This window comes from Schistocerca nitens, chromosome 7, assembly GCF_023898315.1.
Source record: "Schistocerca nitens isolate TAMUIC-IGC-003100 chromosome 7, iqSchNite1.1, whole genome shotgun sequence".
Classification (NCBI taxonomy): domain Eukaryota; kingdom Metazoa; phylum Arthropoda; class Insecta; order Orthoptera; family Acrididae; genus Schistocerca; species Schistocerca nitens.
Window position 1 is genome coordinate 139,916,082 of NC_064620.1, and position 72,089 is coordinate 139,988,170.

Below are 72,089 nucleotides of genomic sequence, written 5' to 3' on the forward strand. Positions count from 1 at the left end.
AGTGAAGTGTAATACAATAGACAATGAATACAAAATTAAAACATTTTAATTTGCAGCTGTGTATATTTGTTTTAAATATATTTATAAATTTTATGAAAATATGAATATATTAAATGGACATTTTTGGAAATAAGATAGAAAAACAGAGCATTGACAATCTAAACCCAAAATTCTAAATAAAATCTGAAGAATAAGAACATTTTTGAACACAAATGGAAAGTGAAAATAACGAATTAGGGAACATTGATCCAAAAATAGACAATTTAACTAAACAATTTCAAACATATTTGAGTACGATTTTTAAGGCAGCTAAATGTTAAATTGCTTTTAAAGGTAGATTAGTAGATATAAGAGATACAACTCATGGTTATGATGAAGTTATTAAACAATACTTAGAAAATGAATATAGAAGTATTCTAACACAATTTAATAACTACATCACTGCAACACATCTTAATGAAAAATTAATGAGTTTCATAGGGGTAACTATAACTCTATAGCAAATTACTTTACAGAAAAGGAAATAAAAAAGGTTTTTCACAGATTATTTCTGAAAGTCAGATTTAACACCAAACTTAAACCAGTTAAGTAATCTTCAAGCTAAAATGTGCGACAAACATAAACTGTATTTTTATTTAGTTTCTGGTTATGAACTATTAAAATACACTCCTGGAAATGGAAAAAAGAACACATTGACACCGGTGTGTCAGACCCACCATACTTGCTCCGGACACTGCGAGAGGGCTGTACAAGCAATGATCACACGCACGGCACAGCGGACACACCAGGAACCGCGGTGTTGGCCGTCGAATTGCGCTAGCTGCGCAGCATTTGTGCACCGCCGCCGTCAGTGTCAGCCAGTTTGCCGTGGCATACGGAGCTCCATCGCAGTCTTTAACACTGGTAGCATGCCGTGACAGCGTGGACGTGAACCGTATGTGCAGTTGACGGACTTTGAGTGAGGGCGTATAGTGGGCATGTGGGAGGCCGGGTGGACGTACCGCCGAATTGCTCAACACGTGGGGCGTGAGGTCTCCACAGTACATCGATGTTGTCGCCAGTGGTCGGCGGAAGGTGCACGTGCCCGTCGACCTGGGACCGGACCGCAGCGACGCACGGATGCACGCCAAGACCGTAGGATCCTACGCAGTGCCATAGGGGACTGCACCGCCACTTCCCAGCAAATTAGGGACACTGTTGCTCCTGGGGTATCGGCGAGGACCATTCGCAACCGTCTCCATGAAGCTGGGCTACGGTCCCGCACACCGTTAGGCCGCCTTCCGCTCACGCCCCAACATCGTGCAGCCCGCCTCCAGTGGTGTCGCGACAGGCGTGAATGGAGGGACGAATGGAGACGTGTCGTCTTCAGCGATGAGAGTCGCTTCTGCCTTGGTGCCAATGATGGTCGTATGCGTGTTTGGCGCCGTGCAGGTGAGCGCCACAATCAGGACTGCATACGACCGAGGCACACAGGGCCAACACCCGGCATCATGGTGTGGGGAGCGATCTCCTACACTGGCCGTACACCACTGGTGATCGTCGAGGGGACACTGAATAGTGCACGGTACATCCAAACCGTCATCGAACCCATCGTTCTACCATTCCTAGACCGGCAAGGGAACTTGCTGTTCCAACAGGACAATGCACGTCCGCATGTATCCCGTGCCACCCAACGTGCTCTAGAAGGTGTAAGTCAACTACCCTGGCCAGCAAGATCTCCAGATCTGTCCCCCATTGAGCATGTTTGGGACTGGATGAAGCGTCGTCTCACGCGGTCTGCACGTCCAGCACGAACGCTGGTCCAACTGAGGCGCCAGGTGGAAATGGCATGGCAAGCCGTTCCACAGGACTACATCCAGCATCTCTACGATCGTCTCCATGGGAGAATAGCAGCCTGCATTGCTGCGAAAGGTGGATATACACTGTACTAGTGCCGACATTGTGCATGCTCTGTTGCCTGTGTCTATGTGCCTGTGGTTCTGTCAGTGTGATCATGTGATGTATCTGACCCCAGGAATGTGTCAATAAAGTTTCCCCTTCCTGGGACAATGAATTCACGGTGTTCTTATTTCAATTTCCAGGAGTGTATTTTAAAGTATCAAAAATTATCTGAATCATTAATACAGAATATAATATAACATTATGGAGTATTATCTACTACTGAAGAAGATGGCTCTATATTCTTGGTTAACCAAGATTATCAGTTCGTAAAAACTAAATGTAATCTTTTTTAATAAAGAATGTATTAATGAATTGTTAGCAGATTCAGTTCATTCTACTTCTACAATGTGTTTTTAAAAGATTTATAACTTATGAAGAGAGAATATGTCATTAATCATTTGAAGGGCTTATTAGAATAGTGGTACAGGTCCATTTTTGTTCATATTGAGATACAGAGTCCTAAAGTTAATGAGTACTTAAAAATCTGAAGTTGAGATACCAGTAATATTCAAGCATATGGCTTCTTGCTAGAGATGAACCTTTCTTTCTGTTTGTTTGGCTCATTAATTTCAGAAGCATTATAGACAGAAATGTGGATTTAATGGATTTGTACCACTATTGAATTAAGCCCTTCAATTGTTCTTCTGTATTAGAGTTGTGCCAAACGGTTGTTTTGTAGTAACCATTATGACAATTACAGTTCTTTTTTTATAGCCGTTATTTTTAACAGTTATAAATAACTGTCAGTTTTTTTTCACGACAGAATCCTCCAGATGTGGCTACAGTTAAATAACAAAGTAGGTGGAATCCATCAGTTTACATATCGATATAATTATAACTGCGAGTAGCCCAAAGTGGCAGCAATGTCATATGAATCGTGCCATAACCTTAGCTAGTCAACATTTCAGTTGATGTTTGGGTGGTTATTGATGTTTCATATTATTTGTATGTAGGTTATCGGTTGCTATTAGAAATATTATCCTCACAGCTGAATCAGTAAGTACATGGAACTTCGCCATAGCATTGATTAAGTGATATGTTAAAACTGTGCTTTTTTTAAGTATGAATTGAGACGTAAACTGAATGCTGTACATAACATTCAATGCTTAATTTCTTGTGCTATTGACATTAATAGAATAAGTGTACACCCTTGTAATACAACACAAAAATCTATGTAACAGGATAGATGAGTTTACTTTTGCATGTGAGTACACCTATGCAAGTTTTATGTGAGATATGGAAAATTGGTTGATTTCTTCAACTACCTTGAGGGTTTTAATTTTTGGTGGGAGAATGACTAAACTGCATTTCTCCAAGCCTTAAGTTTGTTGTGTATCTCTTACAATTGCCATTATTGTATGCAGCTTTCCAACGGGTGATTGGTATGTTGCCTCATAAGGGTAACAGATTTAAGCACATCCGACGTCTTTATGATACCTTTTTTACTATGTTGATCTAATTATTCCTTGGGTATCCGGACTGTGAGAGTCTGAATTAATAGTATTGATGCTGGGAGTACGAATTTGCATTAATTTTTCAGAAATTTCCCAATAATGAAGTTTCCTGTTCTGAGGAATACTTTACCTGTTGATTGCATTTTTTGCTTTTATATAATAAACACTTCATCTGTCAGTGGCACCTGCTTGCTTTGACTTTTTCCTTTTTACAATTTAACACCATGACACTTAACTGTCTGAATATGTAACAAACTAATTCATGAATGAGACACGTGATCACTCAAAATGAAGGGCTAAGTCTTGCACATAACAGAACCTCAACTTAGCAATGAGTGAACCTAAAAAAGTTTTTCAGTGTTGCTTAACATAATAGAAAACGCACTATATTGAGCTCTTTGAAAACAAAGAAGCACATATTATTCAAAAACGTTCATGTAGTATGCACAAGTACTAGTAGACCCTAACATAAGTAAATCTATAGTTTTATTTAGTTACCACTGACATAGTATCTGACGAGATTATTGTTGTAAGCATACCTGTACTCACTGCATATATGCCACCATCAAATGGTTAATTTGTCATACATGTATCTGAAGTGTAAATATTCCATTGCACAATTTTCCAGCATAAAACTGATGTGTCCAATACTATGTAGAAAATGTTTCAAAGTCAATGGCCAACAAAATTTAATAGGAAAAGCCCATTTGAGGTTTTGTGCAAATATTGAGAAAACATATTTTTTTCTTAGTAAAGCCACAAAGCTATGTTTCACCAATCTGCTGAAGTTTTTTTGTACTCAGGTTGATAGATCTCCAATGAATTGTTACGAAAGTGTAGTACAATCTTTGGGAAACATATGGCATGAGGCACTGTTGGAACGTATTGAAATAACTGCTAGTCTAAGATAAGCGGTTATCGCAGCAACCACTACTTCTCAATAACCGGTTATTTCTATCACTTACGTTTTTTGGCCACCTATCTTGCGTACAGTTACCAAAAATTTAAAATAATTATGTCAACAAATGGTACTTAAAGTTTTTCCATTCTTGTTATGAATTTACTGAACTAGGATTATAATTAAATCTTAACATTTCTTTACAATTTGGATGTCTGTCTTCGATTCTATGCAATTGCTTTAGTAAATTTCATCATTGTGCTCTAATGATATGATGATTGTATTTGAATTTTTCATCAAATAATTTTAAAAGGACAAAAGTTGGTCTTAAATTCTGCTTGAATATTTGAGGAACAACATGAGTTAATAAAGTATCTATTGCTCTGTATATTTCTTCTACTATTTGTAAAGCATTATCAGTTATGCCATTTAAAGTTTCTATATGTTCATCCTTAATTTTGTTCACAATTTAGAAAAGAGTTATTTGATCTGTAATTTTATATTCTCCATGTTTACGATTTGATGATTAAACTTCTTCATAAAACCAATCTTGGAAATTTTCTGTAAAAGTCACTTTGGATCTTATAACTAAAGAACATAGACCTGGCACAATCATTAATTATGTTGGTAAATCCTAATGAGTTTCTTAAGCGCCCTTTATATGCTTGCAAAGTGACAGTATGGTGTAGTGTTTCGTCACATGGGATTATCGCACCGTATTTTTTCGCAAAGGACCAGGGAAACACAATGTCAATGCTGATGATTACATGGAGATGTTACAAACTTTCGTTACACTTGCATTCTACAAATTTCCAAACGTTCAAGAAGCGTGGTTTCAACAGGACACAGCGACATCAAACACTGCACAGCAATGAATGGCATATGTGCGAGAATTGTTTGGCAACTGTGGGATCTCACGATTCGGTAATATTCCCTGGCCTCTTAGATCGCCATATTTATCCGTTTATGATTTTTTCTTGTGGGGCTACTTCAAAAGCAAAGTCTACAAGACTAGACCAAGAACCCTGGATGAGTTAAAACAGAGAATTCAGGATGCAATTCACAGTATCCCAGCTGAAATGTTGCAGTGGTCAATGAGGAATCTCAACAGCAGATTTCACGAATGTATTCGTACAGGAGGACATCATCTAAATGACGTAATTTTTAAAAATGATGAATGCCGTCAATGTTTTGTAAATGGCAAAATTATAAGGTTTCAATTACTGTGAATGCAATTTCTTTCCTTCAGCACTTCTAGTTTTATTGGATTGTGGAAATGTTCCCATTTTTCTGTGTCATCCTGTATAAAGAAGTGTACAGAAAATAGAGCACTCAAAGAGCTATGATGATGACTGGACTGTTAGCTTCGATGGAATAGAAGCCGCAATATCACTTATGTATTTATGAGGCGTATATGGAGCGAAAAACTTTCTGTTGAAATGTTATGGCGACTACATGGGGACCAGCAAATTTTTCGGAACACAATGAGCAGAAATAAGTTCATTGAAATTTAGCGGTTACACCAAGCAATTTATCACGAACCACCCGGATACCAGTCTCCGTCCCAGTACTGGCGATACTTACGAGCTATGGTTCCTAAGGAAGCCCTGCCAGACGACTCCCTTTGGACTAATTGGTTGGATGAATTTCCTTTAACCTTGCAGTTAACGCTCTTGCCACAGAGACACCTTCCACTAGATGCTAAACTGCACCTAGCAGACGAAGCTTATACCCTATTCAAACCCCATCAACCAGTTGCTGGTTCCACACAGAGTTTCATCATACAATCATTACACCTTCCTACATCCCCCCAACGACCACGCAGGAAGTGATGCACCCTTCGCCAACCGAGGTTGGCGACTCTGCATGCGCAGCCACACAACCGGCTACGCGCGCCAGCATGAAACCACACACCAAACCGACCGCGCCCAGTACCGGGTCATCCGCCCGGCGGACAGATGACTCCGCGGCTTCTACCAACAGCAACAGGGCTCTGTCATAAATCTGCTGGTACCATGCCACATTCGGTGATAAAGCCGCGAAGTGCCACGTGCCCTGCAACGCTTTAAACTCTGCGGACGGAGCGGTTTAGGCGCGCCACTCTGTCCTAATGTACCTCTGCGCCTACAATCATGCTCTAATTTTGCGAGCCTTCCGATGCCATCTGCGCCCCCGTACGTATATGATCATACGTTACACTCTTCATTCTTAATCGATACGGGCGCAGAAATGAGTATATTACCTGCCTCTACGACCCCTGCCACTGACTCTGCACCACCTGTTGAGCTTTTTGCGGCTAACCGCACACGCATTCCTGCCACTCCTGTCACCAGCACAGCTCCCGTCCAGCTCGATTTCAATACTGGTACTACATTCCCATGGTCCTTCTGCGTAGCTTCAGTTGATGAACCCGTCATTGGTATAGACTTCCTCTGTCACTACAAGCTATCAGTGGACATCGACGATTCTTCTTTACTCTCAAAATCAAACATTCGCATTCCATTCTCGACACGCACCACCTCATCCTCTATCATGCCGTTGTGCGGCACTCTCCGTCGATTTGACTACAACCACGTCTTCTCTCATCCGCCTCCAACGTGAATCCTCAGCCCTCATCGTTGACAACAGCGCTCTTCGGCGCCGTCTTCGTGAATTACAGGCTGAAATCGACTCCTGCAATCGCACAATCGCGCCTCTTACTCCGCCCCACAACGTTGTTTTGCCGCCGGACCGCTCCTTTTCTGGTCACCGTGTTCAACACGACTCCGGGGCTACCAATGCCATGGACGCAGTGCCCGTGGCTGACACCTCGCCGACCCAGCATGACGTCGCGGTGCCAAGGGTTACCGAGTGGCGCCCGGTTGCCACCCAGACCCCACCACACCAGGCATGCCTTACGCATGCCCTCGTCACCTGTAGCTGTCAGCACGACGCCTCCACCACTGACCTACGAGGCGCCGGTTGCAGTAATGACACCCGTTCCGAGCTCTGCCGCCACACGTGCCGTCGCCGCCACCACATCCTCACCGACGCCCTCGGGGCGCCACATACAGGTCAGTCCAGTGTCTCCCTGTGTTGCCCCAATAGGACAGTCAGGTCGACGACTCCGCACGTCAGTGTGTGCAGTAACAACGGGTACTGTACATCATATTCTCACGACACCGGGACCGCCGATCAGACACAAACCCCGCACGCTTAATCCGGAAAAACTCCTGAATGCACTTTCCATCATATCCGAACTCTTAGATGCCAACATCATCAGACGCTCTAGTAGCAGCTGGTCGACTCCTATTCATTTAGTAGACAAACCCGATTTCACGTACAGACTTTGCGGCGACTACCGCGCTTTGAATTCCAGAACAATCATGGATAACTATCCAGTGCCACATATTCAGGAATTCACACAGTGGTTACATGGTTCTCAGGTTTTCTCAGTGATAGACTGTAAAAAAGCGTACCACCAGATACCGATGGCACCAGACGATATCGAAAAGACGGTAATTATCACACCCATCGGGCTCTTTGAATACTTATACATGCCTTTCGGGTTAAAAAACGCTGCACAAACCTGGCAGAGATTTATTGACGAAGTGTTACGACCTTTCCATTTTGCGTATGCATATTTAGATGATATTTAAATCTTCTCACCCTCTAGCGAGGATCATCAAGCCCATCTACGTGCTGTCACAGACGCTTTGTCAAGCGCAGTAGTTGAAATCAACCAGGACAAATCGCAACTTGCGCTTTCACAAGTAACTTCCCTCGGACACGTGGTTTCCGCTGCAGGTATCGCTCCACCACCCCCTCACGTGGAGGTAATTGCCAACATCCCACGACCGAATGACTTTCAAGGGTTACGACGGTTCCTCGGCATGGTTAATTTTTATAGAAGACACATTCCTCATGTCGCGGCATTACAGCTTCCGCTTACCGATGTGCTTCGCGGGAAGAGTACTTCAGGCTCGCGCAAAGTTCAATGGACAAATGAAATGACGACGGCTTTCGACAAACTCAAAATGGCCGTTCAGACAGCAGTGACTTTTTCACACCCTATGCCGGACGCACAGCTTTCGCTTACGACAGATGCAAGTGACTCAGCAGTCGGCTCCGTGCTCCACCAACATTTAGGTAGTTCTGTCGAACCGCTACACTTCTTTTCGCAACTGTCACCTGCTGAGACTAAATGGTCAGCTTTTGATAGAGAACTTTTCGCGGTTGACGCCGCCATTCGCCACTTTCAGGATGACCTCGACGGACGTGCCTTTGTCATTTACACCGAACATAAACCCCTTGCGGAGGCGATCCGTAATCCGAGCGCCAACGCACCCCCTCGCAGACTTCGCCATTTGGAATACATTTCACAGTTTTCAACCGACGCACGACATTTTCGCGGTTCCGATCATGTGGTCGCTTATTTTTGGTCGAGGACCGCAGTGGCCTCAGCTGACATATCCCTCACCGAACTTTCACGCTGCCAGCGGACTGAACATGAAACTCATGCTGAGTTTGATAGCTCAACCTCAACTCTTCGATTTGAAGACCGTCCGGTCTCGGACTCAGACCTTACACTAAGGTGTGACATTTCAACCGGACGACCTCGACCATGAGTCCCGCCGTCCATGCGACAACCCATTCTCCATGCACTCCATGATTTAACACACCCGGGCGTCCAGGCCACGATCCGCCTTGCGACTGAACGTTTTGTGTGGCCTGGTGTACGTCAGGACAGCAAACGGTGGGCACAAGCGTGTGTGGCGTGCCAATGTAGCAAGGTTTCCTGTCACACACACCCTCTTCTCGCCCCCTTTGATGTACGTACCTGACGTTTTCGCCACGTCCACATTGACATCGTGGGACCCCTACCCCCTGCGGGCCCATTTAACTACTTATTCACAATGATAGACAGAGCGACCTGCTGGGTCGAGGCCACGCCCATCACCGACGCTTCCGCCACAACGATAGTCCGCATCTTTATCGAGTCGTGAATCTCACGTTTTGGCTGCCACTCCTCTATAACAACGGACCAGGGGCGCCAGATTGAAGCGAACCACTTCGCACGGTTCTGTCAACAGTGCGGTGTAGACAAATTCCGTACGACAGCTTACCACCCTCAGAGCAACAGCCTGGTGGAGAGGTTCCACCGCACCTTAAAAGCAGCAATCATGGCACATGGTGGCCAGTGGACAGAAGCCCTCCCGTGGGTTTTACTGGGCTTGCGAACCGCAGTCAAGGAGGATCTAAATGCTTCACTCGCAGAGGTGTTGTACGGAAAACCACTCGTCCTCCCCGCCGAATACGTCGACGACTCACCTCCGTTGCCAACTGTTGACTTACCCCCTTTATTGGAGCGAGTACGATCTACAGGTGCATGTAAGGGTACTATTGCGGGGATGCATGCGAAAGAAAACCATACCTCTGGAAACCGGGATGAAGAGCTTTTTACGTACGATCTTTAATCAAGTCGATACTTTTGATCGATACCGTCAGTACGTATGATCTCTGGTGTGCAAATTTATACTCCAGTGTTTTTTTTGCGCGCGTATGTTTTGTTTACGGGTGGTTAAACATGGGGACAGATAGCAGGCGAATTCAGGGTCCAGAAAATTCGACGTCATATTTATTGCACGTCGAAAAACCAGATCTGACTTACGCAGAGTATATAAAAAGTATATGTCCAAGCAATGGTGTCAGAGCCTGTGGGAGGCATATGGACGAACAACGTAAAGTTTGTATGTAACTTGGTTGACGCTGTGAATTTTGAATGTAGAATTAGCACCGGTGTAATTTGTCATCTGATTTTTGTAATTTTTTTTTTTTTTTAGACATGAAAACGGGTGTGGTGAGTCAGGCTAAAGGTTCAGCCTATTTGGAACAGGAAAGAACGAAAGTTGTCTGTTCAGTCTTCGATCCCCGAGAAATTCCAAGGAAGTCTGAATACAGCATAAACGGCGAATTGTATTGTGAATTCAAATATGCTCCATTTTCGTGCAAAAAAAGAAGAGGCCATCAACAGGATTCGGAAGAGAAACAATACAGCTTGATGTTACGTAGAGCCTTAGAACCAGCAGTTTGTCGTGTAAGAATTATAAGTTTGTTGTTTTCCGAAGACCTTTTCTTTGCTATATTATTGAAGTATGTCCACAATAATGTATAACTTAAGAGTCTCATTTTTATTGTGCTGAGATGCCACTACTTTTTGTGGCCCATGTTTCAAACTTACACGCGTTATTCAAAATAATTAAACTTCCCGACCGATTTAAATAATATGTGGACTGGCGGTCGAACTTGAAGCAACAGTTTTTACGAACACCCCTCCCCATACAGCTTAGCATACACAGTGATCCACCAAAGGGTTTATTTTTCCGATACTTATCTTCTGCTTTCCAGCCTCCTGTAGGTCCTTGAATAGTACCGTCCTGGGAGGGAGGATACAGCAGAAAACGGGTTAGTCATAACAATAAAATGATTATGTTTGTAGGATAAATTGTTCTGCCCCCCACCTGCAATGAAATTCAGTGCTCTAGTATAGCCTATTGAATTTCCTTATGGTAAAACAGTTTGAGGGCTGGAACTTGAACCTCAACCCATTGTTCGGAAACTAAGGGGGAGGTCTAGAATACTGAAGTATTGAACCAGTCTGTGTGCTGTGTGTGAAGAGCTCAGCTGGTTAGTGCCTAGCCCCTAATACTGTAGAAAGAGCCCTGTTTCGAGTCTATATCAGACATTTGCCTTTAATCTTTTAGGAAGTGTTAAAATATTTACTTTTAATCTTTGTTCTGTCTGGTATCTTTATGGAGGCTGACCTCAGTAATATGCAAATAACAAATGAAACCAAGCCTTAATATTTTGTGTTGCTGATCATTGATTAATGGATGTCATTATAAGAAAATTTCCGGAAGAAAGGTAGGCAGTAACTGTAACTAAAAGTTTGTATTTCATTTCTGGATATGTTAACTTGTTGCATTCTGGCTAATGGAAGTTAATGTGATGAAATTAGCATTAAATGTTAGATAATTATTAGACCACAGTGTGCTGATCCTTCTGCTGTTATCTTGAAAATTGTGCTGTTTACTGATTGTCCTTATTGGTTTTTGTTCATTAATCTGCCAGGGGGAAACTCATGTTGAGGTGGATCAAGGTGCAAATCTCTTTGGGCTATCTTGATGTAGGGCTTTCATTATTTCACTAAAACTCTTCAGGTGAATGCTACTATATTATCTTTTAAGAACGAAAACCAGTTCTTTTCCCTTCATTTGTCTGTCTCCATCTCAAATGATTCCATTCTTGGCTAGATGTTAATCACTTGCCTCTCTTAGGTCTTTCATGGTATAATTGAGGTTGGCCTCTAATGATAACATTCTTAAGAGATCGAAGTGTAATGAAGTAGTTTCAACTTATTCATCATTGCAATGATTAATTATGCTCATAGGCAAGGTATACAGGAATGAAATAATGTTGTTACAGTTTGGTAACTCAGGCCAAGACTGAGAGGGGTACATTTATTGTGAAGACCAATAATGAGCTAAAGGAACTTTCACAGAGTATTAGAATCTGTGTAAATGTAACGACAAATCTCTATTATCAGACTCATAAAGTGTGTGGGTTACATATTGGACAAGGGTTCCATTGTGATGAGACTCCATTAAGATAAAGCCATCGTCAACCTGAAAGTTGGCTTGAACACCACAGTGCTTTACTAGGCATGGTCCTGTTAGAGTTGGTGTGCCATTGCCTTCCTTTTACCTTTAAACTCTTCTGCCCAGCAATTTATAGGGAGACCTACAGTTTAATGTGGATTTTGAACCATGGAGCTGCTCGGCATTTTTCACTTTAAAAAACATTGCAGAGACACACACAAATTCTAGGACTAGCTGGAAATTGAATCCAAGACCTTTTTGTCCATAGTCTGGCACTGAGCCACATTCACTGTTTGACAAAGAATGAAATTCTTTATGTAGTGATAGGTCATCGTAGAAGATGGTCTGAATGGCAGGCACATATGCACAAGGGGACACTAACTACATGCCCCCCCCTCCCTCCCTCTCTCTCTCTCTCTCTCTCTCTCTCTCTCTCTCTCTCTCTCTCTCTCTCATGGCTCAGTTGCTTCTCCTGTCTGAAATGTGTCCTCTAATGAGATCTATTTATAGATAGTTACTAGAGAATATTTTTCTGTCAGCATTTCTACCAACCAGTAACTTTACCTTCTGATTATTATTTTGTGGAGATGTGTAGCTGTTAACAAAGGACTTTTATTCTGTATTGTATCTTCCTGTTAACACACAATCAAATTTTAATTCACACAACTGTTAAAAAACACCTCTTAAATCCTCTGAAAGCAGTCATTGTCAATTTTGCAACAGTACTTGTCTGAGAAGTGAACTTACCAACTCTAGAAATAGTTGTGATTTTGACTCCTCCTAAGGCCAAAGAAGTGTTTCATACACGGATAGTTAGCATATTGCTTTCTGTGTAAAGAAAACTAGTTGAGTGAAAGTAGCATTAATTGGAAGAGAATTATTAGAACACAATGTGCTGACACTTCTGTAGTGTGATGTCATTTATATTTGTTGGAAAGGAAGAACCGTAGTTCATGTTTACTTGCCAACACACTTGGATTTTACAATCCAAGAAGCCTCAATATGAGGAGATATCATATGACTATGAACCTACAAGACTGACTACATTAAGCACATGCTACATAGTCAGTACATTGTAGATGTTTTTGATATGGAAAAAAAAAGTAGTAGTTGCAGGAGACATAATGTTCTTGAATGACTCTCTGGAAGTTACTTAGTAATGTCTGCAGTCTCTTACATCATTCAGCATGTAACATTGCTCCCATTATACAGTCATTGCTTTCTGTGTCGTAGATCTCATCTTTTACTCTGGTGCGAAAGTAGGAGGTGGTACGAGTCAGGAAACTGAATTTGTCTTACACAAAGTTTTGTATTAATAATAAAGGTTTATTGGTACTCTAAGCTTCCTCCAGAATAATTAATGTTTCAGAGAACTGTACATTGCAGTCTTAAATGACCTATCTGCTCAGTAATTTTATTAATTCTTGAACCATTTTGCATCAGAAGCTTCCTTATCATCCACGGGCAAATCATCTCAAAGTCTTATTCTTGCAATCATTTTGTGTAATCATTCATTACATCAGCTTGCCAATGTCTACCTAACGACAGCTACTGCACTGTGATGCACAAGCCAGAACACAGCCATTTGTGTGGCTAGCTATGTGGTTTTACATATTCTAACAACTCATTGACACTTTTTCTCACTAGGCTCATATGGATTTATGTCATGGCATTTCATTCAGATGGCACGTTGTAGTAACTTCAAATGTAACTGGGATACTTTGAAAATGGAACAATTTCGTATGAGCTATGAGAACAGTAATCTTAACAAGCACTTTGTGACTTCCCAATTATCAGATTAGACAGTGGAAAATCCAGAATGCACTGTAACAATATTATGAAAAGAATAGTTGCTACTCACCATACAGTGGAGATACTGAGTTGCAGATAGGCACTACAAAAGTCTGTCACAAAACGAGCTGGCTTCAACTGCCAGAGACTGCGGTCATGTGTTTGTGTGTGTTGTGTTTGCATGAGTGTGAGTGCATGTCTGTTCGTTTATGGACAAAGCCCTTGGTGGCCGATAGCTCATTTTGTGACAGTCTTTTTGTTGTGCCTATCTGTGACTTGGCATCTCCGCTATATGGTGAGTAGCAACTATTCTTTTCATAATATTGTTACAATTATCAGATTAGCTTTATATGGTTAGATGAGTTTAAACAACATATTTTACGAGAGTATTTTAAGATGTGGTCCCTACACCAGTATTCCACACTCACCGGCAACAAAATCGCTGCATGTAAAGTACTGGAGAATAATTACCTTGAACAGATATTAAGATAAACTTTGAAGTTAAAAGCAGTTTTATTGTTGTAATATTAAGCTAACAATAGGAGTTAAATAGCAACTGTTTTAATATGAAAGAGGCAGCAGCATTTTTGAAAGTTCCAGGGTTAGGTTTAACCGGCATAAGCATGAATATCATTCAGTTCGTATAGCGATAGTTTGTTGTTTACAGCATACGGGGTAATTTTCTACAATTTGCTTGTCTTTTGTTAATGTGCTCTTTAACTTGTTTCACAGTGCTGAAGGTAATGGCCAAGTTAGGTGGTCAATGGTGAGACACAGGAGTCGTATTTGGGATGACAGTGGTTCAGATCCCTGGGACCATCTGGATTCAGGTTGTCTGTGATTTCTGTAAATTGCTTAAGGTGAATACCAGGCTGGTTCATTTGCAGTAGGTTGACCCAATTTCATTGACATCCTTCCACAATCAGAGATTGTGCTCTATTTCTAATGACTTTGTCATTAAGGTGATGTGAACCTTAGTCTTCATTCTTGAAAGTTGTTGTTCTTGAGGGGATTTTCTGAACATAATAAATGAATCAGTCTGTCCAGTGATTGGTTGTCCCCACTCATTAAATTTTTGGTACTCCAAACAGGATTTTCCATTATTTTTGTAAGTTACAGGGCCTTTGTGAAAGAGACGAGGGTGGTTTTGGGATGACCAAGTGATGCCTTGTCATGCACATTTGCTTACAGCCCTTGAAATTCAATGGCACATTTTACTAACTTTAAATGATGACGGGGGAACTGGGATACTTAAAAAATCAGACAATGTTTAGTCTAGTGTGTATCCTTCAAATCACGTATTCCAAACTGTTCTGAGCTGCATCATCATCTTCTCCTGTGACCTTTGCAACTGAGACATGGGCTTCTAAGAAGCCAAGTCCCCAACAGAACTAATGTTGTGTTCTTTACTCTTCCTGAATAAACAGCTGCCTTGTTGAAATATTCTGCCGTTTCGATGGCAGCATTTTTGTTGGTTAGTTAAGTAGTTACATGTTCCATAGATCATTTGAACAATTTTATTGGAATGTGGAATGAGTCAGTTTATAGGATATGTATGCGTGATTAGTGTTAACATTAATGAACACACTTATCATTTTATTGACAATATTATGAAAAGGATAATTGCTACTCACCATGTAGCGGAGATGCTGAGTCACAGATAGGCATAACAAAAAGACTGCCAAACAAAGTTTCTGGCCAAACATACCTTCATCAGAATCACACACACACACACACACACACACACACACACACACACACACACACAATGCGTACATACACATGACTACAGTCTCTGGCTCTCCACTATATGATTAATAGCAATTAACCTTTTCATAATATTGTATTATTCCATCCAGAATTTTCCATTGTTATCATTTTATTCCTACTCATGCAACAACACTTTATTAAAGGTCTTTTTTTGTATGGGCTACCACTTTTTAAATATAAATTTGTCAGTGGAATAGGAGGAGTTGTCCAGGAGAAATGAGTTTAAAGTAGATTTAAAATGTGCTTCATTATCTGTCAGAAATTTTATGTTATTGTGCAAATGATCAACAAATTTTATTGCTGCATGTTGAACTCCTCTGCCACTGGCAGCTTTACCAATGGGTAATAAGGGTCATTTTTCCTCTGTTGTTGTAGGTATGTGCATCACTGTTCTTCCCAAGTTGTAGTGGATTATTATTTATGACAAAATTCGTTAGTGAAAATATGTATTGCGATGGTGCGGTTCAAATGTGTAGCTCCTTAAAGAGATGCCTACATGATGTCTGTGGGTGAACACATATTATTCTTACAGCATGCTTTTACGCAATCAGTACTTTCTTTCTGAGTGGTGAGTTGCCCCTGAAAATTATTCTGTACAACTTTATTGAGTGGAAATATGCTAAATTTGTCAGGAGGATGATACGTTTAATTCCAAAATTAGCAATTATATGAAGAAGAAAAGTAGCTGAACTTAATTTTTTGAGAAGCTCAGTAATGTGCTTCTTCCAGTTTAAGTTTTTGTCAAATATGTACACCCATAAATTTGGAGCATTCTACCCTACTTACTTACTTACTGACTGCTGTTCGTATGCTACTTCAGTTACTGGTAGGACTCTATTTGCTGCACAGAACTGAATGTAGTAGTACTTTTTTTTTTTTCAAAATTTAGGGAGAATACATTTTCAGAGAACCACTTAAGAATTCGTTGGAAACTGTCACATACTAACTCTTGTATTGCCTTCTCTCTAGTGGGATTTATTATAACATTATTATCATCATCTGTAAGAAATGTCAAGTTTGCTTCTTGAATGTTAAGTGGAAGGTTGTTCACATATAAAAGGAATAGGAGTGGACCCAAATTTGAACACCTTTGGACTGCCTATGGGATTTTTACCTGTCACTAGAGTTTTTTTATCTTTCCTACATTGTCTGAATTATCCAGAATAATTTTTTGCATTCTGTTTGTCAAGTGTGTCAGGCCATCAATTCCATAACAATTGAGTTTTTGTAAGACAGTGTCATGATCTACACAATCAAGGCCTTGGAGAGATCACAAAAAATACCAACAGGTGATCATTATTATTTAAGCCTTTTGTAATATTTGATGAGTGAATGTATAAATAGCATTCTCAATCAAGCAACATATGTGGAACCCAAACCGTGACATTATGCCCAGGAATCTTTTAAGTAAAACTATTAGCTGATGTGAAGAGTAATTTTAGATGTTCAGGAAATGAACAGTTTGTACTGTGAACAATGTGAAATGTAGGTTACCATTATGTAATCCACAGTTGTATACTTTGTTTGAGGTTTTAACTAAAGAGAGAACAGTGCAAGTAACCTAAGGTTTAATACATTGATATTTTCCAAGAAGAAAGCTAATGATAGGCTAATGAAAACTACATCTGTACTCACCAAGGCACTTATCAATTGTGGCAGGGGCGCCTTCAGGCGCCACTATCATTTTCTCTCTTCACTGTTACGTTCACGATTGGTGTGTGAGGTGCAGCCTGTGCATTAGCTCTAACACACTGATTCTCTCTTCATTGCCATACTGCAAGATACATGTGGAAGGAAGCAATATTTTTTGGAATATATTCTCTCTGAATTTTGATAGTAACCCTTTCTGGTAAGCACAATGTCTACCATGTAGCATCTGCTACTGAAGTTACTGGGCATCCCCACGACACTCGAGTGCTTACTTAATAAGTCTGTGATGAATGAAATGTGCTGTTCTTTGAGTCTATTGTATCTTCTGCAGACTGATGAACAGTAATCAAGAACTGATTGAACATGAGTTTTGTAAGCTTCCTTCCCTAGAATTCTTCCAATGAATCAATCTGCCATCTGTTTCTCTTGTAACTTGTTTCATGTGGTTGTTGTTCTTCAGCTGCCTCCAGATACATACTACTCAATATTTTTCTGTCCTTAACATTTACATTGATCAGTGGTCAATAATGTAGTTGGACAATAATTAGTCTTACCCCCTATTTAAACTGTTGGTTCCTGCACCAAATGTCAGTCCTATGCTGATCTTCCTTCAATTCACAGCAATTTTCTGGCATTCTGACTTGGCTGTATATAAAAGGATCATCTATGAACAGCCTTATGGAACTTAAGAAAGTTATCAGTAGATCATTCATATATCATGTAAACAGTGATGGTCCTACATCACATCATGTTTGGTTAAAAAAAATGCTACTTTTTTATCTCATGATTTTGCATCATTGAGTGTGATGTGTTGAGTTCTGTCTGCTGAGACAATCCTGAGTCCACTCACAAGTTTGTTTCACTGTTCTGTAAGCTCATATTTTGTTCTCTAGGCAACAGTGCAGAACTGTATCAAATTCTGTCTGGAAGTCAAGGAACAATAGATAAATCTGGTTGCCATTATATACTGCCTTTCTGGATCTGGTTGGATTAAAAGGAGGAACTGTGTTACAGTCTTGTACGAAGCAACAACTTACATTATTTTGTTTGTTTACTGGTGGTATTACACTATTATATTTCTTTTATCAAAGTTGAGATGTCAGATATTTATGTCAAAGAAATTTGATAGTGTAATAGGGAACTTGTCAAATCCTGCCTTTCAGCAGAGAAATACGATGCCATAGATTTGATAGTGAAAGTCATTCGTCTTCTGTTCACTACAGTGTGAAATGTAACTGCTTGGAGCACTGGCATCGTGTAGTGTGTAAACATGGCTTCAGAGTTTAGTTGGTGTGTTCCTTGGACTCTTTTTAATAACCTTGCCTTAATTGGGAGGGGGGAGTGAGCAAGGGGCACAATGCATGCTATTAACTGTGTACTGATGGGCAGGTGGGATATGCTGCAGGCAACTTCAGCTCCACATCCCCGGCCATCCATCTGTACATCAGAAACATCCAGGCAGCTTTTCAGCAAGCCAGAATGAAGGAGCTGGTCACACTATCAATTTTTTTTTTCTTAGCTTTCTATTCTACATTGTCTCTCTTTGAACTATGGATTCCACAAGTTAAAAAGTGCTACATCTGTTATTAATTTTATAATTGTTGGAAGACTAAATCTGTTAATTAAATTATTCGGAAATAAAAGTAGTTTTTACTGCCCATACAGCGTACTAAACATTTATTTACCTTCAGATATTCCTCCTCGAGTACTTTATAAATTGCTTCACAAATTTCTGAAATCATTTTGGTTAATGTGCATTGTGGTATTAGAGTGCTTTATTGTAAACTACAGTAGCTGTCTCCTGTATCAAGAAATCACTGTGTTATGGTGACTCTGTCTTCTGCATATATGGCATTTCTCAAGTGAATATCCTGTTTTGTAGTATGAGAAGCCACTTTACTGAGCAAATACTGAAATGCACTCTCATCCATTTGTAAGTAGTTTATATATGACTTGAGGTCCTCCACTTGCAGCTCTCTTAACAAATTTTGCTGAATGCTTTTATCATCTTGACATAAAACACAAGGCTGCACCCAGTGTGTTTCCTTTTTTGCTACCACTTCTATTCCAAATGCACAGACAGTGCAATTACAGTGCAAGCAACTGCAGCGCATAATAATTTTTTTGACTGCACCACCTTGAGCTTTGATGAAAAATATGATGACAGTGTAATATCCTTTCCTAGTGCCATGTCTAAAGTCTTTGTCAAAGTAGTTTGAGAAATGTTTGATCATATTTCTTTGTCAAAGAAATATGATAATGTAACACCAGCCTAAGACCAAAATGTACAATACTTTTGAATGTGCTACTTCGCACTTCTTAGTGTCTGTTGGTCAATGTTTGATGTGGATTGTTCAGACAATTTTTAATTGGTTCCTTATCATAATTACTCAGTAAAATTTTTTCCAGACATTTACTAAATTCTTTTTAATACTTTAATCATTCATACAGTAACAGCTATATATTCACTGATTCATTGCTCTGCAGGATGGTCCATGTGCGTGGAGCCACCATTCTAAAACCAAAAAAGATGACTAAACATATTGTCAGTCAAGTAGAATGAGAATGGAGATGGGGGCAAAGTCTGTGAAGTTATGTTGCCAACATTGTGGTCAGTTTGGGAGCTGCCATCAGCTAGACAGAGAATCACGTGAGAAAAATCATTGTGACTTTCATTTGAGCAAAGCTTTATTCACTCTTGAGTTTTGTTGCATTTTCCACAGAACATAGCAAGTGTAGGAGATAACACACAGAGGTTATAGGATATGTTCAAAATGTTATCCATCACATTGTAAGTTGGTTGTTATCCACTAGACTTATTCTTCATAGACTTAAACCAACATTTGTACTAGAATGCAAGCACAAGCATCAATAGTCCACTCCCTGAGATGTGCAGGGTTTACTGATGTATGGCTGACCCTGGTTTCATGCAAGATGTGGTGAGTGCTGCACTCTTGTCTCTTGCTGAATGATAGCATAGTAGTAGTTTGTCTTCTTTCATCTGTAGCCATTGTTGATCATCCAGGTTTCAGTTTGTATAACACATGGCCAGTTTCACAGAATTTTGTGAATTGTTTCACCACCACACTGTGGGTAATGGTTGGCCTGTCTAGGTGGCATTTGTTGAAATCTTCTGTGACAACACTGGTGTTCTTCTCTTCTGATATCAGCATAATCTCACTTTGACTTATGTAATGCCATCAGGTTTCCTGTCACATGCAAGGAAGTAACATCACTCATTTCTCGAGAATGAATAAAGTTGTGCTTAAATGAAAAGCACCACTGATTTCTGATGTAATTCTATATCTGTTTGATATGTCACATGACCCACTTTCCATTTTCAAATCGTGTGATGCATTGAATATAGTGGGCTTCCAAAGTGTTTGCCGTGTTGGTAACATAGCCTCAAAGATTTTGCCTCCTCTCCCATTTTTTTCTACTTGATTTTATGTTTATTGTTTTTGCCTTGGAAAATTGGCTCCACATCGTTGTACCTCCTTGACAGTAACTGAATTGAAACATTCAGATCTGGAATAGATTGAAAAATCAGCCAACCAGTTGCAAATAAAGGTTTATTATCCCTTGACCATGGTTTCGACATTTGTAAAAGTATATTCTTCAGAAGTATTGGCCTTGTGACATCACATGATGCAATAGGCGTCACAAGATAAAATATTTGCGTTAAGTTACATATACCTTATGTCTGAGACTAAGGCCAACTACTATCCTGTGAATGTGTCTTGGTCTTTCTTAAGTTTTGCTTCCATTATTGAGTGCAACATCAAAGCTTCCTCTCCAGTGCCTGTATCTTTCCTAAAGCCAAACTGATCGTCATATAACTGATAGGATCCTTTCTTCCTGGAGTGCTAGTTCTGTGAGGTTTCCAGAAAAGCTTCTGTTAGGTTTGGGAGGTAGGACGGGTCGTGAGTTGTGCTTGGGTAGTTCAGTCGGCAGAGCACTTGCCTGTGAAAGGCAAAGGTCCTGAGTTCGAGTCTCGGTCCTGCATACAGTTTTAATCTGTCAATAAGTTTCATATCAGCACACACTCCACTGCAGATTGAAAATGTCATTCTTGTCTACTGAAATCAAGCAATGGAAAATCCAGGATGGAATGGAACAATATTGAGAAGGAAAGTTGCTACTCATCATATAACGGAGATGTTGAGTCGCAGATAGGCACAACGAAAAGATTTTCACACTCAGCATATCTGCTATATGGTGAGTAGAAACTAATATTGCCTACTGAAAGTTTGACAACACCTTCAACTTCCAGTAATCTTCTTCCAGTTGTTGGAGCTTCCTGCAGTACCCTTCCCAGTCATCAGCAGTTCCTGACAGAAGGAATTCATTCGCAATCTTAAACAGATTGTCTTTTGACATGTCCACTGAAATGTTGCGCTTCCTAAACAATCTTTTACTTTTGCCTATGGCTGTTCCACAACACTCAGATCACAATTATAGGGTGACAGGCAGACAAGCATGTGGGCTTTCTCATTTGCCATTTCATCAATCATGTATGTATTTTTAGTAAACCTATGTTTTTGAATTAAAGTAAACAGAGCCTGCTTCCTCATGCTGACATTGCAGGCAACACTCCTCTTTTGCAGCCATTTCATTGACTTCACTTTTGGTATCATTCCATGTTGGTGTTGTGGTCACTTATCTTCCATTTCGGTAGGAGCATTGTCCGTCACAGTAGCTGTCTTTGGAGGAAGATTTGGGAGAAATATATTTGCAAACCACCTTTAAAAGTTTCCAGAATTTATTTTACCATGGTAATCCCCATTTGTGGATTTAGCCCAGAATTTTAGTTTGACTTCATTGATGAACCCGTTCCTCGATCCAACACTTCCAGTAATAAGTATTTTACCACCCCTTAATGCTGACATCATCCTTCTGCCAACATTTACATGCCGTCATATTACCATCTGTCAAAGTTTCATCCACGCAGAATATTTCAGTCACTGCTACCCTATGATATTTTATTTCTTCAATGAAATCAGACTGCCAATCAATAATGCTTCCACGCTTTAGCAGTGGAGACCTCTTATTCTGCATTTTTTACATTTGAATGCCACAGACAACAAAATATTCTGCTGAGATTTAATACTCCACAAGTCCAGCCTATCTTTTCTTCGAGTATTGGTCGAGGTTTCCACAGACTGGGCACGGTCTTCTGCATCAGGTAGAAGTTTGATTGTTTGCTTCCAGACACCTCTCAGAATTATGCAACTGGATTTTCCCAGTACATCTTGGCCCAAGTGAAAGAGAAAATAAATGTTAGAAAGTAGGTCTGTATTGTGTGCCGAACATGTTGTTACAAGTAACAAAGTGAGTCCTCCAAGGGAAGTATCAACTTGTTGAAACCACTTGTCTAGGTATTACACTGTGCAGCTACAATTAATTGAATAAAAATAATGATGATATAAGAAAAGTCAGTGCTGCAAAATACTAACAAAAATCCTTTACAGATGATTGGAAAAAGTGGTAGAAGCTAACCTGGGGGAAGATTAGTTAGGATTCCGGAGAAATGTAGGAGCACACGAGGCAATTCTGACCCTACAACTTCTCATAGAAGATAGATTAAGGAAAGGCAAACCTACATTTATAGCATCTGTCGACTTAAAGGAAGCTTTTGGCAATGTTGACTGGAATTCTCTCAAAAAAGACTTTACAATTTGTACAGAAACCAGATGGCAGTTATAAGAGTCTAGGTGCATGAAAGGGAAGCAATGGTTAAGATGGGAGTGAGACAGGGTTGTAGCTTATCTCCGATGTTATTCAGTCTGTGCATTGAGCAAGCAGCAAAGGAAATGAAAGAAAAATTTGGAGTAGAAATTAAAGGTCAGGGAGAAAAAATAAAAGCTTTGAGATTTGTCGATGACATTGTAATTCTGCCAGAGACAGCAAAGGACTTGGTAGGACAGTTGAATGGAATGGACAGTAGTTTGAAAGGAGGATATAAGATGAATAAGGATAATGGAATGTAGTTGGAATAAATCAGGTGATGCCGAGGGAATTAGATTAGGATATGAGCCACGTAAAGTAGTAAATGAGTTTTGCTGTTTGGGAAACAAAGTAACTGACGATGGTTGAAGTAGGGAGGATATAAAATGTAGACTGGCAATGTGTGTAGGTACATGGTGAACCCCCCCCCCCCGCCCAGATATGGTGAAGTCAAAATTTATGAAAAACAAAAAATGAAACAGCGATCGACCGTAAGCATCAGCAAAGGAAGACATTAATTATGAATGCACGGTAAGCTGCGGGCAAATAAAAAAAAATGGGTCATCATTCATTTTTCTTTGTACATGATTTTGTTTCTCACTCTCTTATATGTAGAACTTCTGTTAAGATGTGCTGCTTGGAGTATGATGGACTAAGAGTGTTTTGTATCATATATGTTTCGAAATAAGAGAAGACTTGATATCAGTATTAAGTATTTTTATTGAAGTGAAGTTGAACCATGTAAAGAGGATTTTCTTCATTTATTTGACATGCACTGGTGTCCTTGAAGTCGGCTGCCTGCATCTACAATTGAAATGTAAGAGAGGAAGTCTGATTAGCCCAAATTCGTACATGCAGAACATTTCTAATAATGCAAATGTAATATACTTTAAATTAAGTTTCTTTCCATTCATATATCTCTCTTTTTTTTATTATTATGACCCAAATGACAAAAGTGTTTCCGAAGAAGAGAAATTTATTAACATCGAGTATAGTTTTGAGTGTCAAGAAGCCCATCTGAAAGTATTTGTATGGAGTGTAGCCATGTATGGAAGTGAAACCTAGACAATAAACAGTTTAGACAAAAAGAGAATAGTAGCTTTTGAAATTCGATGCTACAGAAGAGTGCTGAAGATTAGATGGGTAGATCATGTAAGTAATGAGGAGGTACTGAATAGAACTGGGGGAAAGAGAAATTCGTGGTACAAGCTGACTAATAGAAGGGAGACATCAAGGGACCACCAATTTAGCACTGGAGGGAAGCGGTGAGGGTAAAAATCATAGAGAGAGACACAGAGATGAATACAGTAAGCAGATTCAGAGGGATGTAGGTTGCAGTAGTTACTCAGAGATGAAGAAACTTGCACAGGATAGAGTAGCATGGAGAGCTGCATCAAACAAGTCTTTGGGTTGAAGACAACAACAACAAGAAAGTCAGTATGTCACAAGACTCAAGCCAACTATCTTTGGGGTACCAGCTAAGTATCTTTACCACAATGTTTAATGGGAGTTTCTAAAAAATTGACTTTTTTATTGCAACTTCAGCCACCTAGCAGATGACAATAAACTCTTCTACACACACAAACAAGATGACATCTTTAAAGTAACTCAGATGAGGGGGAAGGCAGTTTCACTGTCAAACTGAAAAATTTGAACTTAAAATTACCTCTTTTTGCCACCAGTTTCCTATGACTTCACAGGATTTTATTTACAAAATCTGTGAATTCTCATGGATCTGAAGCTTGCCCCCTATGTATGTCACTGTTCATCTTGTCAGCTGAGAGAGTGGAGGTGCAATGGTTTATTTCTGCTCTCTTGCTTGCAACATTCAGTGAAATTATTATTTATTTTTATTGCTCTAGTCCTTAATGTACTATCCTTTGCTCTTCTCTGAGGAGTGGAAGGAGTGTCTGGTGTTGCCCATGATGGGCCAGCAACTACTTTGTCCCTCAGAGAGAGATGTATTACTTTACTACAAATCATAAAAGTTACCTAACAATGGCTTCATATGCAAGGTTCTGTATTATATCGCTGAGGTCAGCAGCAGCTGGATGCGAGCATGAGAAGACTCGATTCAGAACTAGAGAGCCCCCATTCTTCTCTTTGTGTACAAACTGTGTTACTTTCAGCACCTGACATTGGAAAATCATGTGTTGTTGTAGCCTTCATAAATGATAAGGGACTGTGGTGGAGGGCACTCTGATGGCTGTCTTCCATAATGTTTGAAATGGAATCTTGTATCATCGCACAGATCTACCTGGTATGCAGTGTATGGATGCAAAGAGATGGCAGAAAACTAGAACACAATATATCTTTAAATATCATGTGTTTACAGTTTATGTTCCTACACCTGTGCAATTTTCATTAGTTTAGATGTGTCCACCACATTAATTTGTACCAGTTTGTGTGTGTTAAGTTACAGTGCAATATTTGTATGATAGTTGCCCATTAGCTTCTAAAAGAAACAAATGATAGACCTAGATTACATTATGAACCTTACAGTTCCTTGGAAACAAGTGTCGCGGGAAAAGACTTAAGTCTCCTAAAACAAAATTCTTCAGCTCTCTAGGACATTATCTCTGAAGTAATTTCTTCTTCTTCAAAAGTGGAAAAGAAATTTCTGTTTGGAAATGTTGGTGATGGGATAAAGAACTGGCAACAGTATAATTTTTGCATTTGTATGGCTTGACAAAAAAGTCATGGATAACATTTAAAGCCTTGAAAAAGACTCAGTGAAGATAAATTGGAGCCATAATAAACTTTTAATTTATGTCATTCTAAGTTACCATGTACTTAAACGGTTTGCAGTAGTAGTTTAAATCTGATGAGATAGAAACTGAATGTGGTTTGACACTAAAACTAATTACTTATATTTAAGTAACATGAGTGTCTTATTTCTTTCATAGCATGAGTTTCCAAATTTCCAAGTGGATGTCTACGTTCTCGTTCTTGAAAATGATGGATGTGCACTAGCAGCTGCTATCAATTCGGCCGCTCTCGCATTAGCTGATGCGAGTGTCCCCATGTATGACTTGGTGTGTGCAGCAACTCTGGTATGTTACTTATGGACGTAGATAAGATGTTCATGTGATCTCATGTCCTCTTTCTGAATATTTGCAGATGCTATCTGTTTGTGTTAATAATGATTTTTTTTCATATCCCTATTGTCATTCCCTACCACCTCCCCCCCCCCTTTCTTTCCTCATCTGTGCATATACTTGATACTGTATTCTATAAATCGTAGAGGGAGACCAAGAGATGAATACACTAAGCAGATTCAGAAGGATGTAGGCTGCAGTAGGTACTGGGAGATGAAGAAGCTTGCACAGGATAGAGTAGCAAGGAGACCTGCATCCAACCAGTCTCAAGACTGAAGACCACAACAACAACAATTCTTGTTTATTTTCTGGGTTTTCTCAAACATGTATCATGAATAAATTCATTAGTCATCCTTTTAATCTGCCTCTTTTCTAGGTAATTTTAGGTGGCACCGTTCTAACATGTGTATACATAGGGTGCACCAGAAACACCTGATGGTTTTGAAACTAAATCAACAAATCAAGTGAAAATGTAAATATTTACTTTTTAATAAAAATAATTCTCTTTTTTATGGAGAATTAGTGTGTGTTGTTGTTTCTTGAAAATAACATTTGGTAAGTGTCCACCATGCTGAATAACACATTCATGTGGTCTCTCTGGAAGAGGTAACATAAATCGCCACAACATGTTTGGAATCTCACAAATTCAGTCTTTCAGCTTGTTGACAATGAATGGACATTACTAATAAACTTTCTGTTTAGGATAATCCCACAAAAAATAATCGTGTACAATCAGGTTGGATGAATGAGTAGGCCGGGTTGATGTCCCAAAAGTGAGAAATTACTCTTTTCAGGAATCCCATGCGCAATATGGGCTGTCGGTCCATCTTGCTGGAACCATAGGTCGCTATGGGGATCAACTTCATGATGCAGAGATGTTTACAACATGGCTGTGTAGTGCTCAGAATTTACTGTTACAGTATGGCCCTCATTGGCAAAAAAAAAAAAAAAAAAAAAAAAAAAAAAAAAAAAAAAAAAACCAGATAGGAATAACAGCAATGTGAGGAAAGATTGATTGCTAGTTACTGTAAAGATAACACAGTAAGTTGCAGACAGGCACAATTAAGACACTTACACACAAGCTTGCACTCGGGGAAAATGGCACACCATACTGTCGCTTTTGCACTACATCTAGGGAGCTCCAGGAGTTCGCACTGGGTGTCTGCAGCCTATAACCGTCAGCTGTGTTTGTTGATGGATCCAGACAAGTGGAAATGAGCCTCATCTGTCATCTTGTCCCTTTCAGTAATCTTATGGACATTTTGGATGTTACACATGCCTGTGAAGTTCTTTTTGCAGAATACAGCAAACACTGGCATCTGCCAACCCAAGTGCAGTAGCTTGTCACGAAGCTGACTGTTGAGGACTACACAAGATTGTGTCCCAAACACGATTAACATTTTGTGGTGTACATACCAAATGAGGATGTCCTGCAGGTTTACTGACCATCTCAATGCCATGTCAGTAACCATAGCAACAGAGTATTGCGACTAGAGGCACGACTTTGAACGAACCAGCATTGAAAGTTGCCATGCAAATGTGCTAGACTCTGTCTTTATAAACTACCCTACAGCTACAATGTAATGTTCCATAGACCAGCACTCCCATCTCAACTAAACTGTAGAAAACAGTGCCCAATGCGGTGTGTAGCACTACTGCACCATATGGTGGGTGTCCTGCAAATGAAAGTTTAAAAAAGTCAGAAGCCAATTATATGCTATGTTTACATGTTCTGGTTTAAAGTATTTCTGTCTGTTACCATAAAAGGATAAGTGAAACATCACTATGAATTCAGGATGTTGAGTAGTGTCTACAGTGAATTAAAAGTATTATCTTAACAGCCTGTCCAGGCAGATATGCTAAATGGAAGCAGCATGCCTCTAATAGCTATGAAAACTTCTTGTAGAAAAATATTACAAAAACCTATTGAAGGTAAAAAAGCATTAGGCCCATAGTTGCAGGATAAAAGTATCTGTACTATGCTTTGATATTGAGATTTTGAATTTTCCTTAGGTTCTGTGATGATAAAGTTTTCCGATAAGATGGCTGTCAAATCTGCTGTGGCTTGTAGTAATTTACATGTTAATACTGTTTCATCTGATAATGTGTAGTGGTTCGGAAAGAGTAGTTGAGTGGGCCATAAATTATGGAGGTAAACAAATATTTTTTTGAAAATGGAAGAATTTATAAACTACCTGCCTCAGTAGCTATAATTGCGGACCACACCAGCCACAACTTTTAGGAATCTGCTTTTAAATTTCCTAATTGTGGTACAGTAATAAGCCAAGATTTCAGCATACGTGTTATAGATTGAAAGACGCAAGGAGTTAAAATAGATTGCAGGGGCATGGATTTTTGTGCTATTGTACTAAACACTTTATTTGAAAGTTTGATAGGGGATTAAGTTGCAGAAACAGGATGTGAGAGTAACTTCTTTCACACCATGGTGATAGAGCTAGACAGGGAGTCTCATTGTTTGACTGCATGCAAGGGCTGCCAAGTTGCTAGCTGCGCGGTCTGAGGCACCTTGTCATGGTCCGTGTGGCTTCCCCGTCAGAGGTTAGAGTCCTCCTTCGGGCATGAGGATGTGTGTTGTCCATAGTGTGTGAGTTAGCTTAAGTAGTGTGTAGGCTTAGGGACCATTGACCTAAGTAGTTTGGTCCCATAAGACCTTACCACAAATTTCCAAGTTGTTCATTTGTTGAGATGGAAGCTCCACATCTGGTGTTGGAAGTAAGAGCTAAAAACAGAAAACATTTAAAGCCATGGAAAAACAAGATTCAGAATCAGTTAGTCCCTGTTTTAACCATAGTATGTCATTGATCCACTGGACAATGAAACTGTTCCCAGTGATTGTATGAGAACACAGGTTTTACAAAAAGGGTAGCAGATGTGATCCACAAAACTACTGCCAATGTGATTGATATTCATCTACTGTAGAATCCTAGAATATAATCTGATCTCAAACATAATCAGGTCCTTCACGACAAGCCAATGCATTCTGTAAACATCAGTTGCATAAAACCCACCTCATGCTTTCATCACGACATATGAAAGTCCTAGTTAGAGCAAATTGGGTAGATGCAGTACTCATGACATTCAAAGCCCATTTCACTCATACCATCATATGAGGTGTCAAACACAATTTGTGCCTGGGTAAAAGATTTCTTGGTAGGGGACGGCACAGCAGAAGTAACCCCAGGTGTGCCCAAGGGAACCAGTTGGGACTCTTACGGTTCATATTGTCCATGAATGACCTAGCAATGAACATTAAGAGTAACCTAGACTTTGTTGCAGATCACAGCTATCTATAATTAACTACAATCTGAAAAAAAACTGCACATATGTTTAGTCAGATATTTACAAGATTTGAAAGTCGAGCAAAGATTGGCAACTTACGACCGCAGCCTACGGCTTGGTGTCCCAGGGATCCCTGACCTGGGGTGTGGTAAGTGCCACCGTCTCCTGTCACTGTAAGCTCTGGACGTGCTTTAGTGACCACCATGTGGTGCAGCGGTGTAACATTAAGTGTCACAGGGAACGGCAATTGTGGCTTGATGGTCTGGGTTATGAGGATGGTATGAACTTACCACACCTTACCTAGGCATACAGGGCTCTGTCTAGGTGGACTTTAATTCCCCTGGCTGTGATTGAGATTGATCCATTGAAAGAGTGAAAAGAAAAAAGGGTAGTTTTGAGAAGGTTTTGCTCTTCTGTATCCAAAAGGGTTTAGAGGGAACACTGTTAGTGGAAACATCAAATTCCCAGCAAGCAGCTAACCTCCAGAAAGCTAGATGCCTCAGGAGGTATGCAATAGAAACTGAACTGCACAACACCTTGAGCTACAGCAAAGGTGTTGTAACTTGCAGGAATCTGGTTGATATTCCCAAGGAGGAATTGCAAGTCGAGTGGGCTTCAGAAGTTATAGTCGACGTGCAAGACGTAATGAAAATGGTGGATGAGGATCTTGTCAAATTCGACTCATTTATCCTGAAATCCATTTGCACGAAACTTCCTGAGCAAGTTAAGGGAAATTTCCTTTGCCTAAGCATGTGCCCTTATGTCCCCAACCCACTGTGTGTTTCAAATGCCAGCACCTTGGGCATACTACTCTGGGGTGTAAGGGAGAAATCCCTTCTGGCAAATGTTTACGGTAAGGGCATCCACAAAAGAGTCACTTGTTCACCTCATTTGAAGTGTGTGAATTGGTCTGGGGCTCACCCTCCCTGGAGTCAGGACTGCAGTGTGTATCTTGGAGAACAAAAGATACAAGAGCTTATGACTGAGAAATGCATCCCCTATAACCAGGCCAAAAAGACGTATAAAGCCATGCTGCCCCTAACATTTGCCATCTCCTTTACTTCAGTTCTTACACAGCCAGTGTACTACGGAGTGTTTTATGTCGTCGTGTTGCTCTTTTATGGCACGCACATTGGTCGACACTTCCCAATAATAAATTGTGGGACATGAAAGCTCTTCCCTGTGCTTGGACCTCATCCTCCCGAATTCCTCGTCGGGAGGAGGTAATTTTAACTAGACTCCGGATAGGGCACTGTCATTTAGCCATCGGCATCTTTTAAGTGGCGATCCTCCCCCACTCTGTCCCCACTGCTCTCAACTGTGGACAGTGAGACACCTTTTACTTGAGTGCCCCTATTTTACTCGGTTACAAGCCCGTCTACAGCTGTCGCCTGATATATCTTCCATTTTAGCAGATGGCAAGCGCTCAGCCGATCGCGTTCTCGAGTTTATTAGTGCCAGTGAGATGACGTCAGTCATTTGAAGCTCTTTTTGGGGACAAACAACCCCCCTTCTATAGTGGTTTTTTAAGCTTTCCTTCTGTTTTTAGTTTCCCCAATTTTCGAAGTTTGCTCCCATTTCTGCTGGTTTCCAGTTTCGTTTTTTTACCTTTTCCTAAGTCACAGACCAGGCGCTAATGACCGTAGCAGTTTTGCGCCCTAAAACCATAAAAAAGCAGCCAGTGTTGAAAGCTGATGCTGCTACACAAATGGAGGTTGCTTGTGTCATCACTAGTACCTGCATTTGTCAATGCACATTTGCTGAAGTCATTTTGAAGTGAGTTTCACCCAACAATCCCAAACTGGCATGTAGCTCTTGACGGTTTAAGTACTAGCCAACAGAGGACAACCTCACAGCCTTTCGAGTTGCAAGAGTCGAGGCTCGATACGTCAGTAATGAGAGCAAGAGAAGGTCATGGCAAGTGTTCTTGGACTTCATCAACTATTCCACTTCTACAGAAGTATGGGAAGCCATCAGGAGGATTTCCAGTAAACACAGTTGTTTACCAATAGCAGCAATACTGAAACAGAGGTATCTCCAGACAACATCCAGAGACATTGCTCAGATGGTAGCAGACATTTTGTAGCAACTACTGCCAATGCCAGCCAGGATCCAGTATTTCGCCACTACCTTGCAACTGCAGAGGGGGCAAATTGAACTTCAGAGCCAATAATTCTGAGTCTTACAACTGCCTTTCTCCATGTGGGAGCTGGAATTGGTGGTCTGAGACTCGTGATACTGCACCAGGCCATGACCTAATCAAGTACTGTACACTTCGACATTTGCCAACAGCATTAAAGGAAATCTTCCTCATATGTTTTAATTTGATATGGCAGACAGGGCAGTTCCTAACTCGTGGAGAGAGGCAATTCTGAAACCTCTCCTGAAACCAGGAAAGGGCTGCATACATCCCAGTAGTTACCAGAGCTTGGCATTAACGAGCTGTGTAGGAATGACCCTGGAGTGTATGGTTAACCATCATCATCTGGTTGTTAGAGACCAGGCATCTCTTTGGCTGCTCTCAGTGCGGATTCTGGAGATTTCAGTCCATTGTCCCTAGGAGGTTTTCCTACGTAAACATCATTCTCTAGGTATATTCTTTGATATCAGTAAGATGTACAACACTACTTGGAGACGCAGTATTCTCGTGAAAGTCCATCAGTGGTACTTTGGTGACCACCTCATCATCTTCATATGGTTTCTCCTGTCTAAGTCCTTTTTTAGGTCCTGAGTTGGTGACTTGCCCTTGGATTGTTTTGAGCAGGAGAATGGTGTTCTTCCTGCCAGTGTTTTAAGTGTTACCGTCTTTGCCATAGCCATAAACAGTATCATGTGTGTGGTAAGGAGTCATATACAGTGCTCCTTATTTGTGAACTATTTTGCTATTTTCTGTTCCTCCTCCAGAATTGCATCAAGGACCCATCAGTTGCAAATTACAATGTAGATGTTGGAGGAGCAAGCTGCAAAGACAGGTTTTCAGTTTTGTGAAGATAAGTGTGTGTGTGTGTGTGTGTGTGTGTGTGTGTGTGTGCATTTTAATCATTTTTGTTGTATTTTTAATTTACCTGCCTGGCATATGAGGGACACCATTCTACATTTTAGAGACTCAGTGAGGTTTCTGGGCCTCACTTTTGATTTGAAACTGTTGTGGGTACCACACCCAAGAGACCAGAGAGCCAGAACCCAACGGCAGTGAATGTCATAAATTGCCTTAACCACAGGTGTTGTGGTGAAGACAGGGCAAGTCGCTCCATTTTTGTAGGGCTTTTGTGCATTCACGGCTAGATGATGGATGCACAGATTATTGATGCTATCTACCTTGAGGGGATTAGGCTGGCCACAGGTGCTGACAGGACCAGCCCCACACCCAGTCTCTGTGCTGAGGCTGCAGAACTGTCACTCGCCACCCGGCAGCAGCTCCTCATGATGTGTCGGGCATGTAAGTTCCACGTAGCTCCAAATTCACTATCATATCATATTGCTCGACCACATCTGGGAGGCCTTTTCTCCGATTGTTCTCGAGCAACAAGGCCATTTGGGATCTGTGTTCGGTATTTGCTGAGTCACTTTGTGTGGAGCAAGTACAACCCCAAATCCAGGGTTTTAACTGTCTGCCATCCTGGTTAATGCAGACGGGCAGAGTAATTTTAGATTTTGTGCAGTACAGGAAAGTTTTCACTCCTGATTTTGTTTTAAATACAATATTTTCTGACATTTTAACTGAGAAGCCATATTCTGCAGTTATCTTATGGATGGGTCAAAACGGGGACTCCCTTGGTTGCTATGTTCATTTTCCCTGATCTTGTCCTCAAGGTCAGACTGCCTCGAGACTTCACTGTCTTTGACTTGGAGTTATTTGCAATCTTGCAGGCACAGAAGAAGGTGAGATATGCTTCAAGTGCTAAATTTCTTGTCTGTTCTGATTCTCTGAGTGCCCTTCACTCTTACAACGTTTCTACCCAGCAGATAAAGTAATCTGGAACATCCAGGAGACCCTCCTCCAACTACAATGGTTGGGGAAGGAGGTGTCTTTCTGCTGGGTACCAGGGCCCATGAGTATTGCGGGGAACGAAATGGCAGATGTAGCAGCCAAGGGTAAGTCGTGATCCTCAGTTATGTCAGTGTGCCACCTTTCTGCATGCTATCTCCTCACAGCTGAGGTACAGAGTCATGCATCGATGGGAAGATGAGTGTCTGAAGTGACAGATTAAAAGCTCCATCTAGTAAAGCCCACTACGCAGTCATGGCATACCTCCGTTCAGCTATGAAGGCAGGATGAGGTCGTCCTCACTCAGCTTGACATAGACCACAGTTCGATGAACTATGGCTTCTTGCTCTGGCGCAATAGTCCTCCATTGTGTGGTGTCTGTAGTGTACAGATCAAATTTTACTAGCTCTTGTTTTATTTTCGGAACAGAGAGCAGAGGCAGAGGCAGATGTGCCAGCAGACCTGCCCTCTATTTTAAGTGACGTTGAAATGAATGCTGAGACTTTTATGGTTTTGTGATTTGTCAAACTTGTTTCCAAAAAAATTTAAGGAGACATTCGTATAACGTGTTAACAGAGTGACTTGCTCACCCATGTCAAGTGGTCAGCCAGTCATGTACACTTGTTTGTTGTTTTAGCTCCTCCGTCATTTTACTTCTGTTTTAATCCCTGGTGTAGCCTCTGTCACACTTTCTCCATTGCTTTAAGATATGTGAGGTAAAATGACTGGGTGAGTGAGTGAGTGAGTGAGTGAGTGAGAGATAGAGGTGGGAATGAGTGCACGAAACTATAACTTGTGAACCTCACAAAATGCAAAAGCATTGTAAGCTAAAACGACAATATCAGTGTCTCACATTTTGAACTAGTCAACTCATACAAATACTTAGTTGTGACAATTTATGTAGATTTCAAAGGGAGTGACGACATAGGCTGAATTATAGGTAAAACAAGGGGCAGACATCAGTTTGTTGATAGGAAAGTGGGAAAATGCAGTCAGTCTTCAAAGGATTTACCTACAAGACACTTGTGTGCCCCCATCTTACATACCTCAAAAAATGTTTTGAATCACCCTGGTTCCCAGAACTCCTGAAGATAGACATTTACTTTTGATATTGTATCACAGACACAGTCTCTTTGACTACTTTTGATATTGTATCACAGACACAGTCTCTTTGACTGTTCAGAGATGACACTAAACCTGTCCAAAGATGTAAACAACCATGCATGAGCAGCACCTATTAGACTGATGGGGTCAGACAGCTGGTCAGTTCCAGTCATTCCAACAGGAAGGAGGCACACGGCTCGTGTTGTCTGTAGTTCAACATGCCTAGACAGTCAATACCGCGGTTCAGTCGCGTCTGCGTGGTTACTTTGTGCCCGGAAGGGCTCTTGACAAGGGAAGTGTCCAGGCGTCTTGGAATGAACCGAAGCGATGTTGTTCGGACATGGATGAGATACAGAGAGAGAGAGAGAGAGAGAGAGAGAGAGGAACTGTCGATGATGCCTCGCTCAGGTCACCCAAGGGCTACTACTCCAGTAAATGACCACTACATATGGATTATGGCTCGGAAGAACCCTGATAGCAATGCCACCATGTTGAATAATGCTTTTTCATGCAGCCACAGGACGTCATATTATGACTCAAACTGTGTGCAATAGGCTGCATGATGTGCAGCTTCACTCCCGACGTCCATGGCGAGGTCCATTTTTTGCAACCATGACACCATGTAGTGCGATACAGATGGGCCCAACAACAAGCCGAATGGATCCCTCAGGATTTGCATCACATTCTCTTCACCGATGAGTGTCATATATGCCTTCTACCAGACAATCATCGGAGATGTGTTTGGAGGCAACCCCGTCAGGCTGAACGCCTTAGGCAGACTGTCCAGCGAGTGCAGCAAGGTGGAGGTTCCCTGATGTTTTGGTGTGACATTATGTGGGGCCGACATACACCGCTGGTGGTCATGGAAGGCGCCGTAACAGCTGTATGACACGTGAATACCATCCTCTGACTTATAGTGCAACCATATCGGCAGTATATTGGCGAGGCATTCGTCTTCATGGACAATAGTTCGCACCCCCATCGTGCACATCTTGTGGATGACTTCCTTCAGGATAACAACATCGCTCGACTAGAGTGGCCAGCATGTTCTCCAGACATGAACCCTATCAAACATACTTGGGATAGACTGGAAAGGGCTGTTTATGGATGACATGACCCACCAACCACTCTGAGGGATCTGGGCCAAATCGCCATTGAGGAATGGGACAGTCTGGGCCAACAGTGCCGTGATAAACTTGTGGATAATATGCCACGACGAATAAAGACATGCATCAGTGCTAGAGGATGTGCTACTGGGTATTAGAGGTACTGGTGTGTACAGAAATCTGGACCACCACCTCTGAAGTTCTCGCTGTATGGTGGTACAACATGCAGTGTGTGGTTTTCGTGAACAATAAAAATGGCAGAAATGATGTTTATATTGATCTCTATTCCAATTATCTGTACGGGTTCCGGAACTCTCGGAACCGAGCTGATGCAAAACTTTTTTTCATGTGTGTAGAATGTTGTTAAAAGTGTGTGTGACCTGCACCAAATAGGACTGCGAGAGGGATATTGAATGTATACACAGAAGGGCAATACAAATGCTCACAGATTTGTTTGACTTGCAGGAGAGTATGATGGAAATGCTGAATAATCTGAACTGACAGATTCTTGAAGAGAGATGTTGATGGTCTGCAAGAGACTACTTACATACTTTCAAGAACCAGTAGTACATAAAGAATCTGGGTGTATACCCGGCCCATTATTTAATCACTCGGTAATGTCCATGCTGTTATACTATCATTGCTCATTGTGTGACAGATCTCTCCCTTATCTTTTGTACTGAACCAAGATGCGGTACAAATCGTGAAATTGATTTTAATTGTGTGACACAAGGTTTATGGTTGATAATAACTTTTTATTGTTACTGTTAGATTTTTCCACTATGACAAAACTACACTGAATACTACATGCTACTGCTGTTAAATGAACCATGTTTAGCAGTGTAACTAAACCTTGAACAATTTTGTGCAACCAGCTTTCTTATCATCCAAAGGCAAATTACTTCAAAGTCAAATTTTTGCAACCAACCTGTATAATCATCTATTATGACTGCTCACCAGCAACTCTGCCAAATGTCTCTTACTGCCCACAGTGATAAACTAGGGCACATACCAATATTCGGATGAGCTGCGAGAACAGCAACTTCACAGCTTCTGTAGGGACCGTGGAAACTATTACAGCATGCATAGAGACATTTAAGCAGTCATTCTTCATGTGCTACATACACAAATAGAGGCCAAGAGAGTGTAATATGTGATACAACAGGAAGTACCCTCTGGCATATGCCTCACAGGAATTTACAGTGGACAGATATAGGTGTACATGCAGTTCTTTTGAACCACACTCTGGCACCTGTAGAAAGCGAACTGCTTACTCTGGTACTATTGAGACCCCCATTCTAAATTACAATACTATTGTCTCTGTAGATGACGGCTGGCGAACTCTCCTCAAGGCACTCTACTGCCTGCATTTTCACACACTGGTAGGGACAGGAAAATATAGTTTTATTTTATGGCCAAATTTGGTGTTACCTTTTACCAGATTCGTTGCTATTTTTTCAAATTAGTTAATATTTTTTCTAAATTTGGCATAATTTTTTGACATTCTTTCCAAATATTCAGAGATTTTTTATCCGGCTTGGTGGTATCTTTTTGCAAATCTTCAGTGTCGCTTTCTTTCCTTCAGAATTTGACGATGTTTGTTTCACCAAATTCAGCATTTATTTTGCCAAATTTTGTAGTATTTTTGCTAGTTTTGGTGCTATTTTCATTGTCACATCAAAGTTTATTACATAGAAATGAACTGTCACCTGTAGATTCCTCCCAGGGGAAGTGCCACTCTTTGGCGAGTTTTTGCTTGGCTACCACAGGGCCCCAGCCTTTGCAGGATCGTTTCCCTATACTCTTGCTATTCCTTTTCCCCTCCCTTGGGGAACGTGCCTGGGATGTTTTTGGAATTTGTTCTGCATTTTCAGTAGCCTGATATCAGAACAATCTCTCCACAGCTTTTCGTTCCTTTTTTCTTTCTTCGTTCCCCTTCTCCTATCTTTCCTCCACTTTGGTATTTGAGGTTTCTCTTTTTTTACTTCCTCCCTATGTGCTCCTGAAGTCTGGCTCGTGTGTCTGATGCATAACAGGTGACTGGGTAACGCCTAATTCCTAGCCCCAGATCGAGAGGTAGGGTTCGCACCTACCCCCCTGGTACAGGCCAGGCCCAGGGAGAGGTGATTGCCTGAACTGTTACTTTCTCAAATTGTCATTTGGTCCCTCTGCCAGGTGTTCGGGAGGTGTGACCTGAGTCAGATGCACCCCCCATTCTGAAGAAGCCCCCCAGTTGGAAAGAGCGCACTATCAGAGACACTGGCAATCGTGGGATTTTTTTGCAAAGAGCTAATCATCTTCTTCACAGTCTACATCTCCTAAATCTACCCGGAATGAGGCTAACAATTCAAAGACCCTCCCAGCTCTACCACAGTTCCTTGTGGTTTCACATGCTGAAGATGGCCAGTCCTTCGCTGCAGTAAATCTGTTTATTATTCAGATAGGTGTTGATGCATTTGCTGTCCTGTGAAATCCTGCTCTCATTTACGCAATGGCACTTTTCTTTTGGAGGCTACTTCTGATTCTCAAGCACAGCAACTGCTTGCAGCTTCACTCCACCTTTGCTAACATATTTGTGTTGAAGCCCATCGAACACTGAATTCTTTGCGTGGTGTTATTTACACTAGGCTGCTTGATGGTCTGGCCAAGGCAGATATGCAAACATACCTCTCTGATCGGGGCGTCATTGCAGTGCATCGAGTGATAAAAAAGATAGATGCATCCTTAGTGCCCTCATGCACTCTTTTTCTCATGTTTGATAGAGTAGTGCTTCCAACAGAGATCAAAGCAGACTGTGAAATTATCACAGTCCGACAATACATTCTGAACCCGATGCACTGCTGCCAGTGTCATTGTTACGACGACTCTCGAATGTCCTGTAGAGACCAGGCCAAATGTGTAACGTGTGGCAGGGATGCTCATGAAGGTGATTGTCCTCATCCTCCTCCTCTCTGCTGTATCAATTGCATTGGTCGTATATTTTTGTTTATCATCGCAAAATCGATCACATAGACTGACAGTCTATGTGATCGCTGTAAGCTTATTGACACCAGTGCTTACTAATTTAAGTGATATATTACAGCACTGAAGATGGTCACTAAGTGACAGAAAATCGATTTTGTGATAATAAACAAAAATATATGACCAATGCTGTCTCTCCTTTCAAGTATACCCATTATCTGGTCGTAGTGCACAGGACACTATGGAGTCGCCAGTCAATAAGTACTGTGCTTGCTACGTCTCGCTCCATGAAGGACATGGCCACACTGACATGCAACCTCAAATTCAGCATCGCAGTTGTAAAATCGCCCACTGGCCTCGTAGTATCCCCGTCTCCTCCTCCTCCTCCAGCTGTGCAACAAGCCAGCAACTTTCATCTCATGGGGTGAAGTTACTTGCTACACAACCGACCAGCTGGAAAGGACAGAAGGAGTACTCTACTGAAGACTTGTTATGTCCCTTCAGCCAACAAACATCTGAATTGCCATCTGCTACCCACAAAGGCTGCAAGAAATCAAACAAAGGCAAATGGTCTTCTCCTTTGCCAACTCAGAGATCCTCTTCAATCATGTCACCACGTGATACCCTCACCTGGCCGGCCTCTGTGTTGCTGGTGTGCACTCCCAACCGTTTGTCTGCCCTGGACTCTGCAGATCGACAGAGGGAGAGTGCGGATGTCTCTTTAGATCTGATGGAGCTGGACCCTCCAGCATCTGCGTCCTGTAGCAGTGAGTCTTTGAAGGCTGGCACTCAGCATCTGCCAAAGTGACACCCCGCCCTTTTTTTTTTTTTTTTTTTTTTTTTTTTTTTTTTTTTTTTTTTTTTTTTTTTTCGATCCTCCCCTTTCCTCGTCAGACTCTCCTCCAGTGGAACATTCACAGCCATAGATCCAACAAAGAGAAATTATGGCTGCTCTTGGAATTGCAGCATCCAGTTGTTCTCTGCCTCAAGGAAACAAAATTGCATCCTCGTGACCGCTTTGATCTCTCACATTTCTTTCTGGTCCACTTTGACATTCCCCCTTCCCCTCCTCATGGGAGAGTCATGCTGCTCACCTGGGATGACATTCATAGTCAGACCATCTCTGTGGCACCCTGCTGCAAGCTGTTGCAGTCTGCATTTTCCCTCCTCACTTCACCTTTTCCCTTTGTACCGTTTACATCCCTCTATCCTTCGGTGTCATCAGGGCAGACTTACTGCAGCTTGTTGTTTTGTAGGGTGGGCAACCACAGCCAAACTTAGACATTTTTTTCAAAGAAAATTCCGCACTGGCGGTATGAATGATTTTTATTAAGTCTTGCGACCGGTTTCGCACCACTTATCGGTGCATCCTCAGGAAATCTGTACAAAAAATAATAAGAGCTCATATAAACTATTCGATCCCCCAATTCTGAGGTGTAAATTAAACTTTTAAATAGCCAGTTTTTTGAATGAAACAAGAAAGTACTCACATATGCAATTTATAACATAGTAACGTTGGACATTGCCCTGTAGCCACTCCCCACCATTCACGTCCAGTATACTGTCATCTGGTGAAAGCGGTAGTTAAAATTTTAAAAAAATTTTAAATGATGGGAGCAACAATGACCTAGAAAATAAAAATAAAATACAATGCTTATGAAACTCTCCTAAACACGAGCGGCGAAGAGCGGAACATTAGCATGAACAAACAGCGGAATTAGGGCCATGTAAACACCTCAGAACATACTGTGCAAGTTGAGAGGAGCAGTGCGGCAGCGGGCATGGCCTGACTGACTGGCCGAAACCCGGAAAGCGCTCACGCAGTGGTGCAAGAATTGCCAGAGGCTGGATGACGTGTACAAGGTGTGAAGAGTGGGGGGCTGCTGAACATTTGATAAACAATTCCTTATGTCTATTTTCTGAAAGAAAGTGTAACACCATACTAGGTGGCCAGTATAAAAAAATGGGCAGTTAGGTAAACCCATAAGAATAATAAATGTGGTGGTTCTGAATGCGTAAGGCCCGGAGTACACACAAAAATATATTGAACAGAACCTACTACAAGTAAGCTATAGGGGTAAGGCTACCTGTCTAAGTAATCAAAATTTTCTAAAAGACCTTTGTGCCTCAGATCAGTCCAGGCATTAAGTGAGGAGCAAGAGGATTTCTTCAGAACTCTGAAGATTTCAACCTCTTCCAAAACATTAAGGGTGTTGCCCTTACTTTCCAAGTGTAACACCAGCATTGGTGATATGGTGACCCGTTTCCCGCAAATACGCACCTACGGCCGATTTTGAGCCTGGGTCGCTGATGTGCTCTTTAAAGCAGGTCTCAAAACTTCTTCCTGTGTGGCCTATGTACTCCGCATCACAATCATCACAGGAGATAGATACTACATATCCCAAATGACTTGAAACTATTCCATGTTGCAGCCTCCTTGTGCCTGAACTTCTGTCCATTGTTTTTAGGAATATAAAAAGCCGGATTTATTCCCTTAGAACTTAAGCATTTGCCGATTCTGATTGAAATGTTACCATAGGAAGGTATCCTGTGAAGTTTACGCCCAGTAGCTAATCTGCTGTTTGCTGGTTGTAGGGAAGTGAATGTTCCGGGTGTGAGTGGGGTGTGAGCAGTGTTATGTTTCATGTTTATCTTCCGTAATACACCCCTGTTAATCTTACCAACAAAATCCGCGTTGTATCCATTCAAAAAGGCAATAAACTGTATTACTTTACATTCACGATCCCTGGCTTCTTGAGATAATGGGACCGTATGCATCCTGTGTAGTAAAGCCCTGAATGTGGCCTTTTTGAATTGCAAAGGATGATTAGATGATCTGTGTATCGCGACGTCAGAAGTGTTGGGCTTTCTGAAAAAATCAAAATTAACAGAGTTCCCATTGATTTTGACCAATAGATCTAATAAGGGAAGGGTGCCATTAATGCTCTGTTCCATAGTAAATTGGATCCTCTTGTGTATTTTGTTTAGTTCACCTAGGACAGCATTACAATCCTGGAAAGAACTGTTATACAGCAAAATTATGTCATCCACATATCTAGCCCAAAAAATTATCCTTTCAGAGTACCTGCTTAAGTCGATCATCGTATTATGCTCAAAAAAGTCATAAAAATGTTGGCAAGGCAATAAGACAGTGGAGATCCCATTGCCAAGCCCTGTTTTTTGATGTATGTACTATCCCCAAGTTTAAAATAGTTATAACCTAATACCAATTTGAGAAGCTGCAATACCTCTTCTGTCTCTTCTAATGGTCTGCCACTATTTTTCTTTAAATTTTCACTAATTATTTCATGGAGATGATCGGTTGGGATGCTTGCATACATATTTTTTACATCAAATGAAACCAGGGAAGTACCCTTTGGGACTGTCAAGGCTAAAAGTTTGCTAATCAATTCCTCTCCATTTGAGATACTGAAGTTTACCGGATGCTTGAGGCTCCTATTCAAATATTCAGCCAAATGTTTCTTAAGTTGAAAACCTGGGCCATGCCTGCAGTTAATAGTGGGTCAGATAGGCAAACCTTCCTTATGGAGCTTTATTACACCACGAAGTCTAGGAGCCGATGGGTTCATTGGAATAATTGATCTCTTATTAAAAAGTCTGAGAAAGATACTTGTATTCCTAGTCAGCTTTTTAATACTCGCTACGTATTTAGCAGTTAGGTCATAACTTTTCTCGACGTGGTTGGTGTCAATAAAATGCTTGACCTTTTCAACGTACTGTTCCTCCGAAATAACTGTGACCGATTTAGACTCATCCGCTTGCACTATAATCGAACCATTATCCTGGAGCTTTTCATTGATCGTACGTGCTGTAATATTCTCCTCAGACCCTATAAGAGAACTACCACTAGGATGACCGAGGCTGTTAGAGTAAATATCTACTATTTTGTTTACCCCCATAGCCACTTCAGTACGCTGAGCCATCGTCATCAGTTTTCCATCCAAAGCAGAAACAGTGTGGGAGACCAACCGATCCAGTTGCTGCTGCGATATTTTGTGTGAAGTGTTATAGGGTAAACCCTTATCCAATAACCGTTTCTCTTTCCAATCGAAGACAATGTCGGTTAAGTTACAAATCTTTAGAAAAAATTTAAATTCGCATTCAGTGACTTGAGGATTAGGACCCCGTTGCTTCAAATTTTGAAGCTTCTGCAACTTTTTATCCTGATTTTCAGTGAGACTTTGCTTAAATGAATCCAGGTACGCGGTGATGTGATCAGAAACCCATTGGAATTATTGTCCCTTTAACATGCCAGCTAAACATAGATGAGCCATATGTAGCTCCTTATTTACACAGGCTTTTTTAATATAAAAGGAACGAATCTCATTGCGCAGGCAAAATAACATAATATTTCCTAAGTATTTTCCAGTGCCATGAGCATTTTTACGAAACAAACACCAGACATAATTTGGAATGACCTTTGCTGCTAAACACTGTCTATTAAATTGGATATTGGCACATATCCTAACTATACACTTCCTTAAATTAAAAAATCTATAAAAGGCTCGCTTAGCTGTGCTAGGCCATCTGTAACCTGTTACAGACTGCCTAGCCCAGCTAAGCGGGCCTTTTATAGATTTTTGGGCAACTTTATTTAGGAAAACGATGTGCTTCAGTGTTCCATCCTGAGTGTCGTCCTCTTTGCTATTGCCATTAACCTTGTTATGGCCTGTCTCGTAGCGGGCATCTCCAGCTCCCTTTTCGTTGACAATTTTGCCATCTATTGCAACTCTCCTTGGACTTGTTTCCTTGAGTGGTGTCTTCAGCATTGTCTTTACTCCTGGAGCATTGACAATAGCTTTTGCTTTTCCATTGACAAAACCATTTGTGTGACTTTCTGATGGTGCAGTGGATTTCTTCCACCATCTTTACATTGTGGGCCTGTTGATCTTCTGTTCGTTGAAACTGCGAAATTTCTGGGGCTCATGCTCAATAGGAAACTTGCTTGGTCCTCCCACATGTCTTACCTGGCCACCCGCTGTACGCAGTACCTCGATGTTACGTGTGCCCAGCAGTACTTCGTGGGGAGCTGATCAAAGCACCCTCTCGCATTTGTGCCAATCCATTGCCCGTTCGAAACTAGGGTATTAGTGTTTCGTTTACGCATTTGCAATTTCGTCCATCTTATACCGCCTCAATACAGTCCACCATCGTGGCATCATGAGCAGGTGGTGTCACTTTAGCATCACCACTGGTTGTACCTTCATGGGAACAAGCTCCAGAGAATTAAACCTCGCCCAACTGCTTGGCCGACCACCTGTCCGCCCTCTCCTTGCGATGAGATCATTTTAACTAGGTTGCATACTGGGCAATGTCTTTTTAACCAGCACTATTTGTTAAGTGGTAATCCCCCATTACTTTGTGCTCATTGTCCTGAACCTTTGATGGTTCACCATTTTTACAGAAAAATTATATATATTTCACGGTATTTGGTAAAATCATCGATTCATATTATTTCAATAAAAACCTCTAGTTTCATGTCATTTTCACATTAACATTTTTGCAAAATTTTCCTGTCCTTATGCATTAGTAAAATATTCCTATCACCAGGTGTGCCACAACCCACTCTTCAGGCCATTTCCATAGCCTTGTTGTCAGTCTGCTCTGTTTACCTTTACAAAATGATTTCACCTTCAGCAGCTGCAATTGCTATCCTAATTACATCCTAATTGTAGCTTATCCAGTGGTTCAAATCTCTCTCTGATTTTTCCAGTCTGATAAGTGTAATGCTGAAGACTTTTAACCTTGTCTGACACATCCTCCACCCATGCAACTACTTATTGTCAAATCTACCAATGTAGCTGCCAATACCTTGTGTGACATTTGGTGCACTCTTGTGCAACTATTTTATAGCGGTTTTCTGGCTGTGTTTTAGATCTGGTGATACGGGGACCTGAACTATTTATTTTGATTATATTATATGCCATACCAGAAAATAAATATTTAAAGGCATTGAAAGACACACTTATGAGCAGAACCTTCTAGGTAACTGATCAGGCCATGTTTCAAAAGCAGTTTTCTTGTATTATTAACACAATGACCACTCCCACCAAAACGAGCAAACTGCAGCCAAAACCATACTTGATGGTTCATGCAGTTCGATTCGCTATTTCATTTGTAGTCTCTCTTGTGTCATCTAAACTACTATTTTTTTAAATTTTTTTTTAGTTAGTTTGTGAAAATGCATTCTGCCATCACATTGTGAATCTGGAAGTATCAAAGAACTCTCACATGCCTTGCTCCACATACTCATTCGTTATATAGGACAAGCTGATAACCTTAATAGAGTAAGTGGGATACAGTTTAGCGACAAGGTGAGATATTCCTAGTTTTATTCAGCTAAGAAATTCTCCAGCCTTGTAAATTTAAGGAAACTGTTGGTTTGGAACTATTGATGATGATGATGAAGTCCCATACTTCTTAGTCATGAAATATATTCCCAGTAGTCCTCCCATTACACTTTGCTTCAAGTAAATAGCGGCAAGTACAATTGACATATTTCTTAGCTGCTTAAGTGCTTGATGTTTGGACCCAGATCATTACTCTCTGCTGTTTATTGTGCAAACAAAATTTCTCATGTGCTTCAAGAAAAGTATAATGATAATTTGCTGCTGTAAACTAGATTGTTTTAAAAATTTACACACTTTACTGTGATGTAAAACTTTTATAGCATAGCTTTTACACATTGATAAAGCATCATTTACTCATTATGGATTTCTTTTCAGGGGATTCATGGCGATATGAAGTTCACTGATCCTACGGCTGAAGAGGAAGATTTATGCAACACAACTCCTCAAGATGGGACCAACTTAAACCATGGTACAGTTACAGCTACTCTCTTACCAACACATCAGCAGATATCAGAATACACGCAAAGTGGAATAATGGACATTGATAGTGTGACTGATGCTATTAATATTCTGATGAAACTGTGTGAAGCTGTGTATCCTCTTTCGAAACAATGTTTAGTTAAACATGTTGCAAGGATGTCAAAGAAGAAAATGGACATTTTGTTAAATACGAGTGCTGACAGAATAGTTTGTTGAATGAAAAAGGGAGATCACTGTTGCTTCTTCTTTAATTCATTTCTGCCTTGATGTCATTAAACATGAACATTTGTAGAAGCAGAGCAGATAATTAGTGATTGTAACTATGTGGAAAGGAAGGCAAAACTATGATTGGAACTAGTTATATTTGTGCAAGAGTGGATAGTTTTTGGTTGCGACAACTGTAATTTTATTCAAATTTTGTAAGTGTACAATGCACTGCTATATTTTTATTGGGATACTTAGGGTGTGATGTACATTTTGTAATAATTTTTTTTATAATTTGTAACTATGATAAGAGTAAAGACTTAACAGTATTGAGTAATAAAACTGCTGTAGTTATGTCCTAATCATAAAATTATACTTAAGTTTCAGTAAATAGTTTTGAAACAATTATATATCTTTTACTGATGCTTAATGTTTCCCTTTTCTCTTTATTTTTATATTTTCTCCTGCTCAAGACTTTGTCATCTACATCTATACTCTGCAAACCACCGTGAGATACATGGCAGAGGGTATATCCCATGGTACAAGTTACTAGAGTCTGTTCCTGCTCCAGTCATGTATGGAGCACAGGAAGAACAATTTGTTTGAATGCCTCTATGCATGCAGTAACTATTCTAATCTTATCCTCACTACTCCTATGCGAGCAATAAATAAGGGATTGTAGTATATTCCCAGTCATTAATTAAAGCCTGTTTTTGAAACTTTAACACACTTCCTTGGGGTAGTTTACATCTATATTCAAGTGTCTTCCAGTTCAGTTCCTTCAGAATCACTGTGACACGCTCCCACAGATCAAGCAAACCAGTAACCATTAGCATTGCCCTTCAATACCTCATGTTAGTCCCATCTGGCACGGATCCCACACACTTGAGCAGTATTCTAGGATGGGTCACACAAGTCATTTTTAAGCAATCTCTTCTTTAGACTGATTGCGTTTTTCCAGTGTTCTTCCAATAAACTGAAGTCTTACTGCCTGCTTTACCCATAACTGGGCTAATGTGATCATTCCACTTCACATCCGTACAAAGTGTTGTATCCACATATTTGTATGAGTTCACCGATTCCAACAGTGATTCATTGATTTTATAGCTGTAGTTATTACATTTTTTTCGTTTTGTGAAGTGCACAATTTTACATTTCTGAAAATTTAATGCAAGTTGCCAATCTTTGCACCAGTTTGAAATCTTACCAAGATCTGACTGAATATTTATGCAGCTTCTTTCAGTCTCTAAGGTGAGTTGTTTGTCCTCATGCAGTTTAATCTTTCCACCCAGGAATTTTCACTGTCATCTTCATTAGTCCAATCAGTGAAGGAAAATTAGGGGAAAAAAATCGTATAGCTGCAATTTTTTGCTCAGTGCTAGGAGCAAGTGTCCTGAACAACAAAATAAAAATCTTAACCACCAGGATTAAGAAGGCCGAGTCCACTGACAGAGGGTGCCACCCTCTGCTAATGCAGCTGCCCATCTTTTCCTGATCTTTTCCTTTTTCGGTCCTTACCACCCCCCCAACCTCCCCCCAACCTCCTTGCCCTATTACCTCCTGACACTGTGCCTGTTGGCATTCTAGTCCATGCACACACCACCAGACAGCCTTTCTCTCAGCCCAAATCTGTACACTGCTATCTTTGCTGCTTCCATCCCATGTTGTAGTTGGAGTCTGGTCCAAGCTGCTGAAGTTGGGGGTCATGTGCCCCGTGCATGAGGTGTGCTTACTTGTGTGTATGAATGGTGTGTGTTTCTCTCTTGCTGGTGAAGGCTGTGGCTGAAAGCTTTGTGCAAGTGCCTTTTATTTGTGCCTATCTGCAACTTAATGTCTCTTCTTTATGGTACATAGCAATTTATCTTTTCCTACATTGTTAATGTTCCTACCTGGGATTTCCATTGCTAGATTATTAAAAATATTGTTTTAATGGTATACAATTAATGTTCTTTTATAGATAAAATGTGCTGAAAACAGATATTAAATATGTGTACCAAGTCTAAATGCCATATAGCCTTATTAAAGGATGAATTGTGTTCCAGGGGCAACAGGGTGAAGGGGCCGATGAGTGGGATAGAAGTGTGAGGGATTGTGTTAGTGCTCTTTTTCTCCTTCATACGTCTGCAAACTGAAGACCGAGCAGATGATTCCTTACTTTATACCAGAAGCAATTACAGGGAGTCTTAAAAAGTTATGCCTACCCACCACAGCGCACCTTATGAATCACTGGTGATGCAGTGTGCAGGGACATGCCCAGGGGTGTTTATTTCCCACAAAATATGTTAACACTACATAGAATGCATTCTGTTACATGAATAGACAAAATAACTTCCGTGGGCTTGTGTTTATATGGTGGAGTTATTTCAATTTATTATTAGTACTTATTGTAGCTGTTAAGTAAGCTTTTATGTAAAATACTTTCATGTGAACAATGGCCGTCGTGTGTATTAATTTGTAAGTGTGATGTTGTAAGTGACCTATGTAGCATTGTTGGGAGAGGGATTGGACTGGTAAATGTGACACCTTGCTGATGTCTATTGTTGGCAACATATTGTAATGCCATGTAATGGTGTTATAGTCATTCCTCCCCACTCACCATTAATTGTGTAGGCTGGATAAATCTTTTCGGTCCAGGAATTGCTGACACTTGTAGAGTGCACTGCAATGAGTGAAGCCACTTGCCACACATCAACCAGTGTATCTTCCAAGATAGGTGTGAATATGTCTGATGGAATGGGACTGATCATGTTCAGTTATCTGTTGTAATGTATTGTTTTACTTATGATAAAATATTTGAAGTTTCGTAACACCTAGCTGATCTTCTGTTGTGGAGAGATGCAGTTTAAGTCTCAGAGTCTCTTTAGATGTTGGGAGAGCTGGGGCCAGGTTGATGCACTGGATACACATCATGCTGTGAACAATATTCCAGACAGTAATAGTAGGGACAATGAAATTGACAGCATGCCACACTATGGAGGACAGGTTTTTCAGTGTTGTACATATTTGACAACTCCAACTGTTGAGCTGTTTCACACAATAGCTAACGTAACAGCTGTGAATAAATACTCGGACATGTGCGAAAGAACAGATACCATAAATGACCATCTTCTTCTTCTGCGCGAATGCACAAACAGTGCCCGAACTCTTACGGGAATCGGCAACTCGCCGCGAGTAATGAGTATAATGGGTGGGGCACTACAAATGTAGTGCGGGACAATATGTTGACAGGAGATCCCGGGTTCGAGTCCCAGGTTGGGGCACACATTTTCATCTGTCCCCGTTGAGTATGTCAATGCCTGTAAGCAGCTAAGGGTGTTCATTTCACTGTAAGTTTAATTTTTTACTGGGAAACATTTTCACTAGGAGCCATGGTTTTAGAGTTATTTGAGAAAAACCTGAGAGAGAGAGAGAGGTGGGGGGGAGGCGAGGATTTAATTTCAGATGTGAAGTGATGGACCCATGTCTCGTTCGCAGCAGCTGGTTGGTAATCAGCTGTCCACGAGGATGAATGGCCACCACCGAACTGATGAACATCAAAGTGGACACCCTGTGGCACCACATGCAGCTGCACGTAACATACATGTTTTCAATGGCTGCTTCAGAAGCCTGGCCATCTGGATTCTCCTCTTCATTCTCCACTCCCAAAATCATCCCAACCTCAACCTATGGTAAGAATGTGTCCCCACACTTCGCACCGTATCTATCCTGTCACCTCCTCATCGTTATTGTGTGCTGCTCTCCGCCAGGACCTCCACCAGTCTTTTCCCCTTTTCTGTACACCTCCTTTCCACTCTCCCTCCCCCCCTTCCTCTCCCCCCTCTGCAGCCTCCTGACAGCACACCTGTCAGTTCTGTACAGCCACCTTTAGACCCTGTATGCTCTACCAGGCAGTGCTGACTCCTCTTCACCCAACCGTACATCCCCACCCTCCCCCTGCCGCTCTCCAGATTGTTCCTGACAGCACACCTGTCAGTTCTGTACAGCCACCCTGTATGCTCTACCAGGCAGTGCTGACTCCTCTTCACCCAACCGTACACCCGCTCTCCAGATTGTTGCTCTTGCTGAATAAGTTTGTGTTGCAGGTTGACCTGAGGTATGGTGTGTGTGTGTGTGTGTGTGTGTGTGTGTGTGTGTGTGTGTGTGTGTACGCGCGCGCGCGCTTGTGTGAATGTTTGACTTCAACGTATAATCTTCATGGTAAGTAGCAGTCTATCCTTTTCATAATATTGTTGATATTCCAACCTGGACCTTCACTGTTTGATAATGAAAACCATTACATTAAAGCCATGTCTGTCTCAACTGAACATTAATTGTGAGTGGTGAAGATTGTTCACATAACTTAACATAATGCCACACAAATTACATCTGGGGCTCTGGTTTGCAAATGGATCCTCAGAAGCTTCAAAGAAGCCCTGCCCCAGACTGCAGCTATGAGTATGCTACACAGTGCTACTCCCAGACCAAAGAAATACAAGGATACACAAGAGTAACCATAAGAGGCTTGATACTGACTGCACACAATAGGAATCTCATAAGGCCACACTTTTTCAAAAATTAGCCAAAATTTATAAATGTCCAAAAGAATTATATTCACAAAAGTGTTGGTATGGAACCCTAAATAAGAATGTGAAACCTTTATACAGTAAAATAAAGACCAATTATGTGTGGCAAATAAGATCTCTCTTAATATACTACCAATCCACAGCTCATCGAATTCCAATTACACACACTATTTTGAACTCTTTGTACTGCGCGACCACAACATTATTGCACTTGACCACCCCGTGGCTGTTATCGGAAAATGCATCGCACCGTGAATAATTTCAAGACAATTGTGGATATACTCTCAAGTGGTTCAGTGTATCCTCATGAAGTATCGTGATAAAAACTCAAGATGGAGGTAAACTGATAACTTGTGTGTTCAATAAGAAAACAAGTGACATTTGTTCCACCAGTATGGGTCAGCCTATATCTATAGGTATCTTATTTAGTGAAGGAGCTGCAAAGCTCCAATAGTATTGCTGTGTAGATGCTGAATGCTTCACTTGGCATTTGAACAACTCGGCACAAATAGAATGAAAATAGAGTGCTGAGTATCTGCAAAGGTCTGATTATAGTTGGAGATACGAACAATGGCAGTTGAGTTTAAGCTTGTTTCGCACACCTATGTCACACATTCTCAGACAGCCAGTGAGCGTTCAGTGGTGTTCTGAGCGTTCTGTTGTGAATGTTGTATGCAAGCAAGCATTATAAGTGATTGTAGTGAGCTATTTCGTGTCAATTTTTATTCCATTTGTTGTGATATGTTGGTGGTGGTATTTAAGTGACAAATTCTACACAAGCAAGTAAGAGACATAATTTGTGGGATAAGTTCTTTCATCAAGTGCAAAGCACATGTATGCTCATACCACAACTGTCACTTGGAACCAGCAACAATGCAATCCCCATCCTTGTCCACCTGCAGGAACCGCCATCATTCATGGATCAGACTTCAGAATTAAAACAGACTTCAACAACTAATTCATGAAACATTTAACTAAAATACAGATCCTTGTGAGACATATAACACATATATATGAGAGAGAGAGAGAGAGAGAGAGAGAGGGAAACATTCCACGTGGGAAAAATATATCTAAAAACAAAGATGATGTGACTTACCAAACGAAGCGCTGGCAGGTCGATAGACACACACACAAAATTCAAGCTTTCGCAACAAACTGTTGCCTCATCAGGAAAGACGAAAGGATGTGGGTTTTAAGGGAGAGGGTAAGGAGTCATTCCAATCCCGGGAGCGGAAAGACTTACCTTAGGGGGAAAAAAGGACAGGTATACACTCGCGCACACACACACACACACACACACACACACACACACATATCCATCCACACATATACAGACACAAGCAGACATATTTAAAGACAATGTCTGCTTGTGTCTGTATATGTGTGGATGGATATGTGTGTGTGTGCGCGAGTGTATACCTGTCCTTTTTTCCCCCTAAGGTAAGTCTTTCCGCTCCCGGGATTGGAATGACTCCTTACCCTCTCCCTTAAAACCCACATCCTTTCGTCTTTCCCTCTTTCCTGATGAGGCAACAGTTTGTTGCGAAAGCTTGAATTTTGTGTGTTTGTTTGTGTTAGTTTTTTGTGTCTATCGACCTGCCAGCGCTTCGTTTGGTAAGTCACATCATCTTTGTTTTTATATATATATTCCTCAACATTAGCATGTTGGATGTCTCATAAGGATATGTATAATATTATACATAATCAAGATGTAAAATTTTACGGAATGCTAGAAGATGACGCGGCACTGCATTAGTTATTAATTTATGGCAATCACTGTTTTTACATAATACTATATTTTACACTTTATACCGAATTTTTAGTTAAATGTCTCTGTATGCTTCTAGACTGAACATCTAAAATTGGTGCCTAGGCACTTTACAGTCAAATTTGAAAAAAGTGCACTGTATGTTGAATACAACCTACAAAAGATTTTCACAGAAAATATTGAGACATGCATATAGATGTAACTAAAGTATGAAACAAATGGAAGAACAAAACCGTACTAACTGTTCCAGGCTGAAGTGCACTTACAGTGACTGTTGTCTCCTGCTGTTGGCTATTCACTCATGGTTCTTGGGTATTAATAATCCATTTCAGCTGTATTTAGTTCCTTGTTTTTAGATCAATAGCTATCGTGTCACCCATCATCTCAGATTTTCGTAAAACTTTGCACATATGCTCAAACAATGGAAAATCCAGGATGGAATGTAACATTATTATGAAAAGGAAAGTTGCTACTCACCATATAGCGGAGATGCAGAGTCGCAGATAGACACAACACCCGCATGGTGCCAACCTATGCATGGGCCGTCTAAGAGGAATTCTTCTTAAAAACCCAGAATCCTTAACCCCTCACCTGGTTCAGGTTCACTGGTGACATCTTTGCGATCTGGATTGATGGCTAGGACACCCTGTCCACATTCCTCCAGAACCTCAACAACTTCTCCTCCATTTGCTTCTCCTGGTCCTCCCTAACTCTACAAGCCGTCTTCCTAGATATTCACCTCCACCTCAGTGCCTCTGCCCATGTGAAACCTACTAACCACCAGCAATACCTCCACTTCAACAGCTGCCAACCATTTCATACCAAGAAGTCTCTTCTGTACAGCCTAGTCACCCGCGGTCATCACATCTGCAGTGTCGAGTGCTCCCTCCCAAAATATACCGAAGGTCTCACTGAAGCCTTCACAGACCGTAATTGTCCTCCCGACCTTTCCAGTCACCCACCACCTCCCAAAGTTCCACCGTCTAGCCACAGAGGAGCATTCCCCTCGTAAATCAATTACATTCTATGCCATGGTTTCGACAACCTCTCGCCATGCCCTGAAATGAGAAATATCCTGCCCACTATCCTTCCAACCCCTCTACTGTCCACCAAACCTACATAATATACTCGTCCATCCTTACTTAACCCCTGCTTCCAACCCCTTACCTCATGGCTCATATCCCTGCAATAGACTAAGATGCAAGACCTGTCCCACACATCATCCGACTACCACCTACACCAGTCCGGTCACGAACATCACCTATCGCATCAAAGTCAAGGCTACCTGTGAAACCAGTCAGGTGATCTACAAGCTAAGCTGCAACCACTGTGCTGAATTCTATGTTTCTATGTGGGCATGACAACCAACAAGCTGTCTGTCCACATGAATGGCCACCGATAAACTGTGGCCAAAAAGAAGTGGACCACCCTGTTGCTGAACATGCTGCCAAACATAACATCCTTCATTGCAATGATTGCTTCACAGCCTTTACCATATGGATCTTTCCCACCCTGCAATACATCCCACGTTCCCATAGCCCTCCTGGCCTCAACCTTCATTGGCCACTGTCCTCACCTCTTGAGCCCCTTCCCTGTTTCCATTCCAGCACTACACAGCTGTCATTCCACCATCACACCCAGTCTTTTTACTTCTCTCCTTTTCCGCTACTCCCCCTCCCCCCCCCCCTTTCCCTCCGTCCAACCTGCAGCACTTCACTGTCCACCAACCCCACCACACTATCCCTCCCCCTCCTTTCCCCACCCAGTCGCCACTCCCATCATGTACTGGTTCTGCTGCTTGCAGTGTGGTTTCAGTTGCCTGGGACTGCAGGCGTGTGTGCATGGTGTGTGTGTGAGAGAGAGAGAGTTCTATTGTTGATGAAGGCCTTAATGGCGGAAAGCTTTCTTTGTGACAGTCTTTTTGTTGTACCTATCTACGACTCAGCATCTCTGTTATATGGTGAATAGCAACTTTGTACATTTGCTTATACTTATAACTTGTGCAAAACTTTTTGCTCTCAGGCTGAAACTTTTTTTTATATCGATTTTTAAATGTAGAGATCCTCTGGTAACTGGTCTCTGCAAGAATGCCCACGCAAAATGGTACTTATCTACATAAATGCCCATAACTCACGTGTTTATGAAGCTTTTTTGATTTGGAATTTTTTCCACAAGTTAAGATAAGTGTATACTCAACAGACATGTAATTATTTACAAAGAACAATACAAAAAAATTTAATGTGTGTCACTTTCCAATTTCCGGAAAAAGTACAGACAGATTGAAAAATGCTTATGCCACATTTTTCTAACCTGGTGGGACTTATAATTGGTCTCAAATAACTCCCGAGACAATGCACATTGGAATAAAATAAAATTATTAATGGGTTTTCTGCGAATGGACACACAAACAAATCTGAAATCACAATACTTTGTGTTGTGGTGAAAAAAAATGTAAGGAAGATCAGCCAAACCTAACACCCACTGCTTCAGATTTGCACAAAGCTTTTTCTACTTGTTAATTTACGCATGGCAATAGTCAATGCAAAATTTCTCCACTTATTTCATGTAGTTTGAGGGAGAAAAATGGAAATTTTTTACGAACATAAATGCCGCATTGCATTACTTCAGACAATAATAATAATAATAATAATAATAATACCACCGCCAACAACAACAGAAAGTATATTATTTTCAACACATCACTGTCATATTTCCCCACGTCACAGATGGGATGTATATTCATTAATAACTATTCTTGACTTATGGGAATATAGAAAATCAGCTCAAGCTGTTGTGGTCCAGACAATGATTTTTAAATAGGTAAAACACTTTCTGACATCCGATAAAAGATTTATGTTTATTGAAACTGATTTTTTTTTTAAGAAAAAAGAAGCAGCCCCCTGAGTTTTGGTAGATATTGGATGTTCATTTAACATATCACATCATTGTCCAGAAGATTATTCAAATCAGATTATATCAACTGACAACCTATAGCAGGGCTGACATCTTGGGTTGTCAGCTGTTCTGCCGGATATCGGCGTAGTTCTTGCACGATATATCGGTAACATAGCTTGTAACCTTTACCAGGTGCGACCTGAGACTGCTCCTCGAGTGGACCTGGTCCAGTATTTATGTCTGTGGTCTTCACCCTCCACCAGCGGTTGCAGGCATTCCCTCTGCGTTCCGCACCTGCTCACTGTGACCTGCTGCCATTCCATTTTCCATCCGCTGTGGTTCTGGGTGTTCCCTCTGTGGTCCACGCCCGTCGGACCTGCTCCCGGATGTTCCATCTTCAGTCTGGAGAGCCTGGCACTATGTCTGGGGATCGTTTTCATATCCACACCCTCAGTTCTTCTATTCATGGAATGCTGGAGCTGTCCCCATTGCTCCTTTAACAATTCCAGAGCAGGACCCCAGGCTCTGCGTAGCTGGTACCCCACATCGCAGTTCATGATATTGTCAGTTTCTTTTATCTCTATCGATTCCCTTATAACACTGTCCCAAAATCTGGGTATCTGTGCTAGAATCTTGGTTTCACCATCATTCATGGCATGATCTAGTTCTAGACAGTGTTCAGCAATGGCTGATTTAGTCACTCGTCTTAATTGGGTGTGCCTTTGACATTCGCTGCACCTGATATCCACTGTTCTTGTCGTCTGGCCAATGTAGGGTATGCCACATTGACAAGGTATATTGTAAATGCCTGGTTTCCATAATCCTAGGTCGTCTTTAACATTTCCCACCAGTCCCCCGATCTTGCTGGATGGACAGAAGACACACTTGATGTTGGTGTTTACAGAGGATCGTACTAATTCTGGCAGAAACAGAACCAGCACTGGGCAGATACGCCACCTTCTTTGCTTCATCTTGCTCTGCTTCTGGAATCTGTGGTGTAGTGACTGGTTGGATTGCCATCTCAATTTGTTTGGTAGTATATCCATTTTTGCAGAACACTGTTTTAAGATGCTCTATTTCCATTGGTAGACTCTCTTGGTCTGACAGGATACGTGCTCTATGGACCAAGTCTTAAGAACTCCATTCTTCTGTGCAGGGTGGTGACAGCTGCTGGGCTGCAGATATAAATCAATGTGTGTGGGTTTTTGATACACACTGTGCCCATTTCAGGCTTCATCAGTGCAATAGAGTAAGTTGCAGCCATACTTCCACCTAATTTACTTCATTTACCAAATAAACACACATGGGATGGATTTTACAGCTGCTTCTTGTCCAGTGGTAACTCTGAATTTCATTCTGAATTACAAAATTGTAGTTTTCAGCAAAGTCCATAAATAGAATAACTTTTTCGGGGGTTAGATTTTCTTTCAATGATTTTGACTGACACTTAGATATAAATGAATGTGGTCCAAGTGACTGTAATTTTGTTACGAACACGTCCATGTATTCACCAGCAGTTGCAGACTGCTTTACCAATTCTGCCCTATGATCTGTGTTTATCCATCAGCTGAAAACACACACACACACACACACACACACACACACACACACACACACACACACACACACTCTCACTCTCTCTCTCTGACTGACAGTGCCGACAGCACCAGCTAAAATACACCACTTTGGTCTTAGTGAACAAAATTTAGAGAGACCAATGTTAATATTTGGATTCTCTCATTTAAAATGAGTGCAGTTCTCCCAAACTGCAAAGGATGAGATTGTTTTGCATATACACATTCTTCTGAATGCTAACTTTGTCTTCAACCCCTGGTAACATTTGAGTATATTCATCATTTTGGTAGAAATCAGTGACAATCTTTACCACTTCATCAGCAATAACTTTCTCCCATTTTGGTTTAGGAACTGATAAAATATCCATTTCTGTTTTCAGTTTCCTTGCTTGTCGAACCACATACTAACACTGAATTCAGACATTATGTTTTCTTTGACCAAGAGGGTGGGGCTAAGGCTAAAATTTGAATTTACAGGTACTCTTACAATAGCAATTTTTTTTTCATTAACAATATCATAGCATCAAACTCTTTTGCTTTCTTAAGACTTTCATCATTAAATTTTTCTTATCTATTCCCAGAATCTTCAATACTGCAATCTAATGCCCGGCACACTTTTCTTTCCAAAACATGCTTCAATTTTTCTAGCTTCTTTTTGCCATGTGATGCATTGCTGTGATTTGGAATGGAATGAAGTTCTAAGAGAGAGCATCCCAAACCATGTGAAGTTTTATTTGGATCCCGCATACTTCAACTGATTTGTGAAATGTCACCTCGGAGTCATCTGCATCACTTTCAATTTTTGTCAACAATGTCACTTTTCTGTTCACAAATATTACACATTATGCATAGTTTTCGGCCTGGTTTCACATAGATTAACTGGTAACAGTGTTTTAGACAAAGACAAGCAAACTGACCTCAAAGATTTTTTAACTGTTTGTGTTTTTTGAAAGGATCACAAGTTCTTTGATGACTTTCAAAAACTTTTACGTAATAGTAACTGTCACGTCCACATATAGCAGCACTTTCTTGATCTTGTCGCCAAAGCTTATATTGGACCGCAGCAAAATCGAATCTCACTGGTCTTCATTCAGCTCTTCTATTTTTTGTATAGTTTTCTCTACAGTACAGGTTGTCAAATGACGTGGTGTTTTTACTAATTTTCCAGTAGGGCATGAATTCACATTTTCCACTGCAATTAACTGAGCACTAATTCACTTAAAACATACTTTATACAAGTGGGATAATAGGGCCGCACTACACACAGATATGAACTGCAGCAACTGAGGCCAAATAGAAGAATCGTTGCATGCCAGTTATTCTCCAACAACGAATTTCAGGAATTTTTGCATTGTTTTTATTCCTATGAAGGTTTCAAACAAGCTACTACCTCTAAGATCACTTTTTTATCACTGTGAGCAGGTGATTGGCTGAACACACAAATCATATATAATAGAAATAAATTTTCACATTTAAAGTTAACTTGCCGCCTAGAACGAATTAGGCCTATACTTAAATATGCTTATTTGATACCCTTCCATCTGAGGCAGTGAATGGATGAACTTACTTAAAATGACCCTTTGCCATCACAGCAAAAAGTATTTTCATTTCAGATGTGTGTCAATCAGCAGAAGACTCATTAAAATATTTATTTTATTAGAAACTTACAATCTAGAGGATTTAAGACCAAAATCAGGTTCCCAGCAGGTTGGAGAAATTTGATATAAGCATTTTGCCACATCCTTGCAATTTTTCTGAAATTGAAAATTGGCATACATTAATATTTTCCAAAAATTTTCTTTGTAACTTTACTGCTTCAATAGCTGGACATCTGTTAACTATATGCCTTACTTAACTTTGGAAGAAAAAAAATATCAAAAGCTTCATAAACACCTGAGTTATGAGCATTTATATAGTTAAGTACCATTTTGATTGACATTCTTGCAGAGCCCAGTTATCAGAATATCACTTCATTTAAAATTCGATATAAAATAAAGTTGTAGTCTGAGACCAAACAGATTTTGCATAAGTTCCTAAGTTATAAGTATACGCAAATGCACAAAGTTGTGTGAAAATCTGAGATAGATGGTTACAAATCCTTGAATTATTGCGTGTTTCAACATGGAATGACCCCCCATGCATCCGGCTGTTTTATTCAATGACATACCACCTTTTAGCGATATTTAATCTGATAAACAACAAACGTTGGGTTCAAATTCACGAGCTTTTTAACTCTAATGTTTTAGTTACGTGAGTATAAATACTTTGACATTCTTATGTAAAAGTTTTTTTTTTAAAGATCAATTCTAGTAAATTATATCATTGGATGTCTCATGATGCTTATTCCTTCTTGATTTATTGTTATGCTGAGGTTCACTCGAAGAAATGGCTCTTAGTGTTATAAAACTATAGCGATCTAAAAATAAATGACTACAGCTTAAGTGTTTTATTAACACCCAAGATGATTACTGTTAGCTGTGGTTGCCCATCTACATTCATTAAAAAATTAGATAGCCTACATGATTTGATTTAAATGGGTTGAAATTAAACATGGAGAAACTCAGTTAATGCAGTTTAAAACAAAAGAAGCAAAATTAAATTATATTCAAGTCAGTCACAGAAACCAGGATTTGCAGGAAGCAAGCTGTGTGAAATTCCTAGGAATGCAACTGAATAAAAATCTGTCATCTATTCAATACCTCGCAAATAAATAGCCTAGCAATTGCAAAGAGGATATTGTACGATGCTACCAGTACATGCATAAGAAAAGTAGTATATCCCAGCTACTTTGAGTCATTAATAGGGCATGGAATTGCATTTTGGGGTACCTCAAACCATATATGTCAAATATTAAAACGTCAGTAAACCATCATTAGAAATGTGCACAATGCAAGGTGAAGAAAATCATGTCACCCACTCCTAAAAAAATCTAAGTGTATTAAGTGTTCTCTCACTATACATCTATGAGCTGATAATCTTTGTACACAGTAGCCCTGATTTATTTGTTGCAAATCATTTCCAACATGATTACACCACCAGATATCAAAATAATTTTATGCTGCCCGCCCACCATTTAAAACTTTATGCTCAAACTCCACATTATATAGGTAGGAAAATTTATAACAAAGTGATATATGGGTATGAAAATTTATAACAAAGTGAAAGGAAGAGAATTGCTCAGCATAAATTTAGGAACACTGAAAAAAACCTAATATGAGAAATTTGTGCAGAAATGTTACTATTCATTAGAAGAATTCACGAATAACTTGAAACTTTGAGCAGGAGACAGCAAGTACTTAGGACTTAATTCTAAAAGTTTGTTATTTTCGAAGAAAATTGGTTAATTGCTTAATTAATTATACAGTACAGTATATTATATTACTGATATTAGGCCTATAAGGAAAATTGTAAACCAATTTTTTGTGTTTTGACAAGTCTCCTGTACATTAAATCAATGACTTCAAATTGCATGTGACAAGACTATGAACTTATATTCTATTAAATTCATGAGTCCTTGTGGTCACTTCCCATCATTCATCACATGAACGGTTACCAATAGCAGCACAGAACACAAAATCTGTAGGCACTATGTGCACTTTTACCCTGTTGAAATATAGGCGTAGGCTATTATTGCAATATCAGACTTGTGCAACATAAAAAATTAGAAGAGTTGCCCTATTTTCTGTTCATAATTTCTTACTGTGTAATATTTTCAGGTACCACCTCAAGCAAAGCTAAGGGCTTGAGAGTCCAAAAGCATGCATTACGAAATTATCATCTAGTAAATTAAAAAACACTCAGCTTAAGTCTCAGAACTGGGTGCCTTAAAAGCATTCTATTTATTTACAACTGATCTTTTAAAATAATATATCCCTTTTTGTAACTAGCTCAAAAGCCAAATTCAATACTACCAAGAACAACAATCTGCACAAAGACAAAAGGCATTTACTGAGGTTTACAAAATGTCCATTATTCAGAAATACGCAGTCATTAATATACCAACAACTGTAAAAAGTTCAGTTTCTAATAAAATACAGCATAATAAGAGCCTCAATTTATTGGTGGTAAACAAGTACCCACTAGTCTGAGCAAGAATTTAGTATAGCTTTACATTCCTTTATTCAAGTCCTTTCATTGACTGCACATTTTAAATGCCATCACAAGATCAGTAAATGTATCACTGTAATCAGTTTCTTTAGACGGACCTTGGCTACATCAACTGAGGAATATTTTACACTAATCACATGTTATTAGCAATTATATAAATTTGTAAACAAATACTTTCAAACAGGCCGATTTCTGTAGTCTGTGAAATGGGCAATAAATCTAAATATATCAGTTTTAGTTTAAAATTCCTGCATTCAAAAGGTTCTACTCACTATTGTTCTGTGTAATGTACTGTGTGTCTAATCATGAAAGACAGATCAATCGAACCATTACTAATAAAGAGTAACGTTATGCTACCTAACTACAAATATTTAAAAAATGTATTAAAATATTTTGAATGGTTGAAAATGTTTGCACTAGCTTTTAAATAACTAACGAAAGTTTGCATACCATAGTCAACTATAACGACTGAGTTGCATCTTCAGTTATTCGCAATAATCAATGTATGTTACTTATCTTCTTTTTCTTTACATCTTATGGAACTGATTGCAAAAGACAAACACAAATAAACTTAATTTTTTCACTGTGCCCGTGTTTTGGCTATGTCGAAATAAAGCTACACTTGAAATTAAATTGTTTTATGAATTAGTAGATATCTACAAAAGCATTTCTGATTAGACATGCGAAACTGTTAAGTGGATCTTACTTAATTTTTTTTTTAATTACGTCAATACACTGTTCCACCAATGGGCACAATTGGTACAAAACTACAAATTCTAAATGTATAGCTCCCTCGCTTAGAGGATTAAAAACCTCCGAGCCCAAACATTGTCTCAAATAGTGTCGGGAACGAATCAACATATTTCAGTCTTCTGGCTTCTCAGGTGGTGGGCCGCAAGGCTGCAACATCTTCTCCATCAAGTTAAATCTCACTCTAGCTTTCGCTTCATTTTCACTGATAGCAAAAAAGTTAAGAAGATCACAGTGTCCCATATACGAAGCATAAGAATCTCGATGTTGGTTCACCAACCATTCGAATTTGGTCGTATCGGCGTGACCAGTACCAATATATTTTGACTGCAAATGTTCTAGTTGACTGTGAATATTGTATCGGTCTCCCATAATTACTTCACTTTAGTTTCAAGCTTGAAATTCCACACGATGCACTGACGATTTCTTTACTCAACCTCACCGTAAAAAGTAATACTGCTTTAGTGCTTCCACAGAGTTTGTATTTTTGTAAATAAGCGCCTCCAACATGCAGAATTGGAAGCCTTTCGCCAGAGAATGGCTGTAAAGGCCCGTCCACACGCAACGATCTGTCTGCGCAAATGTCTGCGCACAACACATCTGCGCAGACACGATGCACTGACGATTTCTTTACTCAACCTCACCGTAAAAAGTAATACTGCTTTAGTGCTTCCACAGAGTTTGTATTTTTGTAAATAAGCGCCTCCAACATGCAGAATTGGAAGCCTTTCGCCAGAGAATGGCTGTAAAGGCCCGTCCACACGCAACGATCTGTCTGCGCAAATGTCTGCGCACAACACATCTGCGCAGACAGATCGTTGCGTGTGGACGGAAGATTTGCACCAACCTGAGGTGTGTGCAAACCTGGAAGTTGGAGGTTTGAGCGAAACCTCTCAAATCTGTGGGTTGAAACCACATCTGCGCAGACAAGTTGGAGCGTGTGGACAGGAGATCGCCGCAAATCTGGCGCGAAACAGCTGTTTGCTCAGTCTAATGTTTGTATTTGTGCGCATAGGGCATTAAAATGGCTGATACTCGTCAGTGTTCTCGAGAGTTTGTAAGTGAATTCATTGGATTATATATAGAAACCACCCATGTTTGTGGAAGATTAAAAGTAAAGAATATAGTGACCGAGACTAAAAGACAGCAGCATACAATGCTCTAATTGAAAAATTGCGGGCAGTTGACGCCTCGTCAAACAGAGAAACGGTAAAAAAAAAAAAAATCGTTGCGAACTGGCGAAATTATTTGCGGATGGATGTCGAAACTTATAATTATCTCTTAAAGCTTGTAACCCCTCATATTATGAGAAAAAATACTTGTATGAGAAGGGCAATTTCTCCTCATGAACGGCTGGCGGTAACATTAAGATTCCTAGCAACAGGAAGGAGCTACAAGGATTTGGAATTTTCAACTGCAATATCGAAACAAGCGTTGAGTAAAATAATACCCAACACATGTGAAACTATTTACGCTGTCCTGAAGGATGAGTTCAGGAAGGCAAGTCAAGTAAATTAAGTCTGTCAGCGAACTGTTTACCGAAAAGAGTAATCCAAAGTTCAGAAATCTAGAAGATCTGGTGTAAGAGTAGATCAAGTATACCAGCCAACGTTATGGTATTTTGATCTGCTTGGCTTTCTTAGTGATCAAGAAACGCCAAGACCAAAGAGGAGTACAATTGAAGATGAAATTGGAGTGTCAATGTGCCAGGAAATGGAACACGAGGTAATGTAAAACAAAACAGGTTCGCCCTGCAACTCTCGCAGTAAATGTACGTGAGAAAACTGCTTTCGCTTTAGCAACCACTGTCTACACCATTTTGACCGCCTTCTCTGTCTCTTGCGGTTGGTCTGAATGTTTTTTGCAACACAAGTTGCGAACACAGACCACAACAGAACTTCCTCCATTTCTATATTTCAAAATAACTGAATTAAATTTTTGACGTTTACGGGGAACGTAGTCGCTTGCCACGGATATTTCTTATCTACACCGACAGATGGCGGGCGAGTAGTAGATTGGGGTTTGTGTCGTGTGAACACACCACATTTGCAGCGATCTTTTGCATGTACAGACACCTGCGCCAATGTCTGCGCAGACAGATCGTTGCGTGTGGACCGGGCTTAACGTGTGAACAAACTGTCGCCAGTCACTTATGCGAAAGTTAGACAGTTACCGCCTGATAGTACTCCAAGCGGTTAGAAACCGTAACAGTTAGTTACGTCAGGTTACCTTCCATTCGAAAATGGAGTGCACTCAGCGACTATTATGTGGCTTATAAATTATAGAGTGCCGGAGTCAGTTGTCCTTCTTTAGCTTTTATTACGGAAATCCAGATTTCGGCTAGTGGCTAGCTATTCTCAATGACGCCTGAACAACAGGGACTTACATGAATCAATAATAGGAAATGGTGCATTGAGAATGGCTAACCACTAGCCGAAATCTAGATTTACCTAATAAAATCTAAAAAAGGACGACTGATAGTTGCACTCTATAATTTATAAGTTAGCTACGTTTTCAGGTCTATGTTTGTTTCTTTAATTATTTTTCTACTCTTTCAACGAAAAAGTCGTTGTTTTTTTGCGTTTCATACATTAGTCAATAAACAAGGGACATAAATTGTCCTGAAATAAACATAGAAACAGCTTACTCTCACTTATTCAATGATATAAGCTAAAACTAATGAAGAAATACTTTCGAATATCTGTATAATTGCAGCTTACTCCGCTGAAAGCAAGAAAATATATACACATATTTCATGCGTGAGTGGCATATATTTCTGTTATCAGTTCTTATCGTGACAGGGACTTTCCTTGACACGTAAAGTTTTTTTATAGAATCTAATAATTCACCAATTCATGCATTTCACTTAACTTTCTAATACATGAATATTTTTTTATTCAGAAGTGCATATGTTGAAGATTACTAATGTCTGTGGTTCATATGTAGCAAATATTGTGAAATTGGCACCTGCTGTGTTGGGAAAGTTTTATTTCCTTTGAAATGTTATTATCGAGTCTGTGTGGTCTCTCCCTTCAGCTACAGGTGTGGTGGCTTAGTTTGTACATTAAATAATGTAGGTACTGCATTCCATACAGGTTTCCTACGTTTCACATTCACTGATTTGGCTGAAAGCATACCGAACAAAACTTCGCATTGTTGATAGATGTAAGACATCTTTCTGCAAATGTTCAGGTCTTCTGGCGTCTACCACCAATTTTTTGTTATTAAAGGCGAACGACATTCTTCGGTTAACTGTCTGTACGTTGCAAGAGAATCGAAAATAAACTGTACTGTATGATGTCGCTTAATACCCCCTAGGGCCCATACGAAACTAAAGAACATCTAATGTGCTGACGTTTTTTTAGTTCTTGTCGATTTGTATTGCACTGCTTACGCTGTCTATCGTAGTAACTATGTTACGAATCAAAATAAACGATAGTATTCTCACTCATCAGATATTGCTTTCAGAAGTGTCGCTTGGTGGCTGTTTGGCATACTGCTGTGGTAGTGGGTGCCACGAAGGAAGAGGAATGTCGCGACTCTTATAATAGACTGTGGCATGATAAACTGCTGAGAACTGAAATAATGGGAAAAGTGAAAAAAGTCAACAACTATTTTCTATCGAAAGTAGATGCAAACAAACACGTCAAATAATATTTATGAGGAAACACAAAGGGCCTGTCTACCTTACTCGATGTGCTTCTTTCTAAAATACCAAATAATGTCAAAACAACTGTACTTTTCTCCTTCAATAAAGCTGAGTTTTCCACTCTTGAAAATCATTTACTGAAAATTGCTTAATCGACTTATGTCCTTATTTATACACAGGGAAAGTTTATTCTTTATCCAGGTATTGCAAAATCTTCCTCTTGCAGGTGTGAGATCATTTTGTTGAAAAAAAAAAGTTCAAGTCGTCTAGTAATATTTGCAATGTATCAGAAAAACGAAGCAAAATAATTAAATAAATACTATGAAGTTACAAAAGCATAAAATCCACAACAATATCATGTGTCACCGTGGCGAAACTAGGATAAATTCCGAAGTTAGCAGACCACGACATCTACATCCATATCATCTACATAACATATGGTAACCAACGCCTAAAAGTGCCTGTGGGTATTCCTGAACTACACGCGACTGATATATAACAGAAATAGCGCGTATTCGCATGAACGAATTTTATTAACGATAGATCACAGAACAGCGTAAATAGCGAGCGCATGCAAAGCAAGTCAAAAAAGAACTACCCAAAGACCTTCAGTCTCGGAGAGATCGCTTGGGTTACAGATGCTGATAGTCATTCCATTTTCAATGGCTACCACAGAGAGCCGCCCCCCCCCCCCCCCCCCAATCAGTGTGAAGCATGTGAGAAACAATGACCACCAGGGCCGGAGTGTGGCCACATCGGAGGTAGTGATGGTAGGCCGACGAAGACGAAGTGGTGAGACAAATTTGCCCGACCAGTGTGCTGCAGTTGGTCCTGAAGGAAGGCGCAGCTGGACTGTTTCTCAGTGCGTTGCGATGTATCAGTGTGCAGACATGCATGACCAGTCATGCTTGGGTTGGGACTTGAACTAAGACACGACTGGACCGTTTCTTGGAGACTTGAGGTTATTTGGGCATGAATATCTGACAGAACGAAATCCTGCAATCAAACAGGCGGATGTAAACGTCATCCTGTGCGAGACCATAAGAGATCTGTCGAGGTACTTCATGTCTGTGCTGTCACCTGTAATAGGACTATGATGTGAAGGTGGCTGGCTTTAGTGATGAGGGCTGTGATACTATCTACGTCCTTATCAATAGGAAACTGGTGAGAGGGCAGCAGACAGTTGCGATGGGACAATATATCCCCCAGCACAGTAGGAGAATCAGCGAACACCAGGAGAGGGCCATCATGTAGCTGCAGCAAGATGTCTTTGTGGCGGAAATTTGATACATCAACCATGTAGGTTGTGACATAGGGGAAATGGTCAAAAGGCACTCGTGCAGTTACACATTCTTGGCTGGAAGGGGAGTATCACATGTAGGGGGAGATCTTGACTCATGGCTGGAAGGGATATCACTAAGAGAGTATGGAACAACATGCAAGTATGTGCTGTCAATGGCTGGCTCCTCCAGAGAACTGACTGTGTCCAAAGGTTGTTCATCATCCAATGTCCACGTAGCTTTAACTCTACTGAGTCACACGGCTTGATTCCTTCCATTTAGAAGAATGTTTAAAGAGTTGACTGAACACCTGAGAACTTAATAGGGACCTGAATAGGGAGGTTGAAGAGCCAGCTGGACAATGTCATTGTGTAGCATGATGTATTGCTACATGCTAAGTCACTGTGAACAAACACTAGTGGGAGCGGCGAAACTCCGGAGCTGGCATGCAATTGTTTGAAATGTGAGAGTGAACATGCTCAATTAGCTTGGGAAGGGACTTTAGAGGTGGCAGGTAGGGTTTCTTCAAAGAATTCAGTGGATAAAACAATTGGCTTGCCTTAAACTATGTCGGTGAAGATAGCCTTTAAATCATCTTTATGGGGTTCGCGAATTCCCAGTAGGACCCAGGGCAAAGCCTCTGACTATGACCCTCTGTGGCACATTATGGCTGCTTTAAATGTATGATGCCATCATCAACAACCAGTTGCTTTTTGATAAGCTGTGGTATGGAATCTGTCCGCACCACATAAGGTGCACAACAACTTGGAGAGCAGGAGAGATTCAGATTGATGTCTTGGTCTCTCATAAGGAAAGAGGGACAACTAAATCACGCAGTCCACACAGAAAACAAGGTTCCGACAACTGAGTCCGCAATGATGTCTGCTAGAGAAGCTGCTTTGATCCATCTATTAGTAAGATCGATGCTGACGGAATGTACTTAAAGCCATCTGAAAGAGGTAGGGGCCTAATTAAATCTAAGCGCACATGTCTTATCCGGACCTTCAGGACGTCAAAAGTGCCCAGTGTGCTGTGTGTGTCATCCAACTTCACCACTGTGCCATGGAATGCAAGCCCTAGCCAAAGATGATAGTCTTTCTGTACTCTGGGCCAAATGAAATATTTGGCAATAAGGCATGAAATGGCCTCGATGTCTCGATGCGGGAGGTGGTGTGGGGCTGAAAAAACAGTCTGGCATAGTGGACCTAGGACAAATGGGTAGAGGTTACGCTGATAGAAGAAACATACCAAACAGAGGAAGTTAAGCTGGGAAGCCGGTGAGACATGAAGTGTAAGGCTGAACAGTTATCTTGGTGCAAATTTTGAAGTTCGGCATTGTCAGCTTGTAATTTAGCCAACCTATCCAAATCTCGTGGACTAGTGATTGAATTGACCCTGGAGTCAACCACATTGTCTGCTCTATGTACATGTCTAATGTCTGCAGGATATTGGCAGATGAGGTCCATATGGTGAAATCTCCTTGAAAGAAAGTCCTGCATTGGGTTTTGGATTGCAGCAGCAAGTGGCTTATGATCTGTATAAATTGTGAAAACATGTCCCTCAGTGTCGTTATGGAAATATCTCACTGTCTTGTAGCTCTCTGTCAAACAGTGACCACTTATGTTGAGAGGAGTTAAGTTTCTTTGAAAAGAATCTAAGAGGTTGAAAAAGTCACACGTGTTGTTGAAGTACAGTGCAGATTGAAGTGTTGCTGGTGTCAGCTGTGATAGAATGTGGGCATCTGATATGTGATCGCATTTGCTTGTGCTGTTTTTAGATTGTCGAATATATGAACCATTTCCTCTGGCCATGGCACCTTATGCTTCCCTGAAGTGCACTTGCCTGCCAATGCCTTGATGAGAAGTGTCTGAATGGAGGTGGGATGGGGTGATGTTTACTGTAAAAACTGACCATGCCAATAAAATGGCACAACTCAAGATAGGTAACAGGTAGTGGGAGGTTATTTATGAACTTAACATGTTCAGAGGTTGGACTAATCCTGTGGATATTACGGTGTGTTCAAGGAAAGTAACACTTGTGCTGACAAGCTGAGACTTTATTCCGATGCTGTTGGCAGATAGGGCAGCTTGTACCCAATCAACATGTTTATGCTACTCAACTGAGGAAGAAAATATGAGGATGCCATCAAGTTAGACATACAATGTAGGGGCACCAGCAAGATGGAATCACTGAAGCATTGCAGGTTTGGGCCAGGTTCTTGAGTCCATATGGCATAAAACAGAATTCAAAGAGCCCGAAAGGAGTAATGATTGCTGTTTTGAAAATGTCATTGCTGAACATGGGGATTTTTAAGTATGCCTTCTGACAATCAAGTACGCTTGTGCCCCATTAAGGAGTTGCACAAAATCCTGAATATGAGGGATAGGGTAATTGTCAATGACAGTGTGAGTGTTCGACCAGCAGTAGTGCTCATACAAATGGAATGAACCATCTTCCTTAGGCACAAGATCAATAGGTGTACATCAGTTACTTCCCCATGGTCGAACAATCCCATTGGACAGTAGTTTGTTAATAATAACTTTTGCATGGCGCAACTTGTCGTGAGTAAGCTTTATGACACACAGGAGGACCCTCCATTGTGTTTATCCTATTGCAGGTGGTCGCTCCTACCTGTGCACCTGTCACATGCATAGGAGTAATACAAGTGTCTTCACTAGGGGGCACCAATCAATTGGCCAGGGCAGCAGGAGAGGAAGTTCATGCTGCTACGCTCGCAGGTTCGAATCTTGCCTCGGGCATGGGTGTGTGTGATGTCCTTAGGTTAGTTAGGTTTAATTAGTTCTATGTTCTAGGGCGACTGATGACCACAGCAGTTGAGTCCCATAGTGCTCAGAGCCATTTTTGAGGAAATTCACTAACCCTTGCATCCGGTGGCTAATATTTGTATAGGTACATCAGGGAAAGCTATGACAAAAATTTAAAACCAATGATAATAATTGTTAGTGTGGCCACTGTAAACATCGATAAAGATATATTTTGCTATGCCAGAAGGCGGATAACAAATGATAAGAAAACTCCTTTCATTTTTTTTGTCAATTAATAGAGAGACTCTGTCTTTAGTTCTCGAGTGGAGAAGACGTATTTTTTGTAAGATGTATGTGGTAGCCATTTGCGTTGTCTGAATAATATTTATTATTGGAACAAAACCAAGAAGCTATTCAGTTATCTTCCGCACCATACGTAAATGTCATGTCACGAGTGCAGCCTGTATATAAGGAAGAAGGCCGATAAAATGAAAATTACATTACATACATGATCAAGAATAAGTTTTGAGGTGTCTGAAGAAGAAGCACCTAACAGGAGTGTGTAGATTTCCACTACATGGAAGTAAGTTCATGTTAAAATGGACTCAAAGGAGAGAAACTATAAAAATCCAAAATTTGGGCAATAATTGAAATAATTTGACTTCTATTAATCTCTTTATTTATGTACCCTTTACTATTGCTATATATACACTCATGCTCATAAATTAAGGATAATGCTGATACATGGTGAAACAATGCTCTGGTGGGCGGTTTGCAGGTTTGAATCATCTCGGGGTATGACCACGCGGTCCATTTGACCTGTGGTTGGCGAACGGTGGCGCTGGCAGCAGTCCACATACGCAGAGGTGTGTTGGTGCATGTCAAAGTACGGTGCAATGAGTAAGTGTGCAGGATTTTTCAGACATGCTAATGGTGACTATGTGTTGAAAATGGCTCAAAGAACACATATTGATGACGTTATGAGGGGTAGAATACTAGGGCGACTGGAGGCTGGTGAAACATACCACGGCTCTTCCCAGCAGAGGTTCGAGTCCTCCCTCGGGCATGGGTGTGTGTGTTTGTGCTTAGGATAATTTAGGTTAAGTAGTGTATAAGCTTCGGGACTGATGATCTTAGCAGTTAAGTCCCATAAGATTTCACACACATTTGAACATTTTTCAAACATGGCAGGTAGTAGCACGGGCCCTTCGTGTGCCACAAAGTATGATCTCAAGATTATGGCAATGATTCCAGCAGACAGGAAACGTGTCCAGGTGCTACATTACAGGACGTCCACAGTGTACACCACCACAAGAAGACCGATATCTCGCCATCAGTGCCCGCAGATGGCCCCGGAGTACTGCAGGTAGCCTTGTTCAGGGCCTTACCGCTACCGCTAAAGCAGTTGTCTCCACAGTCTAAAGATGACTGAACAGACATGGTTTATTCACCTGAAGACCTGCAAGGTGTATTCCACAGACCCCTGGTCACAGGAGAGCCCGTAAAGCCTGGTGTCAAGAACTCAGTACATGGTCATTGGAACAGTGGTCCCAGGTTATGTTCACAGACGAGTCCAGGTATAGCCTGAACACTGATTCTCGCTGAGTTTTCATCTGGCGTGAACCAGGAACCAGATACCAACCCCTTAATGTCCTTGAAAGGGACCTGTATGAAGGTCGTGGTTTGATGGTGTGGGGTGGGATTATGATTGGTGCACATACACCCCTGCATGTCTTTGATAGAGGAACTGTAACAGATCAGGTGTATTGGGACGTCATTTTGCACCAGTATGTCCACCTTTTCAGGGGTGCTGTGGGTCCTACCTTCCTCCTGATGTATGATAACTCACCGCTCCACCGAGCTGCCATGATGGAGGAGCACCTTAAAACAGAAGATATCAGGTGAATGGAGTGGTTTGCCTGTTCTCCAGACCTAAGCCCCATCGAGCATGTCTGGGATGCTCTCGGTCAATGTATCGCTGCACGTCTTCAAACTCCTATGACACTTCAGGAGCTCCGACAGGCACTGGTGCAAGAATTGGAGGCTATATCCCAGCAGCTGTTCAACCACCTGCTCCAGAGTATTCCAACCCATTGTGTGACTTGTGTACGTGTGCATGGTGATCATATCTCATATTGATGTTGGGGTACATGCACAGGAAAAAGTAGCGTTTTGTAGCACATGTGTTTCGGGATGGTTTTCTCAACTTATCGTCAATACCGTGGACTTACAGATCTGTGTCGTGTGTGTTCCCTATGTGCCTATGCTTTTAGTGCCAGTTTTGTGTAGTGCCACGTTGTGTGGCACAACATTCTACAATTATCCTTAATTTATGAACATGAGTGTGTGTGTGTGTACATATTCCATCAGTTGCAAGTTTGCATATTCATATCATGTCGGGGCCACCAATGTAGGTATTCCTGAACTACAAACACTGATGTATAACAGAAAGACCACAATTTTGGTTAAATATGTTGTAATAACAATAGATTACAGAAAAGACCAGACAGTATTCACATACAAAGCAAGTCAAGAAAGAACTTCCGAAAGACCATCAGCCTCAGAGAGATTGCTGGAGTTGATGAGGTCGATAGTCAATCCACTGTCGATCACTGCCACAGTACGACACCTAAGTTACATGTATACCATTTTCTGTAAATGCTGTTATATTTACTTCAATGGAAATTACACGAGCCTCTCTTGGCCCCTTCAACCAATCATATCATTTCTTTGTCAACATCCTCAATGGTTTCACTGACTTCAGTGCACAAAGCATTTGCCACATGAATCACTTCTTTCCTTTTGCTCCTGATTTCTTCCTCTATTTTTGAGCAGCTTTTCTTAATAATACTTACAGTTTTTCAGAGGCATTCCCCAAATTGTTTTACCATTTCTCCATTGTCCCCATTAATGTCAGACATCTGTTCTATAATTTTTTATAATCCTCCTCAACTTCAACCAACACAGCAAGCAACCTTTCCATAAAACTGAGACTAAGGAACACTGGAGTACCGAGCGAGGTGGTGCAGTGGCTAGTTCACTGGACTAGCATTCGGGAGGACGACAGTTCAATCCCGTGTCTGGCCATCCAGATTTAGGTTTTCCGTGATTTCCCTGAATCGCTCCAGGCAAATGTCAGGATGGTTCCTTTGAAAGGGCATGGCCGACTTCCTTCCGCATCCTTCCCTAATCTGACGAGACAGATGACCTCACTGTCTCTTTCACTTCCCCAAACAACTCAACTCACCCAACAGTGGAG

The 72,089-nt window shown here is 40.8% G+C and overlaps 1 protein-coding gene across 1 annotated transcript; it reads left to right on the top strand.

The window, feature by feature from the left end:
- The first annotated feature begins 9,794 nt into the window (after positions 1-9,794).
- Positions 9,795-45,817, top strand: LOC126195267 (exosome complex component MTR3-like). The gene is made up of 4 exons (XM_049933795.1): positions 9,795-10,022; positions 10,116-10,369; positions 25,775-25,921; positions 45,172-45,817. The coding sequence occupies exons 1-4, from the start codon at positions 9,860-9,862 to the stop codon at positions 45,490-45,492; spliced, it is 885 nt and encodes a 294-aa protein (XP_049789752.1). The 5' UTR covers positions 9,795-9,859; the 3' UTR covers positions 45,493-45,817.
- The last annotated feature ends 26,272 nt before the right edge of the window (positions 45,818-72,089 follow it).

Excerpts from the sequence above, each read along its gene's own strand:
- LOC126195267 (XM_049933795.1), top strand. The coding sequence starts at position 9,860 with ATGGGGACAGATAGCAGGCGAATTCAGGGTCCAGAAAATTCGACGTCA. Across the intron at positions 10,370-25,774 it reads TAGAACCAGCAGTTTGTCGT|CATGAGTTTCCAAATTTCCA; the intron begins GTAAGAATTATA and ends TTTCTTTCATAG. Across the intron at positions 25,922-45,171 it reads TGGTGTGTGCAGCAACTCTG|GGGATTCATGGCGATATGAA; the intron begins GTATGTTACTTA and ends ATTTCTTTTCAG.